The sequence below is a fragment of the Oncorhynchus gorbuscha genome, linkage group LG25 (assembly GCF_021184085.1).
Source record: "Oncorhynchus gorbuscha isolate QuinsamMale2020 ecotype Even-year linkage group LG25, OgorEven_v1.0, whole genome shotgun sequence".
Taxonomy (NCBI): domain Eukaryota; kingdom Metazoa; phylum Chordata; class Actinopteri; order Salmoniformes; family Salmonidae; genus Oncorhynchus; species Oncorhynchus gorbuscha.
Genome location: NC_060197.1, coordinates 20,748,059 through 20,820,147, shown reverse-complemented (window position 1 = coordinate 20,820,147; position 72,089 = coordinate 20,748,059). Strand labels below are relative to the sequence as shown.

The 72,089-nt window shown below is 43.3% G+C and overlaps 2 protein-coding genes across 3 annotated transcripts in view; one reads left to right on the top strand and one right to left on the bottom strand.

Moving 5' to 3' along the window:
- shroom4 (shroom family member 4) overlaps nt 1-34,778 on the bottom strand; it is an 87,760-nt gene extending 52,982 nt beyond the window's left edge. The window contains exons 1-2 of the mRNA XM_046327902.1: nt 34,402-34,778; nt 7,783-7,934 (exon numbers count right to left, since the gene is read on the bottom strand). Of these exons, the coding sequence (XP_046183858.1) occupies nt 7,783-7,934; nt 34,402-34,524 (275 nt within the window). The 5' untranslated portion in view covers nt 34,525-34,778. The remainder of the gene's footprint in view (nt 1-7,782; nt 7,935-34,401) is intronic.
- A 7,860-nt stretch (nt 34,779-42,638) lies between these two features.
- On the top strand, nt 42,639-55,254 carry syt4 (synaptotagmin IV). 2 transcript variants are annotated; one of them, XM_046329364.1, is made up of 4 exons: nt 42,639-42,981; nt 43,924-44,861; nt 49,626-49,746; nt 54,868-55,254. In XM_046329364.1, exons 1-4 carry the CDS (start codon nt 42,948-42,950, stop codon nt 55,203-55,205), a joined length of 1,431 nt encoding a protein of 476 aa, XP_046185320.1. In that variant the 5' UTR covers nt 42,639-42,947; the 3' UTR covers nt 55,206-55,254. The 2 variants fall into 2 exon arrangements, with proteins under 2 accessions (XP_046185320.1, XP_046185319.1); XM_046329363.1 differs by having other exon boundaries at nt 43,921-44,861.
- The last annotated feature ends 16,835 nt before the right edge of the window (nt 55,255-72,089 follow it).

The window sequence follows — 72,089 nt, the reverse complement described above, 5'->3', positions numbered from 1 at the left end:
CACTGTTCATTAACTCTTGGAAGTGCTTGCACAAAGGATAGTAACATCTCATCCTGTGTTCTTGGAATCTTAGCAGAAGGACACAGTCTTGGAAATTTGTGTTTGTGCGCGCCCTGAAGAAAATTACGCACCTGCTAAAATCGGTTTCCTATTGAACATACTTCTTTCCGTAAGAAATATTATAGTTTGATTACATTTTAGGGTATCTGAGGTGTAAATAGAAACATTTTTTGACTTGTTGAAACAAAGTTAAGGGGTAGATTTTCGGATTCCTTTCTCTGCATGTTGAATGAGTGGACTACTCAAATCGATGGTGCAAACTAAACTGACTTTTTGAGGTGTAAAGAAGGATTTTATCTTACAAAACAACACTACATGTTATAGCTGGGACTCTTTGGATGACAAATTAGAGTTAGATTTTCAAAAACTAAGTGAATATTTAAATCGTTATTTGTGAATGTATGATACCTGTGCTGGTGGAAAAATATTTTGATGTGGGGCGCTGTCCTCAAACAATCGCATGGCATGTTTTCGCTGTAATAGCTACTGTTAATCAGACAGTGCAGTTAGATTAACAAGAATTTAAGTTCAGCCGATATGAGAGACTTATTTGCACATAAATATTTAAAATCTATATTTATTTGAATTGCGCGCCCTCCAGTTTCACCGGACGTTGTTCCGCTAGCGGGATCCCTAGCTCTAAGGAGGGGTTGGGTTAACCTCTCTGGGGTAGGCAGGACGCATGCGTCCCACATGGCTAATAGCCGGGGAAAATGCAGAGCACCAAATTCAAATACATTTCTATAAAAATCTAACTTTCATTAAATTACACATGCAAGATAGCAAATTAAAGCTACACTCGTTGTCAATCCAGCCAACATGTCATATTTAAAAAAGGCTTTTCGGGCAAAAGCATAAGATGCTATTATCTTATGATAGCAAAACAGTAAACAATGAGAGAGTAGCATATTTCAACTCTGCAGGCGGGACAAAACGCAGAAATAAAAATATAATTAATGCCTTACCTTTGACGAGCTTCTTTTGTTGGCACTACTATATGTCACAAACATCACACATGGTCCTTTTGTTCGGTTAATTCCATCGATATACAGTGGGGCAAAAAAGTATTTAGTCAGCCACCAATTGTGCAAGTTCTCCCACTTAAAAAGATGAGAGGCCTGTAATTTTCATCATAGATACTAGGACAGGCACAGCCTGTTACAAGCAACTGAACAAAAATATAAACGCAACATGCAACAATTTCAAAGATTTTACTGAGTAAATTTCATTTAGGGAAATCAGTCAATATAACTAAATGACAACTATGACAGACAAAATGAGAAGGAAAAAAATCCAGAAAATCACATTGTAGGATGTTTAAGTATTTGGTCACCTACAAACAAGCAAGATTTCTGGCTCTCACAGACCTGTAACTTCTTCTTTAAGAGGCCCCTCTATCCTCCACTCGTTACCTGTATTAATAGCACCTGTTTGAACTTGTTATCAGTATAAAAGATACCTGTCCACAACCTCAAACAGTCATACTCCAAACTCCACTATGGCCAAGACCAAAGAGCTGTCAAAGGACACCAGAAACAAAATTGTAGACCTGCACCAGGTTGGGAAGACTGAATCTGCAATAGGTAAGCAGCTTGGTTTGAAGAAATCAACTGTGGGAGCAATTATTAGGAAATGGAAGACATACAAGACCACTGATAATCTCCCTCGATCTGGGGCTCCATGCAAGATCTCACCCCGTGGGGTCAAAATGAAAAAAATCCCAGAACCACATGGGGGGACCTAGTGAATGACCTGCAGAGAGAGCTGGGACCAAAGTAACAAAGACTACCATCAGTAACACACTACGCCACCAGGGACTCAAATCCTGCAGTGCCAGATGTGTCCCCCTGCTTAAGCCAGTACATGTCCAGGCCCGTCTGAAGTTTGCTAGAGAGCATTTGGATGATCCAGAAGAAGATTGGGAGAATGCCATATGGTCAGATGAAACCAAAATATAACTTTTTGGTAAAAACTCAACTTGTCGTGTTTGGAGGACAAAGAATGCTGAGTTGCATCCATATCTACTGTGAAGCACGGGGTGGAAACATCATGCTCTGGGGCTGTTTTTCTGCAAAGGGACCAGGACAACTGATCCGTGTAAAGGAAAGCATGAATGGGGCCATGTATCGTGAGATTTTGAGTGAAAACCTCCTTCCATCAGCATGGGCATTAAAGATGAAACGTGGCTGGGTCTTTCAGCATGACAATGATCCCAAACATACCGCCCGGGCAACGAAGGAGTGGCTTTGTAAGAAGCATTTCAAGGTCCTGGAGTGGCCTAGCCAGTCTCCAGATCTCAACCTCATATAAAATATTTGGAGGGAGTTGAAAGTCCGTGTTGCCCAGCAACAGCCCCAAAACATCACTGCTCTAGAGGAGATCTGCATGGAGGCCAAAATTTCAGCAACAGTGTGTGAAAAACTTGTTTAGACTTACAGAAAACGTTTGACCTCTGGCATTGCCAACAAAGGGTATGTAACAAAGTATTGAGATAAACTTTTGTAATTGACCACTATTTTCCACTATAATTTGCAAATACATTCATTAAAAATCCTACAATGTGATTTTCTGGATTTTTTTTCTCATTTTGTCTGTCATAGTTGAAGTGTACATATGATGAAAATTACAGGCCTCTCATCTTTTTAAGTGGGAGAACATGCACAATTGGTGACTGACTAACTACTTTTTTGCCCTACTGTATATCCAAAATGCCAATTTATTTGGCGCGTTTGATCCAGAAATACACCGTTTCCAACTTACGCAACGTCGCTACAAAATATCTTAAAAGTTACCTGTAAACTTTCCCAAAACATTTCAAACTACTTCTGGAATACAACTTCAGGTATTTCTAAACGTATATAAATCGATCAAATTGAAGACGGGATGATCTGTGTTCAACACTGGAGCAAAACAAAACTGATGCTACTTTTCTGGTTACGCGCCTCTATCAAAAGGTACCCATGAAGTGACTGTCGTTCTGAGCTATGGTACTTCTTCATTACACAAAGGAAAAACCTCAACCAATTTCTACAAACTGGTCAAGCGATAGGAACTGCAAGAAGGTCCCTTAGAAATCTTGATTCCCAATGAACACCCATTGCAAAGAGAGTAACCTCAAAAAAACAATTCTGAATGGTTTGTCCTCGGGGTTTCGCCTGCCAAAGAAGTTCTGTTATACTCACAGACATGATTCAAATGGTTTTAGACACTTCAGAGTGTTTTCTAACTACACCTACTAATAATATGCATATCTTAGCTTCTGGGCTGGAGTAGTAGGTAGTTTACTTTGGACATGCTTTTCATCTGGACGTGAAAATACTGCCACCTATCCGAGAGAAGATAGAAAATTGTGACAAATAAAAACTATACCGGTTTCATTTGAGGACCAAAATAATGTTACCACTGCGCCATACAGGTTGCAAAATAGTTGGGAGGAGATTTTCGATGTACCAATTCCATGAACTATGAACCGATACACAAAACGACACTGGATTTAAAAACGTAGTAGAGTAGAGTTTTACAATTTAAATTATTATACACAATTCTTGCAACCAATAGAATGTTTAGACACACACTACAGTTCAAAAGTTTGGGGTCAATTAGAAATGTCCTTTTTTTTAAGATAAGCACATTTGTCTATTAATCTATTATTTGTCAGAAATAAAGTGTAGCAATTGTTCATGTTGTAAATTACTATTGTAGCTAGAAACTGCTGATTTTTTATGGAATATCTACAGAGGCCCAATGTCCGCAACCATTTTACAGTAGCTATTACAGTGAAAGAATACCATGCTATTGTGAAAGGAGAGTGCACAATTATGAACATTTGGGCTGGCTTGATACAACATTTTGTATAGATATGCAGTAGTTCATTGGATCAGTCTAAAACTTTGCACATACACTGTTGTCATTGAGTGGCCAAAGTCTAAATTGCATCTGGGCTAGAATAATTCATTATGGCCTTCGTCTTGCATTTCAAAGATGATGGTACAAAATATGCATGATTTTTCTTTGGATTATCTTTTACCAGACCTAATGTGTTATATTCTCCTACAATCATTTCACATTTCCACTTCAGTGTTTCCTTTCAAATGGTATCAAGAATATACATATCCTTGCTTCAGGTCCAGAGTTACAGGCAGTTAGATTTGGGTATGTAATTTTAGGTGAAAATTTTAAAAAAGGGTGGATCCTTAAGACGTTTTTAACCTTTCCGCTAGCGGAACCCCTTGACAACATTCCGCTGAAAAGACAGAGCACGAAATTCAAAAATATTTTTTAGAAATGTGTAACTTTCACATTAACAAATCCAATACAGCAAATGAAAGATAAACATCTTGTTAATGTACCCATCATGTCAGATTTCAAAAATGTTTTACAGCAAAAGCACAACATATGATTATGTTAGGTCATAGCCAAGTCAAAAGAACACAGCCATTTTTCCAGCCAAAGATAGGAGTCACAAAAAGCAGAAATATAGATAAAATGAATTACTAACCTTTTATGATCTTCATCAGATCATAGGACATCATGTTACACAATACATGTATGTTTTGTTCAATAATGTGCATATTTATATCCAAAAATCTATTTACATTGGCGTCTTACATGCAGTAATGTTTTGATTCCAAAATATCCGGTGATTTTGCAGAAATACTCATAATAAACATTGATAAAAGATACAAGTGTTATTCACAGAATTAAAGATAGACTTCTCCGTAATGCAACAGCTGTGTCAGATAAACTTTACGGAAAAAGCATAATCTGAGAACGGCGCTCAGAGCCCAAAACAGCCAGAGAAATATCTGCCATTTTGGAGTCAACAGAAGTTATTTCTAACACCATAAATATTCACTTACCTTTGATGATCGTCATCAGAAGGCACTCCCAGGTCGACAATAAATAACTAATTTGTTCCATAAAGTCCGTAATTTATGTCCAAATAGAGACTTGTTGTTAGCGTGTTCAGCCCAGTAATCCATCTTCATGAGGCGCAGGCACTTCATCCAGACAAAAACTCAAAAGGTTCCGTTACAGTCCTTCAGAAACATGTCAAACGATGTATGGAATCAATCGGATGTTTTTAACATAAAACATCAATTTTCCAACTGGAGAATTCCTTTGTCTTCAGAAAAGCAGTGGAACGAGAGGTAACTCTGTCGGGAGCACGCGTCATGAGACCGAGGCTCTCTGCCAGGCCACTGACTCAGAGGTCTTATGAGCCCTTCCTTTATAGTAGAACCCTCAAACCAGTTTCTAAAGATGGTTAACATCTAGTGGAAGCCCTAGGAAGTGCAACCTCATCCATATCTCAATGTGTATTCGGTAGGCCAAGCTTTGAAAAACTACAAACCTCAGATGTCCCACTTCCTGTTTGGATATTTCTCAGGTTTTCGCCTGCCATATGAGTTCTGTTATACTCACAGGAATCATTCTAACAGTTTTAGAAACTTCAGAGTGTTGTCTATCCAATACTAATAATATGAATATATTAGCATCTGGGACAGAGTAGGAGGCAGTTCACTCTGGGCACGCTATTCATCCAAAAGTGAAAATGCTGCCCCCTTTCAAAAAAAAAGGTTAAGGATGGTATAACTAAATAACTAACTCTACAAATGTATAGGTCCCAGTTATGTGCTAACATAATTGCAAAAGGGTTTTCTAATCATCAATTAAGCATTTTAAAATTATAAACTTGGATTGTGTGCATGACACTGCAACAACATTTCCCTATAGGGACAATAAAAAGTCAGTAAGTAAGATTAGCTAACACAACGTGCCAATGGGAACACAGGAGTGATGGTTGCTGGTTATGGGCCTCTGTACGCCAATGTAGATATTCCATTAAAGTCAGCCGTTTCCAGCTACAATAGTCATTTACAACATTAACAATGTCTACACTGTATTTCTGATCAATTATGTCATTTTAATGGACAATTTTCTTTTGCATTTCTTTCAGAAACAAGGACATTTCTAAGTGACCCCAAACTTTTGAATTTTACTGCGATAAGACAGAATCATTAGATCACTTGTTTTGGCACTGCCTATACGTAGCTTGTTTTTGGTCACAGGTTCAGGAATGGCTGAAAAATATTTACTTGAAACTAACTCTGCAAATAGCACTGCTGGGTTTGAAAAGTCATAGTCAAATCAATCAGTAATATAATAACACAGTGTTTACCATTCATTTAAAATCTGTAGAAACTGAGAAAAGAAAGGCTTATAACTTTTGTGAAACATCACAGCACAGTGGAAAAATATACGGAAAAACTGGATGCGAGGGGTTGAGTGTAGCTGGGACTAAAAACAAACAAAAGATAACTAAGGTCCCCAAGACCTGGCCTCCATAATTCTTAAATGGTAGAAGGTTGGAACCAGCAAGACTCTTCCTAGAGCTGGCCACCTGACCAAACTGAGCAATTGGGGGGTCTGGTTCAGGGAGGTGACCAAGAACTCAATGGTCATTCTGACAGAGCTCCAAAGTTCCTCTGCGGAGATGGGATAACCTTCCAGAAGGACAACCATCTCTGCAGCACTCCACCAATCAGGCCTTTATGGTAGAGTGTATATTTGGCCTAATGTTTAGTTATTATCCTGCAGTCTGAATAGTTATGTAAATAAGGTATTTCAACGTTTACAAAAATGTCTAAAAACCTGTTTTGATTTTTCATTACGAGGTATTGTGTGTAGATTGAGGAAAAAATCCCAGCGTAACAGAATGAGGAAAAGTCAAGGGAACTGAATACCTCCCGAATGCATTGTATTTACAAAACAAATAAATGGGGGATTGGAAATGCAGACACTTACATTAATAGAAGCCACAATCTATCTGAAATATTAAAACGGATCTATCCCCCCCCCCAAAAAAAAAACAACGTTTTGTATAGTGAACGTTTTCTTTTAGTTTTTGTGTTTGTGATGTCCTGTAAAAACATAGGGTATATTCATAGATTCAAAATACTTATTTTGGTGAAAAAGATTATTAAATTGCTGACAACAAACTATATTATACAACATAAATTGATCAAACCACATTTCATGAGCCATGGGGGTCAATTATTCAATATTCAGACTTCATGTCAACTATAAAATAATGCCTACAATAGTAATACAAAATGCACTTTGTCAACTGTCTCTCAATGTAGTCTGAACATGTGGGAAACATGGTGGAAGAACCTAGATCATTTGAAATGTAAGAAAACCTTTGAGGGACATTGCACCACGCCCTGCCTGAAAAGGTATTAATTTAAAATATAATACAAAATGACCATAAAATATTCAAATTTGACATAAGTCCTCATTTAACAATGCTTACCTATCTATAAAAACCATTGAAGCAGACCAAAAGTAATGTTTGTAATATTGTTGAGATTAATAAAAATGCTATGCAATTTGCTGGTATGACCCTCTTGACTTCTCAACCGCCTGGTAGAGCTCTGTTAATTCCAAAATAAACTAAGTTAAAAATAAAAATCTTATTTGACTTGTTAGTAATTTTGTAGACAATTTTGTAGACACTCAATCACATAGTCTGAGGTATTTTACAAGCATTTGAAGATAGGATGGGACACACCACAAAATCACAATCTGTGTGAACCACAAAAATCACAATATGGGTGCATCTCTCACCTCTTACATTTCCCTTATCTGTTCACACACACACACACACACAATCTCCAGACAATACACAGTCACACATACATATGGTCTGTCAATTCCTACCTGCATACGGTGATCTTTAGTATCCGGTAGGATCCCTTGATGAGTATAAGAGCTTCCTGTCTTGAACCGTAGAGGGCTGATCCGTTTATATTGACCAGTTCATCACCCACTCTCAGCTTCTTACATTGTTCTGCCTTACCACCTTCCTCAATCTGTAGGAAGAGAGAGGTGGGGGTTAAAAAACATGCATTGCACACACACAAACACACACACACACTGTGTCCATTCAGGCTACGTCTAAAATAGCACCCTAATCCCTATAGTGAACTACTTTTGACCAGGCCCATAAGGGTACCATTCGGATATAGGCCCAGTCCTCCATTCTAAGTAGGTCACTGTCCCTATGGAAACTATGCTCAGCACAAAACATTTTGGAACAAACAGCCAAGTGACAAACATTCATTGCTACATTCCGCTTTCTCATTCTGTGGTCATTGAGAGTTTCTTCTCTGGTTAGCAGTAAGTACACTACCGGTCAAAAGTTTGGGGTCACTTAGAAATATCCTTGTTTCTGAAAGAAATTTTAAATCAATTGATCAGAAATACAGTGTAGACATTGTTAATGTTGTAAATTACTATTGTAGCTGGAAACGGCAGATTTTTATGGAATATCTAAATAGACAAGAATGGGAGAATGGGAGAAACTCCCCAAATACAGGTGTGCCAAGCTTGTAGCTTCATACCCAAGAAGACTTGGCTGTAATCTCTGATAAAGGGACTGCCACCAATTGTGCAAGTTCTCCTACTTAAAAAGATGAGAGGTCTGTAATTTTCATCATAGGTACACTTCAACTATGACAGACAAAATGAGAAGAAGAAAAAATCCAGAAAATCACATTGTAGGATTTTTAATGAATTTATTTGCAAATTATGGAGGAAAATAACTATTTGTCCAATAACAAAAGTTTATCTCAATACTTTGTTACATACCCTTTGTTGGCAACGACAGAGGTCAAACGTTTTCTGTTAGTCTTCACAAGGTTTTCACACACTGTTGCTGGTATTTTGGCCCATTCCTCCATGCAAATCTCCTCTAGAGCAGTGATGTTTTGGGGCTGTAGCTGGGCAACACTGACTCAACTCCCTCCAAAGATTTTCTATGGGGTTGAGATCTGGAGACTGGCTAAGCCACTCCAGGACCTTGACATACTTCTTACGAAGCCACTCCTTCGTTGCCCGGGCGGTGTGTTTGGGATCATTGTCATGCTGAAAGACCCAGCCACGTTTCATCTTCAATGCCCTTGCTGATGGAAGAAGGTTTTCACTCAAAATCTCACGATACATGGCCCCATTCATTCTTTCCTTTACGCGGATCAGTCGTCCTGCCCCTTTGCATAAAAACAGCCCCAAAGCATGATGTTTCCACCGCCATGCTTCACAGTAGGTATGGTGTTCTTTGGATGAAACTCTGCATTCTTTGTCTCCCAAAAGTTTAGTTTTTACCAAAAAGTTATATTTTGGCTTCATCTGACATTCTCCCAATCTTCTTCTGGATCATCCAAATGCTCTCTAGCAAACTTCAGATGGGCCTGGACATGTACTGGCTTAAGCAGGGGGACACGTCTGGCACTGCAGGATTTGAGTCCCTGGCGGCGTAGTGTGTTACTGATGGTAGGATTTGTTACTTTGGTCCATTCATCTTTGCATCGATCCTGACTAGTCTCCCAGTCTCTGCTGCTGAAAAACATCCCCACAGCATGATGCTGCCACCACCATGCTTCACCGTAGAGATGGTGCCAGGTTTCCTCCAGACATGACGCATGGCATTCAGGCCAAATAGATCAATCTTGGTTTCATCAGATCAGAGAATTTTGTTTCTCAGGTTTGGAGAGTCCTTTAAGTGTCTTTTGGCAAACTCCAAGGGGGCTGTCATGTGCCTTTTTCTGAGTGGCTTCTGTCTGGCCATAAAGGCCTGATTGGTGAAGTGCTGCAGAGATGGTTGTCCATCTGGAATGTTCTCTCATCTCCATATAGCCAGGTGTGTGCCTTTCCAAATCATGTCCAATCATTTGAATTTACCACAGGTGGAAACAAGTTGTAGAAATGTCAAGGATGATCAATGGAAACAGGATGCACGAGGTCAATTTCGAGTATCATAGCAAAGCTTCTAAATTCTTATGCAAATAAGGTATCCGTTTTTCATTTTATTATTATTTACAAAACAATTGTCATTATGCGGTATTGTGTGTAGATTTTTTATGGTTGCAATCACACCCACACCACGACACCATTCATTTTTCTTGTCCATCTCTGGAGTCCAACCCTGTCAACCCAACCCAACCCAACCCAACCCAACCTTGCCCAGCCAAACACACATACACACTCCTTGGGTTAACCGTTAATGCTGACGTTACCGCCATAGTGAGAGAGAGGCAGTTGAGGTGTGTGTGGCAGGTAGCCTAGCAGTTAGAGTATTGGGCCAGTAACCGAAAGGTCGCTGGTTTGAACACCCAAGCCGACATCGTGAACAATCTGCCTGACATGCACTTGAGCAAGGGACTTAAACCTAATTTGCTCCAGGGGCACTGTACTTCTATGGTTGACCCTGTAAAACAACACATTTCACTGCACCTATCCAGTGTAGGTGACAATAAAAACTTGTGTTTTAGGGCTCGGCGGCATACCTTACACCTTATTTTCCTGCGTTGTCTTGGATGTGTGCTTAGGGTCTTTATCCTGCTGGAAGGTGAAGTCTTAGTGGATCCAAACTTCTTACTTTTACGAATGATGGAGGCAACTGTGTTATTGCTGACCATCAATGCTGCAGACATTGTTTGGTACCCTTCCCCAGATCTGTTCCTCGACAAAATCCTGTCTCTGCGCTCTACGGATGATTCCTTCGACCTCATGGCTTGGTTTTTACTCTGACATGCACTGTCAACTGTAGGACATTATATAGCCAGGGGTGTGTGTCTTTCCAAATAATATCCAATCAATTGAAAATGTGTAAAAAAACAGATTTAGCTTTATCATTACAGGTATTGTGTGTAGATTGATGAGGAACATTTCTTTTTAATACATTTTAGAATAAGGCTGTAACGGAAACATTTAGAAAAAGTGAATAAGTCTGAATATCTTCGGGATGCACTGTATCTAATAGAACTTTCTTAAATGCACAGACCTTGCCTGAGTGACGCAGTAGTCTAAGACACTGCATCTCAGTGCAAGAGGTGTCATTGCAATACCTGGTTCGAATCCAGCCTGCATCACAACGGCCATGATTGGGAAACCCATAGGGTGGCGCACAATTGGCCCAGTGTTGCCCGGTTTAGGCCGGGGTAGGCCATCATTGCAAATAAGAATGTGTTCTTAACTGACTTACCTAGTTAAATAAAGGTTAAATAAAAATGGAAGCTTCTCTATTGTCAAACATGTGAAGTGTGGCCCTCTACTCTTTTCTAGTTTTACCAACGACCTGCCACTGGCTTTAAACAAAGCATGTGTGTGCATGTATGCTGATGATTCAACCATATACACGTCAGCACTGCAACCACAGCTAATGAAGTCACTGAAATCCTTAACAAAGCGTTACAGTTGTTTTGGAATGGGTGGCCAGTAATAAGCTGGTCTTAAACATATCTAAAACTAAAAGCATTGTATTTGGTACAAATCATTCCCTAAATTCTAATCCTCAGCTGAATCTGGTAATGAATGACGAGGCTGTTAGGCAAGTAGAGGCTAAACGTATGTGTTACATTAGATGGCAAACCGTCACGGTAGAGGTCTTTCTGCTCTGCTTTCTTAACACCACATTCACCCAAACAAATTAGCCTACACGCTAATCGCCAAATGCTTTTGGGAATGGGTAGGAAAAATGTATGTTGACCCACTGAGGCAAAAAGGACAATGTCAGAGTTGAATTAAATAAGAGAAAAACTGTGAAATGGAGAGTTGAAAAAAAAGTAGTTTTGAGAGATTTGATGAAGATGTAAAAGAGGATGATAGCAGTGCCGGGCTATGTTGTGTGATGATTGTGACACACTATACAAATTCAACACAAGACAGGAACTTCAAATTGGCCGCCAATGTCACGTCAAGGGGACTGTAATCTACTGTTCAGATGGGTTAAATGGAAATCTGGATACTGACTGTAGGTCTATAACCTCTCAAATAGCCTTAATATTAACGTCTTCAGAATTAAGCATTTCTTGCAGTAAAATGATACACCAAATGTAGGGAAACATTTTACTCAGGAACAGGAGTGGAGAAATACTTATTTTTGCATCTTGAGAAATTGTGAATGTGCAGTTAGCACCTCTACAGACGGTATCTATCTTTATACGCATCATAAAAGCTGATAGTATTTAAAATATGCATCCACGCCGAACTTGAAATCTTGTAAAAGTTAAGTTTTAATGTGCACAAGAACATGCACAAGAACATTGAAATGCCTTTCTTGCAAGCTCTAAGCCCAACAATGAATCATTAAAAATGTAATACTAAAAATAACAGAGTAGAACAATAACACACTAGATATAAAAATAAATAAGATGAAACACATGTTGGGTCATTGTCACAGCTTTCTATTTCCTCACAACTGGTCAAACTGAAAATAATTTCAGTTTTTTTCTTGTTATTACATTTCCTCCCCAGTCCTTAAACTTCTTTGCTCGGCGAAAGAAGCAGAGATGACAGAAAACTTTACCAATGTCAACTACAACACTCCGGTGAGCAAGGGTTTATTTGGTCTTCAAAGGCAACATATATGGATTTGGAAAGTATTCAGACCACTTGACTTTTTCCACAGTTTGTTACGTTACAGCCTTATACTAAAATGTATTAAAAAGAAATGTTCCTCATCAATCTACACACAATAACCCATAATGTCAAAACAAATGTTTTGCTTTAATTTATAATTTAAAAAAATATATATATCACATTTACATACGTATTCAGACTCGTTACTCAGTACATTGTTGAAGCACATTTGGCAGTGATTACTGCCTCAAGTCTTCTTGGGTATGTCACTAGAAGCCTGGCACACGTTTATTTGGAGAGTTTATCCCATTCTTCGCTGCAGATCCTCTCAAGCTCTGTCAAATTGGATGGGGAGCGTCGCTGCACAGCTATTTTCAGGTCTCTCCAAAAAAGTTTGATCGGGTTCAAGTCCAGGCTCTGGCTGGATCACTCAAGGACATTGAGACGTGTCCCGAAGCCACTCCTGCATTGTCTTGGCTGTGTGCTTAGGGTCATTGTCCTTTTGGAAGGTGAACCTTCACCCCAGTCTGAGGTCCTGAGTGCTCTGGAGCAGGTTTTCATCAAGGATCTCTCTGTACATATTTTCCTTGATCCTTGCTCGTCGCCCAGTCGCTGCCACTGAAAAACATCCCCACAACATGATGCTGCCACCACCATGACAGCATCATAGGGATGGCGCCAGGTTTCCTCCAGACGTGACGCTTGGCATTCAGGCAAAAGTTCAAACTTGATTTCATCAGACCAGAGTATCTTGTTTCTCATGGTCTGAGAGTCATTTAGTGCCTTTTGGCAAACTACAATTGGGCTGTTATGTACTTTTTACTGAGCCGTGGCTTCCATCTAGCCACTCTACCATAAAGGCCTGATTGGTGGAGTGCTGCAGATGGTTGTACTTCTGGAAGTTTCTCCAAAGAGGAACCCATCGGGTTCTTGGTCACCACCCTCACCAAGGCCCTTCTCCCCCAATTGCTCAGTTTGGCCGGGCGGCCATATAGCCAGGTGTGTGCCTTTCCAAATCATGTCCAGTCAATTGATTTTACCACAGGTGGGCTCCAATTAAGTTGTAGAAACATCAAGAATGATCAATGGAAACAGGATGCACCTGAGCTCAATTTCGAGTCTCATAGCGAAGGGTCGGAATATTTATGTAAATAAATGCTTTTTATTTTTAATACATTTGCTAAAATTTATAAAAACCTGTTTTCACTTTGTCATTGTGGGGTATTGTGTGTAGATTGATGAGGAAAAATAAAAATGTAATCAATTTTAGAATAAGGCTGTAACGTAACAAAATGTGGAAAAAGTCAAGGAGTCCGAATACTTTCTGAATGCAATGTTTAGCCTAATGACCAGAGAGAAGCTGCATGTATATAATTATTGACAAGTTGACTAACAAATAGCCTACCAAAACATAGGAAATTATAAACCGAAACATATCTAAATCAGGCAACAACAAAAAAAACATATTGTACACCCTGTAAAAAAAAAATAATCCTGCCGTCTCTAACTGTAGCCTACAAAGCGTTTTCTATATTAGCGGGTTAGGGTCAGGTGCTGGCCTCAGATTTTCATACATAGTCGGGCGGATGGGTGATTAGCAATTGCATGCATTTGCTGCTGAACAAAGAGCTGGCCCGCACACCACTAAAACAGTGCTAATATCAACAAGATGCATGCAAGTCTCACCTGGCTTAAAGTAGAAGAAAGATTAACTCCATCACTTCTGGTTCTTATAAGAAATATTACTGTGAATTCCAAATTGGTCTGCATAATCAAGAATCACACTGTTCACGTTTCTGAAACGTGTGCTCTTAACTTTCTTTTTATAGGTTAAGTACACGCCCCAGGTGTCAATATCATTGCTTAAGTTGGTACAGTTTAACATCATTTATTGAAACTGGAGTGATTCAAGCGCAATACCTCGTGCGATGACATTAACTGTGTGTGTATGTATATGTGCGCATGTGTGGGAGTGAGTGAGTGCGTGAGTGCCTGCATGTGTGTGTGCATTCCTGCATGTGTGTAGAGGGCAGTGCCATGGTGATATTTGCCCAGGCAGGATGAGGTCATGCCAGGCTGAGGAGAGAAGAATGCCCCTTCTCCGAACACACACTGTCCCCGTCAGTCCACAGGGCCTAAGGTCAGCCATCAATGCTCTATTAATAAACGGGTCCATCTGTCTGTGTGTGTCTGGTGGCAGTGTGCCCACCATTGTGCCAAAAGGGAATTCCCATGACGGTCATAAGACAATATTGGACTTTTTCCTGTCTGCCGGGTAACAAGGACTTACGTCAGTATACTGAGAGCCACAAGGTTCTCTCCTAACCCAGCAGTGAGACCCCTGATCAAAGTGCTTAGTTGAATCTTGTGTAATGGCACCAAGCAAAGGGGTGGGCAATCTTTTCTGCAAAGTGAGTTTGTGCTTTCTAGTTCTTTAGCCCAGAATGATCTACTGCAAAGAAAGAATCATTAACAGAAGAGAAAGCCCAAATAGTGTTCCTATGTGAGTACATGTGACGGTCCATTAAAATGGCAATCGGCAGTTAAAACAATAACACCTTTTCCCAACATAGCTGAACGATTGGGCTGGGGAAATATAACCACTCTCAAATTCAAGGACAGAGCTATGGATGTAAGAATTGACAATCTATGATATCAGCATTTATACAGTGACATCCGAAAGTATTCACACCCCTTGATCTTTTCCACATTTTGTTTTATTAAAACCTGCATTTTAAATGTATTAACCATTTCACACGTACCATCACACGGGTGTGATCGTTCTAGAGTGTTCCCTGAAGCATACGATCACACGTGTGATTAGAACGCTTATTTAGAAAGGCCAGTTTCGAATGACGCAACAATCTGCATTTGAGCTGACCACACTTTTTTCAGAAACTATTTACACAAACAGTCCTTACAAAGTAATGTCTAGAATATGAGCAGTTTATTTTTGGATGCAATGTTCAGACATTCACAGAAGTAGAGACAGCATAACACAATCATTCAAACTGGAAAAATGTAGGCTACATTTGTCCTAGCGCTAACTGAGGAAAGATTGACACAAAACAAGCGGTCCTAGGTCCTATTGTATAACTCTCGGCTGACATAAACTACAATATGAATTAGCTAATAGCAATTATTATTTATAATTCATCAGCACGGGTGAGCTCACCATTGATCAAAATAATTGAGTAAAACACTTTCTAGAAATCAAAAGTAATCCGACGATGATTAGGACTGCATGATTTATCACTGGTGCTTGAAAAACGTGAATAAAACAGTACATATTTCAATAATTACCACACAAAATATTTTCTGATAGTGATTTATTGATACAAATGGTGCATGCAGGCAGTCAATCATGTAACCTCTCACTTCCACTCTGAGCCATTCAGTGTTGTTGTTTATGTATGTAGCTGGTGAGCTAAACTGTAGGATTAGCAATGTCTTTCAAAATGAGACAACTCACAAATGCAAAATGTTCTGTGGTAGCTGGAAAACTGCCAGCCATTTCACCCCTCCTGGCCCTGCTGTTTGCTTTGATGAGTCCCAGTCTGGACGCTCCTTGCCATTTCCATCTGAGGCAGAGTGCTTCAAGATGTTTCCGACAGAGGAGCTGGTGGGAGACATAGTAGAGACCAATAGCTATGCATTGGAGCTACAGAAGAGAGCCAGGAGTGGGGGGGGGGCAACCACAATTAGTGAAATGTATACCTTCCTGGTAACAGTCCTTCTCATGGGGATGAACTCCCTAAGAGAATACTGGAGCACAGATAAATAAATAAAAAGTGACCAGTGTTCAATGACTATGTACATAGAGACTACTGCCCTACGGACGGTTTAACAGTCTGATGACCTGGAGATCGAGAGACTGATAAAAAGCTTTTCTCTCAGCTTTGAGACCTGTAACAGGTCGTGGCTCAGGTGGCTGAATCCTTGATGATCTTCTTGGCCCTCCCGGGTGCTGTAGAATTACTGGAGGTCAGGCAGTTGTGCTGACCGCACCACCCTCTGGAGAGCCATGCGGTTGCAGGCGGTGCAGTTGCTGTACCAGGGGATGATACAGCCCGACAGAATGCTCTCGATGATGCATGTTAAAGGGCGTCGAAGAACATGGCTGATGTTTTACATTTTCCCAAGCAATTGTGCTTTTTATTTTTTTTATTTTTTTACTTATTGTGTACATAATGTTGCTGCTGCAGTCTCTTATGACCAAAAATAACTTCTGGACATCAGAAAATAAACTTTTTCCTTTAACAGATCCACACGTTTTGCATAAAGAAAATACGCCAGAAAAAGGGACGCAGATCGGGGATCCTTCTGAGAAGCCGGAGGCGAGCAAGTAAACTCCCAATGCCTTCCATTCTCCTTGCGAACGTGAAATTGTTCAAAAATAATAGGTCATTTTAAGATTATCTTACCAACGGGACATTAAATACTAACATCTTATGTTTTACAGAGACGTGGCTGAATGAAGAAACAGATTTTCCATGCACCGGCAGAACAGAGATTCTACCTCTGGTAAGACGAAGGGTGGGGGTGTGTTTTGTTGGCAAAAACAGCTGGTGTGTGATGACTAAAATTAAAGAAGTCTCAAGGTATTGCTCGCCTGAGGTAGAGTACCTTATGATAAGCTGTCGACCACACTATCTACCAAGAGAGTTCTCATCTGTATTATTCGTAGCCATCCATTTACCACCACAAAGCGAAGCTGACACTAAGACCGCTCTCAACCAACTCGATAAGGCCATAAGTAAAGAAGAAAATGCTCACACCGAAGCAGCGCTTCTGTTTTGCTAGCACAGACTGGAATATGTTCCGGGATTCATCCAATGGCATTGAGGAATACACCACCTCAGTCATCGGCTTCATCACTAAGTGCGTTGATTACGTTGTCCCCACAGTGACTGTACGTACATATCCAGAAGCCATGGATTTCAGGCAACATCCACATCAAGCTAGAGCTGCTGCTTTCAAGGAGCGGGAGACTAATCCGGATGCTTATAAGAAATCCTGCTATGCCCTCAGACAAACCATCAAACAAGCAAAACGTCAATACAGGATTGATATTGAATCTACACCAGCTCTGGCGCTCGTCGGATAAGGCAGCGCTTGAAAACTATCACGGACTACAAAGGGAAACCCAGATGCGAGCTGCCCAGTGACGTGAGCCTACCAGACGAGCTAAATGCCTTTTATACTCGCTTGAGGCAAGCAAAACTGAAGCATGTGTGAGAGCACCAGCTGTTTTGGATGACTGTGTGATAACGCTCTTGGTAGACGATGTGAACAAAGCCTTTAAACAGGTCAACATTCACAAAGCCGCTGGGCCAGATAGATTACCAGGACGTGTACTCAAAGGATGCGCGGACCAACTGTCAAGCGTCTTCTTCAACCTCTCCCTGACCGAGTCTGTAATACCTACATGTTTCAAGCAGACCACCATAGTCCCTGTGCCCAAAGGAAGTGAAGGTAACCTGCCTAAATTATTACCGCCACGTGGTACTCACATTGGTAGCCATGAAGTCCTTTGAAATGCTGGTCATGGCTCACATCAAGAGCATCCTCCCGGACACCCTAGACCAACTCCAACTCACTTACCGCCCCAACAGATCCACAGATGACCAATCTCAATCGCACTCCACACCGCTGTTGATCACCTGGACAAAAGGAACATCTATGTGAGAATGCTATTTATTGACTACAGCTTAGCATTCAACACCATAGTGCCCTCAAAGCTCATCAATAAGCTAAGGAACTTGGAACTAAACATCTCCCTCTGCAACTGGATCCTGGACTTCCTGATGGGCTGCACCCAGATGGCAAGAGTAGGCAACAAAACGTCTGCCATGCTGATCCTTAACACTGGGGCCCCTTAGTGGTGTGTACTTAGTCCCCTCCTGTATTCCCTGTTCACCCATGACTGCGTGGCCAAACACGACTCAAACACCATCATTTAAGTTTGCAGATGACACAACAGTGGTAGGCCTGATCAGCGACAATGGACAACAACCTCTCCCTCAATGTGAGCAATACAAAGGAGCTGATCGTGGCCTACAGGAAAAGGCGGGCTGAACAGGCCCCATTAACATCGACGGGGCTGTAATGGAGCAGTTCGAGAGTTTCAAGTTCCTTGGTGTCCACATCACCAACGACCTACTATGGTCCAAACATACCAAGATAGTCGTGAAGAGGGCACGACAAAAACTTTTCCCCCCTCGGGAGACTGAAAAGATTTGGCATGGGCCCCCAGATCCTCAAAAGGTTCTACAGCTGCACCATCGAGAGCATCCTGACCAGTTGCATCACCACCTGGTATGGCTACTGCTCGGCATATGACCATACGGTGTTACAGAGGGTAGTGCGAACTTCCTGCCACCCAGGACCTATATAATAGGCAGTGTCAGAGGAAAGCCCATACAATTGTCAGAGACTCCAGTCACCCAGGTTAAAGACCGTTTTTTTCTCTACTACCGCACGGCAAAGGGTAACAGAGCACAAAGTCTAGGACCAAAATGCTCCTCAACAGCTTCTACCCCCAAGTCATTCGACTGCTGAACAAGTCATGAAAACCGACACCGGACAATTTACATTGACACCCCCCCCCCCTCCCCTTGTACACTGCTGATACTCGCCGTTTGTTTATTACCTATGCCTAGTCACTTCGCCCCCACCTACATTTGTAGATTACCTCAAATGGCCTGTACCCGTGCACACTGACTCAGTACCGGTGCCCCCTGTATATAGCCTTGTTATTGTTATACTTATTGTGTTACTTTTTATTTTAGCCTACTTGGTAAAAAAAATATTCTTGGACTGCAATGTTGGTTGAGGGCTCGTAAGTAAGCATTTCACGGTAAAGTCTACACTTGTTGTATTCGATGCATGTGACAAATAAAGTTTGATTTGATCTGTAGAAGTTTGTGAGGGTCTCGGGGCCAAATTTATTTGGCGTGAAGGGACCATATCAGGTCCTCAGTGAGGTGCACGCACCACTGACCCGTACCACTGCGGCCCGTCGATGTGGATGGGGGCGTGCTCTCTATGCTGTCTCCTGTAGTCTACGATCCTGCTCCTTCATTTTGTTGACGTTGAGGGAGAGGTTATTTTCCTGGCACCATTCCGCCAGGGCTCCCTCCACTTCCCTGTAGGCTGAAACGACCTTGCCCACTTCACCAAAACCTTCCCCTCCCCCTATTTCCCCTCCCTCCCTCTCTCCTTGGGAAGATAAGGTCCTTTGGTGTGGTTTCTCTAATGGACACGTTCAAACACTGGCCAAAACTTCAGGATGTGTTATGTAGGAGTGTGTGTGTGTGTGTGTGTGTGTGTGTGTGTGTGTGTGTGTGTGTGTGTGTGTGTGTGTGTGTGTGTGTGTGTGTGTGTGTGTGTGTGTGTGTGTGTGTGTGTGTGTGTGTGTGTGTGTGTGTGTGTGTGTGTGTGTGTGTGTGTGTGTGTGTGTGTGTGTGTGTGTGTGTACTACACTGTAAATTCCCCAATTCCCAACTGTTCCTGAAAACATTGGTTCCTATTCACTAGATCCACTGTTCCATTTAAAGTAGAGGAGGAGGGAAGGAAAAGTATGACTATTTCACCCGGAGGTACCAGTAACACCGTGTGTGTGTGTGTGTGTGTATTGCGTCCTGTGGTACCAGTAACACCAGAGCACGAGAACGAGTCAGGAAAGGGGTGAAGGAACGGACAGAGCGAATTAAAGAATGCATGATATACAGCACAAAGAAGTTATTGTCAGTTTCTTTGTACCAGTGTATTTTTCAGCTGCGAAACTACCTCTAACTTCCTTCATACTGGACACAGGCACATAAAAATGGTATCCGCAAGCTAATCTGACTCTGGGGAAGAAGATAAAGGGCATCAATGCCAAAATTAAAAAGGTATCCCTTTGACACTTGTCCTCTTATAGCAACTTATAAAATATTGATTTGGGACGACTAGTAAAGAGATTCTCAGTGAGTTAATGCATAAAGCAGCGCAATGTTACAACCGATACAAATTTTACAACCATTAACCCTGGGTTATCTACGACGGTAACGTCAAACAAAAGCGTTCCATGTGGTTCTCTAGTCTATTAGGCCAATAATAAAGACTTGAAACACTGCATCAGCCTAGATTTTTCACAAATAAGCAAAGTCATAAGATGCTAAATAAGACTATATAGATAAAATAGATTAAATAGATAAAACATCCTTACATCTGGAGCCAGAGTAGGATAAATACAACAGTATCCCCAGACCTGGCCTTCCAACCTCTCTATTATACAGTGCTTTAATGTGGCAAGCTTACAGACCTAGTAGAAACAGCTTAGGGGGTTCAGAGATGGAAAGATAGAGATGAAATGTTCCCATCTCTATCTCCAGTCATGACTACAAGTTCAAATCAAATCAAATTTTATTTGTCAGCGATGGGACATGTTTTACCACCCCTGGTTGCGCAATCGATATGCTGATAAAATTTAGGGAGTCTTGTTTTCAGATTAGCTTTGTTAAAATCCCCAGCTACAATGAATGCAGCCTCCGGATAAATGGTTTCCAGTTTGCAAAGAGTTAAATAAAGTTTGTTCAGAGCCATCGATGTGTCTGTTTGCGGGGGGATATATACGGCTGTGATTATAATCGAAGAGAATTCTCTTGGAAGATAATGCGGTCTACATTTGATTGTGAGGAATTCTAAATCAGGTGAACAGAAGGATTTGAGTTCCTGTATGTTTCCTTCATCACACCATGTCCCGTTAGTCATGAGGCATACGCCCCCGCCACTCTTCTTACCAGAGAGATGTATGTTTCTGTCGGCGCGATGCGTGGAGAAACCCGTTGGCTGCACCGCCCTGGATAGCGTCTTCCCAGTAAGCCATGTTTCCGTGAAGCAGAGAACATTGCAGTCTCTGATGTCCCTCTGGAATGCCACCCTTGCTCGGATTTCGTCAACCTTGTTGACGAGAGACTGGACATTGGCAAGAAGAATGCTGGGAAGTGGTGCGCGATGTGCCCTTTTTCGGAGTCTGACCAGAACACCGCCTTGTTTCGTTTCCTTGGGTCGCTGCATGCAATCCATTCCGTTGTCCTGTTTGTAAGGCAGAACACAGGATCCGCGTCGCGGAAAACATATTCTTGGTCGTACTGATGGTGAGTTGACGCTGATCTTATATTCAGTAGTTCTTCTCGACTGTATGTAATGAAACCTAAGATGACCTGGGGTACTAATGTAAGAAATAACACGTTAAAAAAAACAAAAAACTGCATAGTTTCCTAGGAACGCGAAGCGAGGCAGCCATCTCAGTCGGCGCCGGAAGTAGAAAGTTCTTAGAAGCAGCAGGAGCAGACATTAACAAATGACAACAGTACACCACAATCATAGCCACAGACATTATGTACTTTCTGTATTCCTAATAATAATAAACACACAATGGTGACTCCTATGTCTGATGCCACTCCATATGGGTTTTGTGTAGCCAGTTAGCTAGCTAGTACACACACACACACACACACACACACACACACACACACACACACACACACACACACACACACACACACACACACACACACACACACAAGAGAGACAATCCTCTTTCTCAGGATACCACAGGAGGGTAAGAGATGAAGGATCATACAGTGTTACCAGTAAGGAAGGACACATGGTCAGTCAAATACCATGCAGCTCATACTAAAACATGAGGCTCTACCCTTTCTAAGAGAATTGGGGATATCCCTTTCATTCTCCTCTATACCCCCCCTCTCTTGCTCAGAGAGGGGTGAATCTGGAAGACATGCACAACACACACTAGTGTTGCACGGTATACTGAAACCTCTGTACTTTTCAATACTAGAAAAATTTAAAACTATTCAGTTCTAGAATGTGTTACTTTCGGTACTTCTGTCAAATGTGTCTCACTGATCAAGCCCGTCTAACAGCGCAGCGTACCCCTTATTATTGTGCGAACCATGCCTGCTCCAATTACTAATTTGTAGCCTGCACTTTTGAGTCTGGGCTGCATCGTGTTAGCGCCCCATGAAGCACAGAAGTTAACACACTTGAATAATGCAACACGGCATGTAGCTACCTCCTGCTGAAGTAGCCCCCGATACATATTTGCACCGTATTACACAGTCAAAATATGAATTAATTTGTTTTATAAATGTAGTATGGAACCGTGAACTTAAAACAAAGGTTGGACTTATGGTAATGCAGAATGAGTATGATGAACTTATCATTTCTCTATTTAGGAAATATGGAATTTTGGACTATATTGGGCGAAATATCAGGTTTTGATTTAGGGGACGGCGAGGATGAAAGGGAGCTGAATATGCCTACATGATCCTAAAATAATTGGTTTTATTACCGTTTTACATTTAAAAAATAAACATAAAAAATGTTAAGGATGATTATTCTTCCGATACACACCGGCAAATTAATGGAATAGGTATTGTCAACAGGGTTGTTGTCTCTAGTGTGTGGCATGCTGGTTAACACTGGGATAAAAGGATTAAAGTTAACAGTAGAACTAATACAATAATTGGCTTACAGAAGCACTTCTCTAAGCGAGAGAAAGGTATATTATATATTTCTAAGCTATTTATGCTACCTTTTATATTCTTGATCCTAATGATATAGGCCGAGGTGTAAAACAGCTGAAGTGATAGAGCAACAACCCTGGATCTTGGCTGTCGTGCCTTGGCGATTGTGAGTTGATCTTGGGTATGCGTTCCCATAAGGGAGTGGCCGGGGTTGGCTTGCAGTCGGCTCTGGCACAGCCATGGCACGATACAACAGGATGTGATGCCTAAGAAAGTGATGCCTAAGAATAATTTTTACTTGCAGTCATTAGAATCTATGTTCCTTTTTCCTTCTTCCTTTTTTTGTCGGAATACAACAGGATATAATGAGGACTACATGAAATATGACTTGCATGTAATGGACATTAAAAAAGGTCTGGTCTTGCGATATATTTCTAATAAAAAAGTCAAACCATTGAATCCAATGAACTATGCAGGCTGGGCTGACATGCTTATAGCCTTGCTAGGACTTTCAAATATGACCATTCATTTATAAGATTGTGCTGTTATCATTTCTATTAATATGATCTATTATTGTTACTATTTACTTTTTTCTGACTGTTTTCCATGTTTTGGTTAGTTCTCTTAAGCATCTTAAGATATTTATGGACTTCCCATATCTCCCTCTGGGCAACAGCAATTGGCGGCCAAGGGTTTGCCTTAGGACGCAAAGGTGCATCGTGAGTCAAGGAGACGATCTGTAGGCCTTAGTGACAACAGACCTAGATAAGGGGGGTTTTAGTGGGTGGAATATTAGGGCAATTGGGAGTTTCACAAAGTTGCAGCTACAGTATGCTTAACAGTGCAAATTACTATGGTACCGCTACATGGACACTTAATCATCATGGTGCTTTTTAAAATGGTAAGTTTACAAACATTGGTTGTGGTAAGTATAATTGAAACGTGGGTACCATTATGGTAAGTGGGGAAATGAGTATAGCAAGTTATAAGTGTAATGGCTTAGCAGATCATAAAAAAATTATACATTTGTACATGGCTAAAAGATAAAGAACATAATATATACTGTTTACAAGGAACAAATTCTACACATATACAAAAATGACTGGGAGGCAGAAATATATTTTTGTCATGGGCAAAGAAAAACATATGTTTTCTTTTCAGTCTCCACCAGTTCTACTGAATGATGTAAGGATAACTGTAAGGATTTATTTCCTAATAACAATAATGTCAAATTTACACATTTACAAAAAGACCTGTGTGAAGGTCAACTTACAGAAGAGGAACTTTGAGGCAATAAAATATTTTCAGTCTGGAAAAACACCAGAGCATGTTGGTATACCAGTAGAGGTATATCAGACCTTTTTTGATGTACTCAAAGATCCATTATTAGCATGTTTTAATTACTCTTATACAAATGGTAGACTTCCAGGTACTCAACAAGTAGGTCTGATTTCATTACTACTAAAACAGGACCCAGGTGGTAAGTCCATTTAAAAAACTAGGAGGCCTCTTACTCTTCAATGTTGTGATGCGAAAATCCTGGCGAAATGCATAGCACATAGAATAAATAAATAAAGAAAGAAATAAAGGTTTACCGGATGATCATCCTGATCAAACAGGTTTTTACATGGACGACATATTGGAGATAATATGACAATTACTTATAACAATTGAACACTATGAAACATTGAAGATACCAGGCCTGGTCCTCATAGCGGATTTTGAAAAGGCTATGATAAGGTACGACTAGAATTTATATATAAATGCCTGGATTACTTACTTAACTTCTTGGTGACAGGGGGCAGTATGTTCAAGTCCGGATGAAATGCATGACCAAATTCAACTGCCTGCTACTCATCCCCAGAAGATAATAAATGCATATTAATAGTAGATTTGGATAGAAAATACTGAAGTTTCTAAAACTGTTTGAATCATGTCTGGGAGTATAACAGAACTTATGTAGCAGGCGAAAACCAGAGGAAAAAATATTCAGATTTTCTTTTTTCAATTATTTTTCATTGGGAATCCAGATTTCTAAGGGACCGTATTGTAGTTCCTACCGCTTCCACTGGATGTCACCAGTGTTTAGAAATTGGTTGAGGTTTTTCCTTTGTGTAATGAAGAAGTAGCCCTGTTCAAAACGAGGGTAACTTCAAGTGTACTGTTTGTTAGAGGCGCGTGACCAGAAAGGTAGCATCAGTTTGTTTTCTCCCTATATTGAACACAGATCATCCAGTCTTCAATTTAATTGATTATTTCCTTTAAAAAATACCTAAAGTTGTGTTACAAAAGTAGTTTGAAATGTTTTGGCTATGTTTACAGGTAACTTTTGAGATATTTTGTAGTCATGTTGCACAAGTTGGAACCAGTGTTTTTTTTTATCAAACGCACCAAATTAATGGACATTTTGGATACATAGACAGAATTAATCGAACAAAATGACCATTTGTGATGTTTATGGGACATATTGGAGTGCCAACAAAAGAAGCTCGTCAAAGGTAAGGCATGATTTATATTTTTATTTCTGCGTTTTGTGTCGTGCCTGCAGGGTTGAAATATGTTCTCTCTTTTGTTTATGGAGGTGCTATCCTCAGGTAATAGCATCGTTGACTTTCGCCTTTTTGAAATCTGACATGTTGGCTGGATTCCCAACACATGTAGATTTAATGTGGTATCTTACATGTGTGATTTCGTGAAAGTTTGATGTTTATAGTAATTTATTTGAATTTGGCGCTCTGCATTTTCTCTGGCTTTTGGCCAGATGGGACGCTAGTGTCCCACATATCCCAGAGAGGTTTATCTCTTATACAATGGGTTAAAGTTATGTACAGCAACCCCAGATGTAAAATAGTAATGGTTACTTCTCAGAAAGTATTGAGCTTTTAAGCGGAGTAAAACAAGGCTGTCAGGTTGTCTCCATATCTATGTATTATGGCCATTTAATTGCTAGCTATTAAAATGAGATCCAACAAGAAAGTCAAGGGGTTAGAAATCCAGAGGATAAAAACAAAAGTGTCAATATATGCCGATGTTTTTTCTTAAGTCCGCAATCTGGATCCCTGTACAGTCTCACTGAAGAACTTGATCACTTTTCTAGCCTCTCTGGAATTAAACCTAATTATGACAAGTGTACCATATTAAGTATTGGATTGTTTACACTACCTTGTACTTTACCAATAGAATGGGCAGATAGTGAAGTAGACATACTTGGTATTCACATCTCAAAAAATATAAATTAACTTACCACAATTTCAATATAAAGTCAGCAAAAACTGATAAGATTCTGCAACCATGGAGAGGTAAATACTTGTCTATTTCTGGGGGGGGTTCAGACTGATTACACTTTGATCCTATCACAGTTCACTTACTTACTAATTGCACTGCCTACTTCAGATGACTCGTTTTTTAAAATCATATGAGCAAAAAATATTTCATTTGATTTGGAATGCTAAGCCAGACAAAATTAAAACGTGCCTATTTATATAATGAATAGGAGTTTGAGGGGCTAAAATTATTAAATATTAAAGCTTTAATTAAACCCCTCACTAAAAGCTTCATTCATACATACATTATACTTAAACCTAAAAGTATTCTTCAGTAGATTATTAAGGCAGGCTTATCCTTTGTTCAAAAATTGCCTTTTTGCCTTCATACATATTTCAACTTCTCATATGTGGAAAAAAAATGTTTCAAGTATCACCCTTTCTTAAAAATTTTAGTTTTATTCCACAGAAAAAAATCTAACAAATAATACAAAAAATGTTATGGTTAGAGTCCAATATACTAATTAATAAAAAAATTTAAACATTCTTTATGTGGGAAAAAAAGGTTTAAAATGATATTCATTTTTCGTCATTTTATTTATTTAACCAGGTAGTGTCACGCCTTGGTCATTGTATTTTGTGTTTTTGTTATATGTTTGGGTAGGCCAGGGTGTGACATGGGTTTATATGTTGTGTTTCATATTGGGGTTTGTAATATTTGGGATCGCGGCTGATTAGGGGTGTTGTTAGGCTTGGCTGCCTGAGGCGATTCTCAATTAGAGTCAGGTGCTTATCGTTGTCTCTGATTGGGAACCGTATTTAGGTAGCCTGAGTTCGCTTTGTATTTCGTGGGTGTTTGTACCTGTCTCTGTGTTGTAGTCCCCAGATAGGCTGTAATTAGTTTCACGTTCCGTTCTGTTGTTTTTGTATTTAGTTTCAGTTATTTCATGTACCTCGTATATTCTTTCATTAAAGTCATGAGTAACCTACACGCTGCATTTTGGTCCGACTCTCTTCTTTCGACAGACGAACGCCGTTACAGAAACACCCACCTCTCACGGACCGAGCAGCGTGTAAACTGGCAACGACGTAGACAGCTGGAGCAGAAAAGGGAGGACGTTATGGACGGTAAAGGCATGGAGTATACGACGTGGGAAGAAATCGACAGGTGGGCGGCCGACCCAGAGAGAGTGCAGGTGCCCGCCTGGGATTCGCTTCAGCAGTGCGAAGAGGGCTATAGACGAATGGAGTCTAAAACACTGCGACGCAGAGCGAAAACCGAAAGTAACCCCAAAATATTTATTGGGGGAGAGCGCAGAGAGAGAGTGGCTGAGTCAGGAGTCAGACCTGAGCCTACTCTCCCTGTTAATCGTGAAGAGCAGTTGCAGTGGGAGAGGCTGCACCACTTGGAGAATTGGACATGGGAGGAGGAGTTAGACGGTAAAGGACCCTGGGCTCAGCCTGGAGAATATCGCCGTCCCAAGGAAGAAATAGAAGCGGCTAAAGCGGAGAGGCACAGGTATGAGGAGGCAGCACGGCGACGTGGTTGGAAGCTGGAAAAGCAGCCCCAAAAAAATATTGGGGGGGGGCTAGAAGGGAGTATGTTTATAATATGCCAGGTAGGAGACCTGCGCAAACTCCCTGTGCTCACCGTTGGGCTAGAGAGACCGGGCAGGCACCGTGTTATGCTATGGAGCGCACGGTGTTTTCAGTGCGGGTGCAGAGCCAGGTGCAGCACATACCAGCCCTTCCTATTGGCCGGGCTAGAGTGGGCATCGAGCCAGGTACGCTTGGGCAGGCTCGGTGCTCAAGAGCTCCAGTGCGCCTGCACGGTCCGGTCTATCCAGAGCCACCTCCACACACCAGTCCTCCGGTAGCAGCTCCCCGCACCAGGCTTCCTGTGCGTGTCCTCGTTCCAGTACCACCAGTTCCAGCACCACGCACCAGGCCTCCAGTGCGCCTCGCCTGTTCAGCGCAGCCAGCGCTTTTCTCCTCTCCTGCGTTGCCGGAGTCTCCAGTCTGCCCAGCGCCGCCAGTGCTCCCAGTCTGCCCAGCGCCGCCAGTGCTCCCAGTCTGCCCAGCGCCGCCAGTGCTCCCAGTCTGCCCAGCGCCACCAGTGCTCCCAGTCTGCCCAGCGCCGCCAGTGCTCCCAGTCTGCCCAGCGCCGCCAGTGCTCCCAGTCTGCCCAGCACCGCCAGTCTGCCCAGCGCCGCCAGTGCCGCCAGTCAGCCCAGCGCCACCAGACAACCAGTCTCTTCCAGATCTGCCAGACAACCAGTCTCTTCCAGATCTGCCAGACAACCTGACTCTTCCAGTTCCGCCAGCCAGCCAGGATTTACCGGAACCTACTACCTGCCTGAGCTTCCTCTCAGTCCCGGGCTGCCCCTCTGTCCCGAGCTGCCCCTCTGTCCCGAGCTGCCCCTCTGTCCCGAGCTGCCCCTCTGTCCCGAGCTGCCCCTCTGTCCCGAGCTGCCCCTCTGTTATGTGGGGATCTGGGTGAGGACTATTAGGCCATGGTCGGCGGAGAAGGTGGATTATCCCAGGACGCGAAGGGGAGGAAATAGGACATTTATGGAGTGGGGTCCACGTCCCGAGCCTGAACCGCCACCATGGACAGACGCCCACCCGGACCCTCCCTATGCTCTTGAGGTGCGTCCGGGAGTCCGCACCTTAGGGGGAGGTTATGTCACGCCTTGGTCATTGTATTTTGTGTTTTTGTTATATGTTTGGGTAGGCCAGGGTGTGACATGGGTTTATATGTTGTGTTTCGTATTGGGGTTTGTAATATTTGGGATCACGGCTGATTAGGGGTGTTGTTAGGCTTGGCTGCCTGAGGCGATTCTCAATTAGAGTCAGGTGCTTATCGTTGTCTCTGATTGGGAACCGTATTTAGGTAGCCTGAGTTCGCTTTGTATTTCGTGGGTGTTTGTACCTGTCTCTGTGTTGTAGTCACCAGATAGGCTGTAATTAGTTTCACGTTCCGTTCTGTTGTTTTTGTATTTAGTTTCAGTTATTTCATGCACCTCGTATATTCTTTCATTAAAGTCATGAGTAACCTACACGCTGCATTTCGGCCCGACTCTCTTCATTCAACAGACGAACGCCGTTACAGGTAGGCTAGTTGAGAACAAGTTCTCATTTGCAACTGCGACCTGGCCAAGATAAAGCATAGCAATTCGATACATACAACAACACAGAGTTACACATGGAATTAACAAAACATACAATCAATAATACGGTAAAAAAATAAGTCTATATACAATGTGAGCAAATGAGTTGAGATAAGGGAGGTAAAGACAAAAAAAGGCCATGGTGGCAAGGTAAATACAATATAGCAAGTAAAACACTGGGATGGTAGATTTGCAGTGGAAGAATGTGCAAAGTAGAAATATAAATAATAGGGTGCAAAGGAGCAAAATAAATAAATACAGTAGGGGAAGAGGTAGTTGTTTGGGCTAAATTATAGATGGGCTATGTACAGGTAGAGTAATCTGTGAGCTGCTCTGACAGCTGGTGCTTAAAGCTAGTGAGGGAGATAAGTGTTTCCAGTTTCAGAGATTTTTGCAGTTCGTTCCAGTCATTGGCAGCAGAGAACTGGAAGGAAAGATGACCAAAGGAGGAATTGGCTTTGGGGGTGACCAGTGAGATATACCTGCTGGAGCGCTATGGTGACCAGTGAGCTGAGATAAGGCAGGGCTTTACCTAGCAGAGACTTGTAGATAACCTGTAGCCAGTGGGTTTGGTGACGCGTATGAAGCGAGGGCCAACCAACGAGAGCGTACAGGTTGCAATGGTGGGTAGTGTATGGGGCTTTGGTGACAAAACGGATGGCACTGTGATAGACTGCATCCAGTTTGTTGAGTAGAGTGTCGGAGGCTATTTTATAGATCACATCACCGAAGTCGAGGATCGGTAGGTCAGTTTTACGAGGGTGTTTGGCAGCATGAGTGAAGGATGCTTTGTTGCGATATAGGAAGCAGATTCTAGATTAGAAATGCTCAATGTGAGTCTGGAAGGAGAGTTTACAGTCTAACCAAACACCCAGGTATTTGTAGTTGTCCACGTATTCTAAGTCGGAGCCATCCAGAGTAGTGATGCTTGACGGGCGAGTAGGTGCGGGCAGTGATCGGTTGAATAGCATGCATTTGGTTTTTACTTGCGTTTAAGAGCAGTTGGAGGCCACGGAAGGAGAGTTATATGGCATTGAAGCTCGTCTGGAGGTTAGTTAACACATTGTCCAAAGAGGGGCCAGAAGTATACAGAATGGTGTCGTCTGCATAGAGGTGTACCAGAGAATCACCAGCAGCAAGAGCAACATCATTGCAGCCCATGTATGGAACCCCATAGAGACTGCCAGAGGTCCGGACTACAGGCCCTCCGATTTGACACACTGAACTCTATCAGAGAAGTAGTTGGTAAACCAGGCGAGGCAATCATTTGAGAAAACGACGCTGTCGAGTCTGCCAATAAGAATGTGGTGATTGACAGATTCGAAATCCTTGGCCAGGTCGATGAATTTGGCTGCGCAGTAATGTTTATCGATTGCAGTTATGATGTCGTTTAGGACCTTGAGCGTGGCTGAGGTGCACCCATGACCAGCTCTGAAACCAGATTGCATAGCGGAGAAGGTACGGTGGGATTCTAAATGGTCGGTAATCTGTTTGTTAACTTGGTTTTCGAAGACCTTAGAAAGGCAGGGTAGGATAGATATAGGTTTGTAGCAGTTTAGGTCTAGAGTGTCACCCCCTTTCAAGAGGGGGATGACCGCGGCAGCTTCCAATCTTTGGGAATATGAAAGAAAGGTTGGCTACATACAGCAAGTAAAGTGGATTTACACCTGGTAACGTATTTACGGTATTTATGGGTAACAATCTACTAGAGGTCGACCGATTATGATTTTTTTCAACGCTGATACCGTTTATCGGAGGCCCAAAGAAGGCGATACCGATTAATCGGCTGATTTTAAAAAAAAAAAATGTATTCGGAATAATGACAATTACAACAATACTGAATGAACACTTATTTTAACTTAATATAATACATCAATAAAAATCTGTTTAGACTCAAATAAATAATGAAACATATTCAATTTGGTTTAAATAATGCAAAAACAAAGTGTTGGAGAAGTAAAAGTGCAATTTGTTCAATGTAAAAAAGCTAACATTTGAGTTCCTTGCTCAAAACATATGAAAGTTGGTGGTTCCTTTTAACTTGAGACAATATTCAAGGTAAGAGGTTTTAGGTTGTAGTTAATATAGTATTTATAGGACTATTTCTCTCTACACCATTTGTATTTCATATACCTTTGACTATTGGATGTTCTTATAGGCACTATAGTATTGCCAGTGTAACAGTATAGCTTCCGTCCCTCTCCTCGCCACTACCTGGGCTCGAACCAGGAACACATCGACAACAGCCACCATCAAAGCAGTGTTTACCCATCGCTCCACAAAAGCTGCAGCCCTTGCAGAGCAAGGGGAATAACTACTCCAAGTCTCAGAGCGAGTGACGTTTGAAACGCTATTAGCGCACACCCAGATAACTAGCTAGCCATTTCACATCGGTTACACCAGCCATTAGGCTGATAGGCTTGACATCATAAACAGCGCTCTGCTTGCGAAGAGCTGCTGGCAAAATGCACGAAAGTGCTGTTTCAATGAATGCTTACGAGCCTGCTGCTGCCTACCATTGCTCAGTCAGGCTACTCTATCAAATCATAGACTTAATTATAACATAACACACAGAAATACAAGCCTTTGGTCATTAATATGGTCGAATCCGGAAACTATAATTTAAAAAACAAAAAGTTTATTATTTCAGTGAAATACGGAACCGTTCTGTATTTTATCTAATGGGTGGCATCCCTAAGTGTAAATATTCTTGTTCCATTGCACAACCTTCAATGTTATGTCATAATTAAGTAACTTTCTGGCAAATTAGTTCGCAATGAGCCAGGCTGACCAAACTGTTGCTTATACCCTGACATTGCGTGCAATGAACGCAAGAGAAATTACACAATTTCACCTGGTTAATATTGCCTGCTAACCTGGATTTATTTTAGCTAAATATGCAGGTTTAAAAATATATACTTCTGTGTATTGATTTTAAGAAAGGCATTGGTGTTTAGTCGTCCAACGATTGTGCTTTTTTCGCAAATGCGCTTTTGTTAAATCATCCCCCAGCATTGCATCGATTATATGCAAGGCAGGACATGCTAGATAAACGAGTAATATCATCAACCATGTGTCGTTATAACTAGTGATTATGATTGATTGATTGTTTTTTTAATAAGATAAGTTTAATCCTAGCTAGCAACTTACCTTGGCTTCTACTGCATTCACGTAACAGGCAGGCTCCTCGTGGAGTGCAATGAGAGGCAGGTGGTTAGAGCGTTGGACAATTTAACTATAAGGTTGCAAGATTTGATCCCCCGAGCTGACAAGGTGAAAATCTGTCGTTCTGCCTCTGAACAAGGCAGTTAACCCAACGTTCCTAGGCCATCATTGAAAATAAGAATGTGTTCTTAACTGACTTGCCTAGTTAAATAAAGGTATATAAAAAAATAAAAATAAAAAAATAGCAAAATCAGCACCCAAAATTACCAATTTCTGATTGTTATGAAAACTTGAAATTGGCCCTAATAAATCGGCCATTACGATTAATCAGTCTACATTCTACCATCTACAGGATTTATGGGTCCCTGATCTGTACTATACAGAAATGCATAATTATGGATATGAATATCATTATATTCATGGTCATGCATCCTGAATAGGTACACAAAGGTAGCATATGCAATATCCTTTTTCATATTTGGGTATAATTGTAAACACTGGCTATTATTGTAATGAGCTCTGCCCCCAAACAAGACCACACTTGGTTGGCCCGGTCCAGACCAAATCTGAAACAATTATAGATGTCTGTGTTTCACAACTTTGGACATCACAGTACAGCAGAGTTCCAGATTGTACAGTAAAATAGATATGTCTCGACTGTACTCTACTCCAGTGTGCTCTACTGTACTGAACTCTACAGTACTCTTCACTGTACTGTTGTCTACTGTACTGTACAAACTTGCGAAACATAGACATCTAGGATTGGTTCAGATTTGGTCCAGCCAGGGAGTACTGACTATGTCTTGGCTTTGACCACCAGACCACAGAAAGAGAGAAAAAAACTTTTTTTGTTGAGCTGAACATAACAAACAGTACGCCAGTGGAAGGGAGGACAGTAAGCAGGTGACCCAACTGTGGTTTATGACTACTATGATTTCCCATTGTAATTCAATTGCAATAATTCTGATTTAGTTACAGAATTAGGGGTTTTAAATCACTTAATACATTCATAAACAAACTTGATATCAGTAAAAACACTATAACTAAATTGGTAGGTAATACCTTTACTTGCTACTTCGGTGAATGTGAACTTTCGTTATCCCACCATGAGGGAGAGAAATTATCTTTAAAAAATGTGGGTTTTTGGTATTGGAATTACACGGCAATGTCTGTTCAATTTAATAGAGAAGGCAAATAATCTCTCTAAAACTAAATATAAAAGTGTTCATATTAGTTGGCAGGGGTCTTTACTTCAACAACATGATTGTGTTTTGATGTATTTATAATCCTGTGTAAGACTGTTTCTGGTAGATGTTGACCAGAAATCAATTCTTATTCTATTTTTTTGTTTGGAGAATGGCTTTAAAAAGCTATATACCTTAGTAAAAATAAATAAAACTCAGCTTTGACAGCTAATTTGAAATGCTCCTATGCACTTCACATGTTGGTGCTTATGGGTCCTTTTAGATGGAAATGCCCAGTAGTGACTATACTATGTATTCTTATTTCTATATAGTCACAAGAATAATAAAAGAATAAAGTTTCAAAGGACTTTGATGGAGCATTGATGAATTTATGGCAAATAAGTTGAAACAAAATATCCAACCATGCAGTTCTACTGACTGGACATGTTACTCTCACACAGTCATAAACCACAAATTATGTAGCCTAACAAATGGACATTGCATTGGCCTTGTGGGCGGGCAGTCTAACAGTAAAAACTCAACTTAAACGTATCCCACGACAACAAAGCGCGTGCGAGAGTTCTGAAAACAAATCACGACTCACTTTAGTGATGATGAGCGGTTCTCCGTGCTCGAGACCTCCTTTCAGCGTGAACCCCCAAGGCGTGCCTCCGTTTAACTGGACTGGGATATGGTTAAACGACACGAGCTGCTCAACAGTCTCCATTCTAGATATCTTTTAACGTTATTATACTCGCGGTAACCGACCGAGCGGAGTGGAAAGGAGTCACTTTTCTACCTGCGCTGTATTAGAACTCGGTCTCCATCACTACTAGCCAATGGGTCCTACCATTCCATTGCAATAAAGCAACAAATCGAACAGAGACATTAGTGATATATACAGATTGGGGGAGGGCTAAAAAAAAAAGTTCAGGCAGTAGCGTTAGTGTTCCACTCTCCGCGGGGTGGTGAAAACGGATGTTTCCGGTTCTCAGGGCTACAGCAGTTTCCCCTGAAAAAAACAGTTGTGAGGACTCTGCTCGGGCGCCTTTTTACGCCTGCTACGTTAGTATTCTTCCAAAACCAAAACTTCTGACGCAGTTGGAAGAAGTTTTCCCAGTCCCCCAATTTCAAAACTAGTTTGAAATTCATAGATAGTCACGGTAGAATTTTAACTGGGATTGTCCAATGAGAGCGCCCAGGGGGAGGAAAGAGTACACACTACACAATTTAGCATGAGTGGTAAACAGATAAAATCTTAATCTAATTTCATTCGTCGCATACACATTTTCCAGATGTTCAAATCAAATTTTATTGGTCACATAGATGTATTTATGTGAGTGCGAGTGTAGCAAAATGCTGTGTTTCTAGCTCCAACAGTGCAGTAATATCTAACAATTTCACAACAAACACACACACACACACACACACACGCTCACACATCTAAGTAAAGGAATGGAATTAAGAATATAGAAATATATGGACAACCAATATCAGAGCGGCATAGACTAAGATACAGTAGAATATAATACGGTATATACATATGACATGAGAAATGCAAAATATGTAAACATAATTAAAGTGGCCAGTGATTTCAAGTCTGTATATAGGCAGCAGCCTCTAATATGCTAGTGATGGCTATTTAACAGTGTGATGTCACCTGTTCTGACCTCGCCTTCTGGATGATAGAACAGGCAGTGGCTCGGGTGGTTGTTTCCTTGATGATCTTTATGGCCTTCCTGTGACATCGGGTGCTGTAGGTGTCCTGGAGGTAGTTTGCCCCCTGGTAATGCGTTGGGCAGACCACACCACCCTCTGGAGAGCCCTGCAGGTGCGAGCGGTGCAGTTGACAGGATGATCTCAATTGTGCATCTGTAGAAGTTTGTGAGGGTTTTAGGTGCCAAGATAAGGTGCTGTTGGCTGTTGCGCCTTCTTCACCACACTGTGTGGGTGGACCATTTCAGTTTGTCAGTGATGTGTATGCCGAGGAACTTCAAGCTTTCCACCTTCCCCACTGCGGTACCGTCAATGTGGATAGGGGGGTGTTTCCTCTGCTGTTTCCTGAAGTCCACAGTCAGCTCCTTTGTTTTCTTGACATTAAGTGAGGGGTTATTTTCCTGGCACCACACTCCGAGTGCTCACCACCTCCCTGTAGGCTGTCTCATCATTGTTGGTCATCAGGCCTACTACTGTTGTGTGGTCTGTAAACCTGATTGATTTGCAGGCATGCATGGCCTGCAGTCATGGGTGAACAATGAGTATAGGAGAGGGCTGAGAACGCACCCAAGTGTTGGGGATCAACAAAGTGGAGGTGTTGTTTCCTACATTGACCACCTGGGGCCTGCCCGTCAGGAAGTCCAGGAACCAGTTTCACAGGGCGGGGGTCAGAACCAGGGCCTCGAGCTTAATGATGAGCTTGGAGGGTACCATGGTATTGAATTCTGAGCTATAGTCAATGAACAGCATTACTATATAGGTGTTCCTCATGACCAGATGGGTTAGGGCGATGGCATCGTCTGTGGATCTATTGTGGTAAGCAAATTGAAGTGAGTCTAGGGTGTCAGGTCAGGTAGAGGTGATATGATCCCTGACTCGTCTCTCAAAGCACTTCATGATGACAGAAGTGAGTGCTACGGGGTAGTCATTTAGTTCAGTTACCTTGCGTTATTGGGTACAGGAACAATGGTGGCCATCTTGAAGCATGTGGGGACAGAAAGGCTGGGACAGAGAGAATATTTCCGTAAACACTCCAGCTGCAGTGAAATGCTTATGTTTCTATCTCCAACCGTGTATATAATGGTGTGTATAGGCAGCATGGACAATATATATGAATAGAAAAGGTGTGTACAGCAGTAGTTATATAGGATGAGCCTTAACTAGAATACAGTATATACGTATGACGTGTGTAAAACACAGTAATGGTGCGTGGGTAAAATCACTTGGGAAGCCAAGCCAGAAAATAAGCCATATTACAACCTACTGTATGTGTTGTGATAATTGCATTGTTTGAACTATAACCTGTTAGTTCATATGCCTTGCGACCGTGATATGCCTAAGGTCAAGATAAGACCCAGTATACATTTGTTTCATCACATAACCGGAGAGCAACCTCTGTCCGGTGAAGTCCACAAAGCATATACTGTAGCATTTAACAAACAGTTACATGACCTATATTATGGTCAACAAACAATGTTTCCGACCTTTTCGGACTACTAAACAAAGATTGATTTAGAACCACGAGTTATTGCAAGTTGCAAAGTTAAACAGGAGCTGCCTCCACTATTACAGCACCATTTCAACTTCAACATCATGAAATCATCTATGCTTAGTCTATTACAACTAAAAGATACCAACACTATTTAAATATGCTAAATATGCTAAATATGATGTGTGTGTGTGTGTGTAAGTAGAAAAAAGATGTTGACTCACCTTACTTGTAGAGAAACTCCAATGCCATCCTCCTCTTTCATGTTGATGAAACGGTTGATGACTGTCATACAGTACACACTTAAATTTTTTGTTTACCTTGGCTACCTGGCTAAAATGCCTGCTCAGTAGCCAGTTAACATTAGCCTTCTACATCTAGCTACATATTGAACTTTCATTCTCTCAGTCCAGGGGCACAATGTATTTTATGGTTGGGTCAGAATTGCTGTTATAATCATTGGCCAGTACGGAGAATTAAGTAAATCCGCAAGTCCAAATCCCTATCTCCATCCATGGCTAATTTAGAAAAGGGACAATTTTAGCTAGCTACTAGCCACCGGAGAACAACACAACGAGATACAACAATTCAAGTTGTTTCTGTCAATGATTAATATCTCTGTGATAGGAGTGAAGCCAACTCAAAACTGTCTTCCCTTGACACGTTTTTGGTGCGCCAGGACCATTCACAGTTGAGCTCACTCAGTTTAGCTCAACCCTGATTGGCTACTATTGTATAACTTTTTTATCAAGGGATGCCAAATGCTTTCTGGCTTCACTTGTATTCAATGCTACAGGCAGCAACAACGTCATATTCTTTATGACCAGTCTGCCTCAGATGGCCTACACATACAGAGGGGCGCTGTTTCACTCACTCAGATGCTTTCTCTGGTAAACATTTACAAACTGTTTTACCAGTGGCATGTATTCATGGAGGCCAAGGGAAGCCAGGCCTCCCCACAAAATGTACCAAGAAAAAAATATTACATCTTTTGTGTCTCTGTGTTTTAATAATTATCCTTCAATTTGCAAGAGGCTGAATGTATCGCAGAAAACACTCAAGTATCCAAAACTGTCAAAATATTGTCTGTGAGTATAACAGAACTGATATTGCAGGCGAAACCCTGAGGAAAATCAAACCAGGAAGTGGCTTCTATTTTGAAAACTCCATGTTCCATAGCCTGCTTTTGCTCCATTTAAAAAGGGATATCAACTAGATTCCTTTTCCTATCGCTTCCTCAAGGTGTCAGTCTTCAGACAGTTTCAGGCTTTTATTTTGAAAAATGAGACAGAAAGATAACATCGCGTCAGGTGTTCGCATGAGTTTTGCTCGCGCAACAGAGTTTGGGCAGCCGTTGCCTTTCCCTCTCCTACTGAAAAATACATTTGCGGTTGATATATTATCGATTATATATTTTAAAAACAACCTGAGGATTGATTATAAAAAACGTTTGACAAGTTAAAGATGCGGACTCTGGCCGCAAAACCCCACCATAGTCTTTGCCCACTTCTTTACCCGCCTCCGTGGTGCCTTTAGAGCGGCGACACTCGCCGCCAACCTCGGACTGGGGACCCTAGCAGCGGGCCCCGAATGGATGGGAGATTCCGGCAGCGCCGGACAGGTGGGAGACTCCGGCAGCGCCGGAGTGAAGGGCAATTCCGGCAGCACAGGAGTGAAGGGCGACTCCGGCAGCTCAGGACAGGCGGGAGACTCCGGCAGCTCAGGGCAGGCGGGAGACTCCGGCAGCTCAGGACAGGCGGGAGACTCCGGCAGCTCAGGACAGGCGGGAGACTCCGGCAGCTCAGGACAGGCGGGAGACTCCGGCAGCTCAGGACAGGCGGGAGACTCCGGCAGCTCAGGACAGGCGGGAGACTCCGGCAGCTCAGGACAGGTGGGAGACTCCGGCAGCTCAGGACAGGCGGGAGACTCCGGCAGCTCAGGACAGGCGGGAGACTCCGGCAGCTCAGGACAGGCGGGAGACTCCGGCAGCTCAGGACAGGAGGGAGACTCCGGCAGCTCAGGACAGGAGGGAGACTCCGGCAGCTCAGGACAGGAGGGAGCACCTGGAGGAAGGAGACGGAGAGACAGCCTGGTGCGTGGGGCTGCCACCGGAGGCCTGGTGCGTCGAGGAGGCACCTGATGGACCGGACCGTGGAGGCGCACTGGAGGTCGAACACCGAGCCTGCACAACCTTTCCTGGCTGGATACTCCCCTTAGCCCGGCGGAGAGGAACAGACTGCACTGGACTGTGCTGGCGAACCGGTAAACCGTGCATAGGGCTGGTGCCATATACCAAGGGCCGAGGAGACGCACTGGAGTCCAGATGCGCTGAGCCGGCTTCATAGCACCTAGCTCGATGCTAGGTGCTATGAAGCACCCAGCTCGGCCGATACGAGGTGCTGCAATGTACTGCACCCGGCTATGCCTGCGCACTGAGGACACCGTGCGCCTCACGGAATACCACGGTGCCTGCCCAGTCCACCTCTCTCCACGGTAAGCACACGAGTTGGCTCAGGTCTCCTACCTGACTTAGCCACACTCCCCGTGTGCCCCCGCCAATACATTTTTGGGGCTGGCTCTCGTCCCTGTTGCGCTGCCGTGCCAACTCTAACTCTAGCTAAGAACCTTGGCGTGATCCTGGACAACACCCTGTCGTTCTCAACTAACATCAAGGCGGTGGCCCGTTCCTGTAGGTTCATGCTCTACAACATCCGCAGAGTACGACCCTGCCTCACACAGGAAGCGGCGCAGGTCCTAATCCAGGCACTTGTCATCTCCCGTCTGGATTACTGCAACTTGCTGTTGGCTGGGCTCCCTGCCTGTGCCATTAAACCCCTACAACTTATCCAGAACGCCGCAGCCCGTCTAGTGTTCAACCTTCCCAAGTTCTCTCACGTCACCCCGCTCCTCCGCTCTCTCCATTGGCTTCCAGTTGAAGCTCGCATCCGCTACAAGACCATGGTGCTTGCCTACGGAGCTGTGAGGGGAACGGCACCTCAGTACCTCCAGTCTCTGATCAGGCCCTACACCCAAATAAGGGCACTGCGTTCATCCACCTCTGGCCTGCTCGCCTCCCTACCACTGAGGAAGTACAGTTCCCGCTCAGCCCAGTCAAAACTGTTCGCTGCTCTGGCTCCCCAATGGTGGAACAAACTCCCTCACGACGCCAGGACAGCGGAGTCAATCACCACCTTCCGGAGACACCTGAAACTCCACCTCTTTAAGGAATACCTAGGATAGGATAAAGTAATCCTTCTCACCCCCCCTTAAAATATTTAGATGCACTATTGTAAAGTGGTTGTTCCACTGGATGTCATAAGGTGAATGCACCAATTTGTAAGTCGCTCTGGATAAGAGCGTCTGCTAAATGACTTAAATGTAATGTTAAATGTAACTCCTCAAAATGCCATCGCTCTGCTTTGGCTGCCTCCAGCTCTTCCCTGGGGAGGCGATATTCCCCAGCCTCTGCCCAGGGTCCCTCTCCGTCCAAAATCTCCTCCCATGTCCAGGAGTCCAGAACTCGCTGCTGCCCGATACCACGCTACCTGGTCCTTGGATGGTGGGTGATTCTGTAACGATCGTCGTCCTCCTTGTCTGAGGAGGAGTGGGAAATATCGGACCTATGCGCAGCGTGGTACGTGTTCATGATGTTTATTTGCCTGAACACTGAAATACAAAATAACAACGTGAATAAACGAAACGAACGAAACAGTCCCGTGTGGAACAAACACTGACACGGAAAATTAATCACCCACAAAACACAGGTGGGAAAAGGCTACCTAAGTATGTTTCTCAATCAGAGACAAAGAAAGACACCTGCCTCTGATTGAGAACCATACAAGGCCAAACACATCACCACAACATAGAAAAAGGAACATAGACTACCCACCCCAACTCATGCCCTGACCATACTAAAACAAAGACATAACAAAAGAACTAAGGTCAGAACGTGACACTAGCAGATAATAAGAAAAGACAATCAGTATTTACCTGTCTAAAAGAGAAGGAATATAATATCTATTGTTTACAGGAAAACCATTCAACAATTTCAGATTACGTTTTGTGGAAAAAGAACTGGGGTGGGGCAAAACCTATTTCTCCCATGGGCAAAGAAATTCAAAAGGGGTGATGGTTTTAATTAACAATCATTTTTATCCAAATGTGCAAATTGTCCAAACAGATCCTCAAGGTAGATGGATTATTTAAAATATGTTATTGGACAATAAACAGATATGGCTTATTAACCTATACGGTCCGAATAATGATGATCCAAGCTTATTTGAAAATATATATAAGAATTTATCAAATCAACAAGCAACACTAGACTCTATTATTATGGTGGGAGATTTTAATACGGTCTTAAATACCTCTATGGACCGGAAAGGAAATCACACTACAAACTATCACCCTCAGGCACTTAAGGAAATCAAGAATGTCATGGATATATTGGAATTAGTTGATATATGGAGACTTAAATACACTGACCTAGTGAGATATACATGGCGGAGGCTTAATCAAGCTAGTCGTCTTGAATACTTTCTTATGCCATTCTCTCTGGCACCAAAAGTTTAATTGGAACACCGACTGTGAGACAGGCCTAATTGCCCAACATCAGAATTGCTCTTATGGCTGAATGGAAGCAAGTCCCTGCAGCAATGTTACAACATCTAGTGGAAATCCTTCCCAGAAGAGTGGAGACTGTTATGGCATCAAAGGGGAGACCTACTCAATATTAATGGCTATCATTTTGAAATGAGATGTTCAACGAGCAGGTGTCCACATACTTTTGGTTATGTTTTGTATTTTAGAAGCTTTTCACTGACAGCCGCAACTCAATCCGCCAGACCTATTGCCATGCACACTACCCAAATTGCGGGCTTTCCTAACATACTTGTGATTTTATCCAATCTACAGATATTTTAAGTAAGCTAATGATCCTCTGTGGCTATGTCATTCTACCGGTTGAAGTATTTTGAATGATTTGATTTAGACAGGAGTAATTATATACTTTTTGGCGAATCAATTTACTGCCAACTATATGTAGCCCATGTATCTGATGCTGTCTGCACAAAAATAGTATGACAAGCCATAATCTTTTGGTCCATACACCATTAGAAACATGGTCTACACATACTGAGACAGAGGTGCGGTCTCGGTCAAACAAATTAACAATATTTCAATATTTTCTTCGAACAGGCAAAAAGAGGTAAGGTAGGGCAGGCCAGGCCCCATAAGACCCGCCCATAACGCCCTGCACACAACACACACACCTCTGGGGTCTGGGAAACTCCTTTCATGGCTAGGCATTCAGCCAACCGTTCAGACCTTCAGTCAGCAAACCAGTCAGGGATATTGATGAGCTTGTTGCTTGTTGTGCTTTCATTGAGGCAGTGATTTCTGAAGCTATCACAATTCTGTCAGTGGCAGTGAACTCAGCATGGTTGGTGGAGGCGAGGGTGGGAGGGAGGGAGGGAAGGAAGGAGGGAGGGAGGAGAGAGGAGAGAGAGAGAGAGAGTGAGAGAGAGAGAGAGAGAGAGAGAGAGAGAGAGAGAGAGAGAGAGAGAGAGAGAGAGAGAGAGAGAGAGAGAGAGGGGGTAGTGCCTTCTCAGAGAAGATCATAGTGCAGAGAGTAACAACACGAGCAGGGTGAGACTCGCACTTGGAAGAGAACGGAGAATACCAACCTTCGCCTCTCTGAAAGGAACAGCTGGGTTTGGTTTATGAAACGGAAACAAACAGATTAAATTATTGAAGGAGTCACATCATAAAAAACAATCGCTATTTGCTGTCAAGGAGATATACCTAGATATAAGCTACCGAGAGAGGTTGGCTATTGGTGAGCAGGGTTGTTGGTTAACGGTAGGTTTATAGAGCACGAGCGCTGAAATAAGCCGAAGAGGGAGCGTTTTCAGAACCTTGGATAGAGCACGCGAGCGAGCGGGACCATGGCTCCAATGGTGACGAAAGAAATGCAGTTTGGTAAGTAGCTGGGATGGGAAAAAGGTCTTATTTGAGTGGGAGCAGCCAATAGTTGGTGGGAGAACTCGGGAAGCCCCTGTGTCTGTTATTTTGGTTGGTAATATTCAGTTACGTCACAAATGGTACCCTATTCACTATTTGTTAAATGTGTTTATCCTTTATTTATTTAGTAGATCATATTGAAAATATCCTGTCATGTCCTAATGCACTGGGGTTGCCTACCCAGTTTGTGCTCTGACACTAAGCTAAGAATATCCATTTGTGTTGCTAACTAACCAAGCACCCCAGTCGCTCATCTGATTAGATTACTATTTGAGATTAGTGATAGTTATTTCATCATTAATCAGTAAGATAAATCAACAAGCAAGTGAATCACGTTGTCTTCAAATCGCCATGACATCTAAATGTTTATGTCAAAAAGGCATTTTCTCGATTCATATTCAGTATATGTCATGACTCTATATGGGCCTTGATTAGTCAGTCATGTATTGGAGGAGTCACAGATTGTACTGTTATTATATGACAGTGTGATGTCTCTGGCACCCTATACCCTATATAGTGCAATACTTTTGACCAGTGTCCGTATGGAATAAGGTGCCATTTGTGACACGACCCGAGATTGTGTTGTTATGCTGTCTCTGACTCAGACAGTGCATCAGTCAGTCAGCCAGTCAGTCATTCAGTCTATTAGTAATTAGTATTAAGCAGTGGGATTCTGACGCAGCTTGTCATTACATTCATCTACAGACCTAGTAAGACAAAGGAAGCTTCCGCACATTCACACACACACAGAGAGACACACACTCAACAGACAGACAATAGATTAACAGGAGGGAGGGACAGTTACAAAAACATGACAAAATTATGAATTTATCTTTCTCTCACTCCCTCCTCCTTCTCCCCTACTCTCTCTGTCCCCCCCCCCCCCCTTCTCCATAGCAGAGGTGCCGGTGAGTGTTGCCGTGGTGAGTGTGTTTGGCCTAGTGTCCTGCGTCTCCATCTTCGCCTGGATCTGCTGCCAACGTAAGAACACCAAGTCCCAAGGGACAACACCCTACAAGTTCATGCACATGCTCAAAGGCATCGACATCTACCCAGAGAGCCTCAGCGACAAGAAGTTAGACAGCAAGATCGACGTCAACGAAAACTGTAATGTAAACAGCACCAATGGTAAACAACAACAACAAGTGGCCTCCAGCCCAGCAGAGGGCAGAACGGCCCTCCACCTCGACCTGGAAAAACAACAAGACCTGAACGACAACTTCACCATCACCACCAAACCCCCACACCCCAACGTCCAGATCCACACCAAGGTCCGCAGCTCCCCAGACTTGGACCTCCCCATGCCCCACCCAGGGTTCACCCAAACTGGGGTTAGAGACCTGGCCCTGGTCACCCCCACCAGTGGCAGTCTCTCCAGCCAGGCCACCACCCACACCCAAGGGGATGCGGACCACAACAAACCCCAGGACGGAGGCCCCAATGTCGGCCTTGGGACCCTCCACTTCTCCCTGGAGTACAACTCAGAGAAGAAGGCCTTCGTGGTTCACATTAAGGAGGCCCACGGGCTGACTCCGACCGACGATCAGTCCCTGACTTCTGACCCCTACATCAAGCTGACCCTGCTGCCTGAGAAGAAGCACCGGGTCAAGACCCGTGTCCTGAGGAAGACTCTGGACCCGGTGTTCGACGAGACCTTCAGCTTCTATGGGATCCCAATGGTCCGCGTGCAGGAGCTGTCGCTCCACTTCATGGTGCTCAGCTTCGATAGGTTCTCCCGTGATGAGGTTATTGGCGAGATGCTCATCCCATTGGCCGGGATTGACCTGACGGAGGGGCGTGTCCTGATGAGCCGCGAGATCATCCAGAAGAATGTCAGGGTAAGAGATAGTTACTTGGTTCATCATCATCATTATTATAATAGTCATCATCATTATAGTAATTAGCATAGTAAGTCATCATCATCCCCATCATCATATTCATCATTCTCAGCTTTTACACCTTCGCTACTATAGAGTACAGTAAAACAACCGCTCTCCATTCTAGCTCTGAGGGAATCATGATTACAATGACGGTGCACTATTAGTGTCTAATTGAAATTCTGCTTGGCATAATAACCCTTAGCATAATATGAATAGAATCCTCTTTGTAGTGAGAGTTTATACCTACAGTAATATGTAATATGATAATACATCCTCCTGCAGTTAAATGTTGCAGGGTACTAATGGAATAACACAGTGGGAGTCCCAAATGGCACCCTATTCCCTATAGTGTAGTACTTTTGAGAGGACCTATATGGCTCATGTCAAAAGTGGTGTACTATATAGGGAATAGGGTGCCATTTTGGACGCAGACACAGTTTATGAATGTTATAAGATTGCAGGTACCATTGTGTCTTTAGAATCTCTAGATCTTTCTAGAATAGATTATTCTAGAATTGATACTGATATTCTATCCTCAATGCAGCGCTGGGCTGGGCTGTTGCTGTCTTTTCCATATGAAAGGTGAGGAGTAGTACTACGGTGAAGGTAGAGAGTTGTAGGATCTATTGAATTGTATTGTACTGTGAGGTGAGGGAGCGAGAGAGTGAGGCATATGTCTTGTGTAGTGTTGTGTGCCAAGCTTCTAGACTCTTCTACGCTGCTGGTAAACCTGACTTCTCTCTCTGCTGCTGCTCTGCTGCTTAGTAAAGGGACTGAGAAAAGGGCTTGGTTGTATTGTTGTTTCTTGGTTTTATGTTCTCCCTCTTTTCTAATGTTTACAAATGCATGAAGAGTTTATGTCCAAAATGCTATGTCCACCAATTTTTCACATTTGTGTTTTTTTCATCATAATTGTTTGTTTATGGATACCTTCATGATTGTGTAAAATATTACTGTTCTCAGATTTTTTTAATAATAGATTTTAGATGTGTATGAAAATGTTTTTTTTTGTTGCTAAATGCTATTTAACATTGTTTAGCTGTAATGAATGTTTGTATCCTGTAGAGTTGACTGTGATATGTGATTTTCTAACATTTATATCTAAAGATGAATGCACTCACAGTAAGCCGCTTGTCACGTCCTGACCATAGACCATAGCCTGCATTTTCTATGGTAGAGTAGGTCAGGGTGTGACTAGGGGTGTTTAGTCTAGTTTATTATTTCTATGTGGGGTTCTAGGTTTATTTTTCTATGTTGGTGTTTGTGTATGATTCCCAATTAGAGGCAGCTGGTAATCATTGTCTCTAATTGGGGATCATACTTAAGTTGCATTTTTTCCACCTGTGGGTTATGGGATATTGTTTATGTTTTGTTGCTGGTTAGCACTGCATTGTCGTCACGGTTCGTTTATTCTTTATTTTGCTTTGTATTTGCTTAAAGTTTCACTTTCATTAAAATATGTGGAACTCAACATACGCTATGCCTTGGTCCGACCACTATTATTACGAACATCGTGACAGAATATCCCATCAACAACGGACCAAGCCGCGTGCCCGTTAGGTAATGGCATCCTGGTCTTTGGACGAGATAAGGACTTGGGACGACATAGTGGCAGGAGAGAAGAGCCTGCCGTGGAAGCAGGCCGAGGCAGCGAAGGAGGATCAACGACGACTCCGGGGTTCGCAACCATGACGCAAGCACAAGAGGTGTGGTTGGCAGAACCAGGTTTCAGACCAGAGCCAACTCCACGCACTTGCTTCAATGAGTTTGTGACCATTCAGGCACCATGTTATGCGGTGATACGCACTGTGTCTTCAGTGCACATTCACAGCCCGGTGCGCTCGGTGCCAGCTCCCCGCACTTGCCGTGCGAAAGTGAGCATCCAGCCAGGACGGGTTGTGCCGGCTCAGCGCTCCTGGTCTCAAGTACGCCTCCTCGGACCATGATATCCTGCGCCGGTTCTACCCACAGTGATTCCAGTGCGCTTTCACAGCCCAGTGCGTCCTGTGCCAGCACCCCATACTTGCCGGGATAAAGTGAGCATCCAGCCAGGACAGGTTGTGCCAATTCTACACTCTAGACCTCCAGTGCGCCTCCACAGTCCAGTACCTCCTGTGCCTCCTCCCTGCACTCGCTCTGAGATGCATGTCATCAGCCCGGTGCCAACTGTACCGCTCCCGCGCATCAGGCCTCCAGTGCACCTCCACAGTCCAGTACGTCCTGTGCCTCCTCCCTGCACTCGCCCTGTAGTGCGTGTCACCAGCCCGGTACCACCAGTGCCAGCCCCACGCACCAGGCTGCCTGCGACAAGCCCCAGTCCAGAGCTTACGGCAACAGTTCCCAGTCCTGAGCTTCCGGCGACAGTTCCCAGTCCGGAGCCTCCTGAGACGTTTCACGGTCCGGAGCCTCCTGAGACGTTTCACGGTCCGGAAACTCCTGCGACAGTCCACAGTTTGCAGCACCCCCCACCCGTGCCCATCCAATAGGGGGTGCCCCTGGTCATTTGGACGTTTTTCAAAAAGTCCCACTTCTCTCATGTCACCATCGAGCGATGGAGAGGAACCACTATATCTTCCCAGCCAGTCAATTTTTAATTTCTGCAGTATTTTGAGGATGTCAAATTCGTGATGGTGATGGCCTTTTAAAAATCTGACACAGCGGCTGGATTAACAAGAAGTTAATCCTAAAACCGATGTATAACACTTGTATATTTTATGAATGTTTATTATGAGTATTTCTGTACTCTGAAATTGGCACTCTGCAATTTCACCGGATGTTGGTAGCGTCCCACCTGGCCATAAGAAGTTTTAACAAAACTCCAAACCAGCTTCAATGCCATACAACACTCCTTCTGTGGCCTCCAACTGCTTTTAAATGCTTGTAAAATTAAATGCATGCTCTTCAACCGATTGCTGCACACACCTGCCCGTCCGACTAGCATCACTACTCTGGACGGTTCTGACTTAGAATATGTGGACAACTCCAAATACCTAGGTGTCTGGTTAGACTGTAAACTCTCCTTCCAGACTCACATTAAGCAACTCCAATCCAAAATGTTATATAAAATTGGCTACCTATTTTGCAACAAAGCCTCCTTCACTCATGCTGCCGAATGCACCCTCGTAAAACTGACTATTCTATCGATCCTTGACTTAGGCGATGTCATTTACAAAATAGCCTCCAACACCCTACTCAGCAAACTGGATGTAGTCTATCACAGTGCCATCCGTTTTGTCACCAACGCCCCATACACTACCCACCACTGCAACATGTATCCTCTCGTTGGCTGGCCCTCGCTACATATTCGTCGCCAAACCCACTGGCTCCAGATCATCTATAAGTCTTTGCTAGGTAAATCCCCGCCTTATCTCAGCTCACTGGTCACCATAGCAACACCCACCCGTAGTCCACGCTCCAGCAGGTATATTCACTGGTCATCCCCAAAGCCAACACTTCCTTTGGCCGCGTTTCCTTCCAGTTCTCTGCTGCCAATGACTGGAACAAATTGCAAAATCACTGAAGCTGGAGACTAATGTCTCCCTCTCTAACTTTGAGCATCAGCTGTCAGAGCAGCTTACCGATAACTGTACCTGTACACACTCAATCTGTAAATAGCACACCCAACTCATCCCCATATTGTCATTTATCTTCTTTCTCTTTTGCACCCCGGTACCTCTACTTGCACATCATCATCTGCACATCTATCACTCCAGTGTTAATGCTAAATTGAATTTTTTCACCTCTATGGCCTATTTATTGCCTTTACCTTCCTAATCTTCTCCATTTGCACACACTGTACAAAGATTTTTCTATGTGTTATTGACTGTACGTTTGTTTATGTGTAACTTATGTGTTGTTGTTTTTGTAGCACTGCTTTGCTTTATCTTGGCCAGGTCGCAGTTGTAAATGAGAACTTGTTCTCAACTGGCCTACCTGGTTAAATAAAATTGGAATAAAATAAATAAAAAGTCCGGAGACTGAGATGGCCATTGCAAAATGTTGATTCCTTTTTAAAATGACCTGATCAGTTTTTCACAACAAAACACCAGAAAATGGCCAAAAAGTATTGTACCACGTCACCTGCATTTACACTATGTTTTGACTATTTTGTTCAACGTATCTTTTGAAAAATATATTTTAAAAGGAATCAACATTTTGCAATGGCCATCTCAGTCTCCGGACTTGAACCAATTTGAAAATCTGTGGTTTGAATTGAAGCACAGATGAAGGATATCAATGATCTGGAAAGATTTGCTAAAGAGGAATGGTCTAAGATACCTCCCAATGTTTTCTTCTCATAAAACATTTTTGAACAAGGCTCAGTGCCATTAGGTAACATATTGAAAACAGGGGTGCCAATAATTTTGACCCCTTATCTTTTTTAGAAAAAGGTATTACTTTACTTGTATTAATTAATTCCTCTGAGAAATTGTATTGGTATAAAATAATATAATTTTCCCTTTTTTGCCATATATTATAGTTTTTTAAACTTATCTTTATCAAGGGTGCCAATCATTTTGAAACTGACTGCATATATCTCTACTTTATAACTTGGTGTAAATATCACAGTTCATCATCATAATGTCAGTGAAAACGCAATCTTCCTCGTCACTAGTCAGTACCTTGCTCGGGTCTCGAAGTTTTGATATTATGGTTTCTCTCTCCATCTGTCCTCCTTCCACCTCTCTCTTTCCCCCTCCCTCTCTCCATCTCTGTTTATAGAGGAGTGCAGGTCGAGGGGAGCTGCTGTTGTCTCTGTGTTACCAGTCTACCACCAGTACTCTAACAGTCGTGGTGCTGAAGGCTCGCCACCTGCTGAAGACCGACAACCACAGGCCCTCAGGTACATACAGACCCCCCTCCCCCACACAAACACACACACGCAAATGTAAGTATGTACACAAGCATGCACACACACGCACGCGCATACACACACACAAATCATGTATACAAACGTCCTCATTGAAATAATGCTTAATTCCTCCTGAAAAGTGATGGAATTAAAAGCTATTTTATCATGTACACTTGCATGCCTTTGGTATGTCATAGAATAAAACAAATAAGCTGTGAAAAGAGATTAATTATTGCTTATTCTACAAAGATATTCTAAAATGGCGCAACACATTTGTTGGTACCCCTTAGAAAAGATAATAAATAATTGGATTATAGTGATATTTCAAACTAATTTGTTTCTTTAGTCAGTATCACACGTCTATAATCTTGTAATCAGTCATTCAGCCTATTTAAATGGAGAAAAGCAGTCGTTGTGCTGTTTGGTATCATTGTGTGCGCCACACTGAACATGGACCAGAGAAAGCAAAGGAGAGATTTGTCTGAGGAGATCAGAAAGAAAATAATAGACAAGCATGGGAAAGGTAAAGGCTACAAGACCATATCCAAGCCGCTTGAAGTCCCTGTGACAACAGTTCCAAATAGTATTAAGAAGTTTAGGTCCCAACCTCTCTGGGCACGACTGCAAGAGGAAAATCGACCCCAGATTGAAAAGAAGGAATTAGGGAATGGTAGAAAGAGAACCAAGGATAACTGCCAAATAGATACAAGCTGAACTCCAAGGTGAAGGTACGTCAGTTCCTGATTGCACCATCCGTCACTTTTTGAGTGAAAGTGGGCTCCATGGAAGAAGACCCATGAGGACTCCACTTTTGAAAGAAAAACATTAAAAAAGCCAGACTGGAATTTGCTAAAATGCATATTGACAAGCCACCTTCTGGGAGAATGTCCTTTGGACAGATGAGTCAAAACTGGAGCTTTTTGGCAAGTCACATCAGCTCTATGGTCACAGATGAAAAAATGAAGCTTTCAAAGAAAAGAACACCATACCTACAGTGAAACATGGAGGAGGCTCGGTTCTGTTTTGGGTATATTTTGCTGTGCCTTGCACAGGGAGCCTTGAATTTGTGCTGGGCACAATGAAATCTCAAGACTATCAAGGCATTCTGGAGCGAAGCGTACTGCCCAGTGTCAGAAAGCTTGGTCTCAGGCGCAGGTCATGGGTCCTCCAACAGGAGAATGACCCAAAACACACAGATAAAAGTACCCAAGAATGGATATCAACAAAACATAGGACTATTCTGAAGTGTCCTTCTATGAGTCCTGATCTGAATCCTATCGAACATCTATGGAAAGAGCTGAAACTCTAAAAGTCTCATTGAGAGCTACAGAAAACTTTTGATTGCAGTGATTGACTCTAAAGGTTGTGCAAGAAAATATTAGGTAAAGAGTCCCATAATTTTTGTCCATGCCATTTCATTTGTTTTATTATTTACAATATTATGTTGGATAAAAAAAATCTAAAGCAAAGTCTGATTTCTATGAAATATGGAATAAACAGTATTTTAAATAAATGTTTCAAGGACAAAATCATACATGTATTATAGTATATACAGTACCAGTTAAAAGTTTGGGCACACCTACTCATTCAAGGATATTTCTTTATTTTTACTATTTTCTACATTGTAGAACAATTGTGAAGACATCAAAACTATGAAATAATATATATGGAATCCTGTTGTAAGCCAAAAAAGTGTTAAACCAATCAAAATATATTTTATATTTGAGATTCTTCAAAGTAGCCACACTTTGCCTCGATGACAGCTTTGCACACTCTTGGCATTCTCTCAACCAGCTTCATGAGGAATGCTTTTCCAATAGTCTTGAAGGAGTTCCCACATATGCTGAAGACTTGTTGGCTACTTTTCCTACACACTTCGGTCCAACTCATCCCAAACCATTTCAATTGGGTTGAGATCGGGTGATTGTGGAGGCCAAGTCATCTGATGCAGCACTTACATTTACATTTACATTTAAGTCATTTAGCAGACGCTCTTATCCAGAGCGACTTACAAATTGGTGCATTCACCTTATGACATCCAGTGGAACAACCACTTTACAATAGTGCATCTAAATATTTTAAGGGGGGAGGGGGTGAGAAGGATTACTTTATCCTATCCTAGGTATTCCTTAAAGAGGTGGGGTTTCAGGTGTCTCCGGAAGGTGGTGATTGACTCCGCTGTCCTGGCGTCGTGAGGGAGTTTGTTCCACCATTGGGGAGCCAGAGCAGCGAACAGTTTTGACTGAGCTGAGCGGGAACTGTACTTCCTCAGTGGTAGGGAGGCGAGCAGGCCAGAGGTGGATGAACGCAGTGCCCTTATTTGGGTGTAGGGCCTGATCAGAGCCTGGAGGTACTGAGGTGCCGTTCCCCTCACAGCTCCGTAGGCAAGCACCATGGTCTTGTAGCGGATGCGAGCTTCAACTGGAAGCCAGTGGAGAGAGCGGAGGAGCGGGGTGACGTGAGAGAACTTGGGAAGGTTGAACACTAGACGGGCTGCGGCGTTCTGGATGAGTTGTAGGGGTTTAATGGCACAGGCAGGGAGCCCAGCCAACAGCGAGTTGCAGTAATCCAGACGGGAGATGACAAGTGCCTGGATTAGGACCTGCGCCGCTTCCTGTGTGAGGCAGGGTCGTACTCTGCGGATGTTGTAGAGCATGAACCTACAGGAACGGGCCACCGCCTTGATGTTAGTTGAGAACGACAGTTTGTTGTCCAGGATCACGCCAAGGTTCTTAGCGCTCTGGGAGGAGGACACAATGGAGTTGTCAACCGTGATGGCGAGATCATGGAACGGGCAGTCCTTCCCGGGAGGAAGAGCAGCTCCGTCTTGCCGAAGTTCAGCTTGAGGTGGTGATCCGTCATCCACACTGATATGTCTGCCAGACATGCAGAGATGCGATTCGCCACCTGGTCATCAGAAGGGGGAAAGGAGAAGATTAATTGTGTGTCGTCTGCATAGCAATGATAGGAGAGACCATGTGAGGTTATGACAGAGCCAAGTGACTTGGTGTATAGCGAGAATAGGAGAGGGCCTAGAACAGAACCCTGGGGGACACCAGTGGTGAGAGCGCGTGGTGAGGAGACAGATTCTCGCCACGCCACCTGGTAGGAGCGACCTGTCAGGTAGGACGCAATCCAAGCGTGGGCCGCGCCGGAGATGCCCAACTCGGAGAGGGTGGAGAGGAGGATCTGATGGTTCACAGTATCGAAGGCAGCCGATAGGTCTAGAAGGATGAGAGCAGAGGAGAGAGAGTTAGCTTTAGCGGTGCGGAGCGCCTCCGTGATACAGAGAAGAGCAGTCTCAGTTGAATGACTAGTCTTGAAACCTGACTGATTTGGATCAAGAAGGTCATTCTGAGAGAGATAGCGGGAGAGCTGACCAAGGACGGCACGTTCAAGAGTTTTGGAGAGAAAAGAAAGAAGGGATACTGGTCTGTAGTTGTTGACATCGGAGGGATCGAGTGTAGGTTTTTTCAGAAGGGGTGCAACTCTCGCTCTCTTGAAGACGGAAGGGACGTAGCCAGCGGTCAGGGATAAGTTGATGAGCGAGGTGAGGTAAGGGAGAAGGTCTCCGGAAATGGTCTGGAGAAGAGAGGAGGGGATAGGGTCGAGCGGGCAGGTTGTTGGGCGGCCGGCCGTCACAAGACGCGAGATTTCATCTGGAGAGAGAGGGGAGTCATCACTTCATCACCCTCCTTGGTCAAATATCCTTTACACAGTCTGGAGGTGTGTTTTGGGTCATTGTCCTTTTGAAAAACAAGTGATCGTCCCACTGAGTGCAAACCAGATGGGATGGCATATCGCTGTAAAATGTTGTGGTAGCCATACCGATTATGTGTGCCTTGAATTCTAAATAAATCACAGACAGTGTCACAAGCAAAGCACCCCCACACCATCACACCTCCTCCAAGCTCCACGGTGGGAACCACACATGCGGAGATCATCCGTTCACCGAATCTGCATCACACAAAGACACGGCGGTTGGAACCAAAATTCTCAAATTTGGATTTATCAGACCAAAGGACAGATTTTCCACTGATGTTTTGTCCATTGCTCGTATTTCTTAGTCCAAGCAAAACTCTTCTTCTTATTTGTGTCCTTTAGTAGTGGTTTCTTTGCAGCAATCTGACCATGAAGGCCTGATTTACGCAGTCTCCTCTGAACAGTTGATGTTGAGATGTGTCTTCTACTTGAACTCTATGAAGCATTTATTTGGGCTGAGGTGTAGTTAACTCTAATCAACTTATTCTTTGCAGCAGAGGTAACTCTGGATCTTCCTTTCCTGTGGCGGTTCTCATGAGAGCCATGGTTTTTGAGAGTGCACTTGAAGAAGCTTTAAAAGTTCTTGAAATTTTCCAGATTGACAGACCTTCATTTCTCTTTGCTTATTTGAGCTGTTCTTGACATAATATGGACTTGGGTCTTTTACCAAATAGGGCTATCTTCTGTATACCACCCCTACCTTGTCACAACACAACATATTTTCTCAAACACATTAAGATGGCAAGAAATTCCACAAATGAACTTTTAACAATGCACACCTGTTAATTGAAAAGCATTTCAGGTGGATACCTCATGAAGCTGGTTGAGAGAATGCCAAAGTTGTTCAAAGCTATCATCAAGGCAAAGCTTGGCTACTATGAAGAATCTCAAATATATTTTGATTTGTTTAACACTTTTTGGTTACTACATGATTTCATATGCGTTATTTCCTAGTTTTGATGTCTTCACTATTATTGTACAATGTAAAAAATAGTAAAAATAAAGAAAAACCCTTCAATAAGTAAGATGTGTCCAAACTTTTGACTGATACTTGACTGTTTTTTGTAGTGGGGACAGTAACATTATTAATAAAAAAAAATAAAAAATTAAAACAGAGTCTTAGCCATACCACAGTGTTTGGTCACACTTTCATTGGATAGTCCGGATAGTACTACCAACAAACTGAGCCAGTCAATGCCACACACACGCATGTACATGTATACCACCGTATTGATCCATTGTGCCATTTTCAGAGCTGTGCTATGAATTCTATTCTTTCTGCCTCTCTCTCTCTCCTTCATCTCATCCCTTCCTACATCCCTCCTTCCTTCACACTCTCCTTCCCTCCAGACCCATATGTGAAAGTCAACCTCTTCAAAGGGAAGAAGCGTGTCAGTAAAAAGAAGACCCATGTGAAAAAGTGTTCCCCCAACCCTGTGTTCAACGAGCTGTTTGTGTTCGACATGGCCTCTCAGGAGGGGCTGAAGGAGACCAGCGTAGAGCTCCTGCTCATGGACTCTGAGTCTCAACCAACCAGGCGGGGGGACTCCTCCCATTCACCCAATCCCATCTTGGGGCGCCTGATCCTGGGTACGGCTTCTGCCGGCACCCCCGGGGAGCACTGGAGGGAGATCTGCGACCACCCGCGCCGGCAGATTGCCAAGTGGCACATCCTGTCCGAAGACTAGGGTTTTTGTTGAGGCTTCGCCGTCAAGGTTACAGCGGAGCTACGGTTATTTGGGGGGTGTCGACAGCGACGGGCATTGCCTAACAACAGGTAGATTTTAACGTGACCAACACCCAAGGAACTATTGATAAGTGAAAGGGGGAGGGATGTTCATTCTAAATGATGTATTTAATCAATCAAATCAGTTATTCAATCAATTTATCGATCATTGAAATTGTTTGGTTATGGTGACCGAGAAACCCAATCATTTGTCTATGATCCCATAGACTGTCACCACAACGACCCCCGACAATGCAGCTCTCTATCTCCATGGCAACATCATCTGATCGTCACGGCAACCTTATGCAGTGCAGAATGTCCTAGTAACTGTCGCTAACTTCTACTATTATTACTATAAACATTACTCCTTTGTACGACAAAAAAAAACATTTTATTATTATTACTGATGTATAAAGATGTGGATTATCAAAACTTTATTTTATAAATATGCTATCTTTTATTTATCAAATGTTATATTTATTTATTTTTTCGTTTTTGTACTCTTCTGAGTGAGTTCCTGAGTATGTTTTGTAAGTAAAAGTGGTATTTCATATCATTGCATCAAAGAGGGGCGAGACAAGCCTAAATTAGGTGACAGAAACGAAGCTTGGATTGCATAAAGGACATTGTGCTTGTGTATTTAGGTCAGAAGGGATGAGAGGCATTGTGTATTCTGTCTTTACTGTGAGCACAAAGACAGCTTGAAATGTACATGTACCTTAATATAAAACATGGGAAGTTCTGAGAAAAGCACCTCAATCGGTTGTGTTTTATTTCAATGTTTCACAAAAACATCCTTAAAATACACATAAGTTTAACATCCTGTACACAAACCATGCACCCTGAACTCCAATTCCCAGTTTGCCTGTGCAAAATTATAAAGTTTCAGAATCTAATGAATGTTCTAGAATTAAATAAACATTCTAGAATCTAATGAACGTTCTTGAATCTATTGAACATTCTATATAATCTAGTAAATATATTCCCTTCAATTCCACTGGCCTGTCCTTAGAAAACCTTGAAGATGACATCACTCCCTCCCTGAGAGGATGATGTAATCAGTGAGAAGGTAGCTACCCTCAGATGATATCATGGCACTGTAGAATTTAATATCAGCTAAGTGCTGCACGATGAGGTACAGTTGGCACAGCGCCCGCACTTGTTCCCTTCCTCCCTCACTCTCTCCCTCATGCTCTGTCTCTATTTTTGACTCTTTGCTATCCATCCTTGCTCTCCTTATCTCACTCTCTCTTTTTCTCGCTCACTCTCCAATTAGCGTCATTAGCATCAAGACTATACCATATCTAATACTTCTATTACTTTACATTGCATTTTAGTTACACTGTTTATACACACTGAATGTGTATTTAAATACTGGATTCTTGACATAGCTCACTCTAATACACTATATATACACAATAGTATGTGGACACCTCTTCAAATTAGTCGATTTGGCTATTTCAGCCACATCAGTTGCTTACAGGTGAACAAAATCAAGCACACAGCCATGCAATCCCCATAGACAAACATTAGCAGTAGAATGGCTTTACTGAAGAGCTCAGTGACTTTCAACATGGCACCATCATAGGATGGCACCTTTCCAACAAGGTAGTTTGTCAAATTTCTGCACTGCTAGAGCTGCCCCGGTCAACTGTAAGTGCTGTTATTGTGAAGTGGAAATGTTTAGGAGCAACAACGGCTCAGCCACGAAGTGGTAGGCTACACAAGCTCACAGAACAGAGCTCACAGATCGTCTGTCCTCAGTTGCAGAACTCACTACAGAGTTCTAAAATGCCTCTGGAAGCAACCTCGGCACAATAACTGTTCCCCAGGAGCTTCATGAAATGGGTTTCCATGGCCGAGCAGCCGCACAGAAACCTAAGATCACCATGCCAAGTGTAAGCATGAGTGGTGTAAAGCTCACCTCCATTGGACTGAGTGGAAACACATTTTCAGGGGTGATGAATCACGTTTCACCACCTGGCAGACCAACGGATGAATCTGGGTTTGTCAGTTGCTAGGAGAACACTACCTGCCTGAATGCATAGTGCCAACTGTAAAGTGTGGTTGAGGAGGAATATTGATCTGGGGCTGTTTTTCATGGTTTGGGCTAGTCCCCTTAGTTCCAGGGAAGGGAAGTCAACACTACAGCATACAATGACATTCTAGACAATTCTATGCTTCCAACTTTGTGGGAACAGTTTGGGGAAGGCAGTTCCCTGTTTCAGCATGACAACAGACTTGGTTTGTCGAGATCGGTGTGGAATAACTTGACTGGCCTGCACAGAGCCCTGATCTTAACCCCATCAATGAATTGGAACGCCGATTGCGAGCCAGGCCTAACCGCCCAACGTCAGTGCCCGATCCTCACTAATGCTCGAGGCTGAATGGAAGCAAGTCTCCGCAGTAATGTTTACACAGGTAAAGCTTTCCCAGAAGAGTAGAAACTGTTATAGCAGCAAAGGGGGGACCAACTCCATATTAATGCCCATGATTTTGGAATGAGATGTTCGACGAGCAGGTGTCCACATACTTTTTTCATGTAGTGTATATACTGAACATACATATCTTAGTATACAGCGCCTTCAGAAAGTATTCCCATCAATTCACTTTTTGCGTTATAGCCTGAATTTAAAATGGATTAAATTGAGATTTTGTGTCACTGGCCTACACACAATAACCTGCTTTCCAATAGACACTAGGAGACAAATTCACTTTCAGCAGGACATTAACCTAAAACACAAGGCCAAATGTACACTGGAGCTGCTTACCAAGACACCATTGAATAACAAGGAAATATTTTACAATCCAAGTCCAAGCTATTAGAGACTTATTCAGAAAGACTCTGTAATCACTGCCAAAGGTGATTCTAACATATTTTGACTCAGGTGTGTGAATCCTTATGTATATTAGATTTCTGTATTTCATTTGTAATAAATTAGCCAAAATTCAAATAAACATGGATTCACTTTGTCATTATGGGGTATTGTGTGTAGATGGGTGAATTTTTTTATTATCCATTTTGAATTCAGGCTGTAACAACATGTGGAATAGGTAAATTCATCATTAGATTAGTTATTTCCCGACATTTCTTGATTTCTTGATTATTTTATTGTTTATTATTTGTGTAGTTGTTTGACATTTCACTGCATTGTTAGGAGCTGTGTATTCGACCAATACACTTGATTTGTTTAAATAAGATACAGATAAAAAATATATATAATATTTAAAAAAATTCAACCTTTATTTTACTTGGCAAGTCAGTTAAGAACAAATTCTTATTTACTGTGACGGCCTACCCCGTGCCAATTTTGCGCCACCCTAAGGGACTCCCAATCACAGCCAGGTGTGATACAGCCTGGGTTCAAACCAGGGACTGTAGTGATGCCTCTTGCACTGAGAAGCAGTCCCTTAGACCGCAGCGCCACTCAGGAGCCCAAGTGATAGACACAGTCATACTTTTTGTTCACAGCCTGAAGCTCACAAATACTTATCCGCTTAGCTGTGTAGAGAGCTCTTTATCTTATTCACTAATGGGCCTATTCAGACCTTTGGCCTAAAATGACATACCCAAATCTAACTCCCTGTAGCTCAGGCCCTGAAGCAAGGATATGCTTATTCTTGGTACCATTTGAAAGGAAACACTTTAAAATGTGTGGAAATGTTAAAGGAATGTAGGAGAATATAACGCAGTAGATCTGGTAGAAGATAAATTAAAAAGCAATTGTTTTTGTACCATCATCTTTGAATGCAAGAGAAAGGCCAGAATGTATTATTCCAGACCAGGTGCAATTTCGATTTTGGCTACCAGAAGGCAGCAGTGTATGTGAAACATTTTATGTCTAATTTAATTAATAACTTCAAACAATAGCATGGTATTAATTTCACTGTAATAGCTACTGTAAATTGGACATTGGACAAGAATTTAAGCTTTCCAATATCAGATATGTCTATGTCTTGGGAAATGTTCTTGTTACTTACAACCTCATGCTAATCGCGCATTAGCCTACGTTAGCTCAACCGTCCCATGGAAGGGACACCGATCCCGAAGAAACATTTACATAAGTATTCAGACCTTTAACTTAGTACTTTGTTGAAGCACCTTTGGCAGTGATTACAGCATCAAGTCTTCTTGGGTATGACGCAATAAGTTTTGCACACCTGTATTTGGGGTGTTTCTCACATTCTTCTCTGTAGATCTTCTTCTGTAGCTTTACCAGATTGGATGGGGAGCATTGCTGCACAGCTTTTTTCAGATCTCTCCGGAGATGTTCGATCAGGCTCAAGTCTGGGCTGTGCAACTCAAGGACTTTTAGAGACTTGTCCCGAAGCAACTCCTGCTTTTTCTTGGCTTTATGCTGCGGATCGTTGTCCTTTTGGAAGGTGAACCTTCGCCTCAGTCTGAGGTACTGAGCACTCTGGAGCAGCTATTCATCAAGGAGCTCTCTGTACTTTGCTCTGTTCATGTTTGCCTAAATCCTGACTAGTCTCCCAGTCCCTGCTGTTGAAAAACATCCCCACACCATAATGTTGCCACCACCATGCTTCACCGTAGGAATGGTGCCAGGTTTCCTCCAGATGTGACGCTTGGCATTCAGGCCAAAGAGTTCAATCTTGGTTTCATCAGATCAGAGAATCTTGTTTCTCATGGTCTGAGAGCCTTTTGGCAAACTCCAGCCGGGCTGTCATGTGGCTTTTACTGAGGAGTGGCTTCCATCTGGCCACTCTACCATAAAAGCCTGATTGGTGGAGTGATGTAGAGATGGTTGTCCTTCTGGAAGGTTCTGCCATCTCCACAGAGGAACTCTGGAGCTCTGTCAGAGTGACCATCGGGTTCTTGGTCACCAAGGCCCTTCTCCCATGATTGCTCAGCCAGCTCTAGGAAGAGTCTTGGTGGCTCCAATCTTCTTCCATTTAAGAATGACGGAGGCCACTGTGTTCTTGGGGACCTTCAATGCTCTAGAAATTGTTTGGTACCCTTCTCTATTACTGTGCTTCAACACAATCCTGTCTCTGAGCTCTATGGACAATTCATAGCATATTTGAAATCGAACACTGTGGTGGGATTAACAACAAGGCTACTTTTAAAATGGTATAAGATAATTGTATGTTTGAGGAATTTTAATTATGAGATTTCTGAATTTGAATTTGGCGCCTTGCACTTTCACTGGCTGTTGTCATATCATCCCGTTAACGGGATTGCAGGCCAAAGAGGTGTTTTTCTGCAGGATAGAACAGCGGCCTCTGGTAAAGACAAGGGGTGGCGGTCTATGTATATTTGTAAACAACACCTGGTGCACGAAATTGAACCTTTACGGGATGGGTGTCCCTAAACCGGGACGGTTGTTGCTAATGTGCGCTAACAATCCCGTAACCAATTGTGCTATTGTGTATGGTTTTTATGCTTTATTTTTACGTTATTTTGTACATATATTTTACGTCTGTCCTATGACCGAAAAGAGCTTCTGATATCACTACAGCGATTACACACCCCATAAGTCGGATTGGAAAGATTTACGTCAGACACCCAAGAAGGATCTCAACCCCGTCAGTCATAGGAGGATCGTGGACGAAGATCCGGGTGCCTTACCCACTGTGAGGGTAATCTACCTTTACCATCAGTCCTATTAGCCAATGTACAATTAATCGATAATAAAATAGACTACGATCACGCATATCCTACAAAGGGGACATTAAAAACCGTAATATCTTGTGTTTCACCGAGTCATGGCTGAACAATGACATGAATAACAAACAGCTGGCAGGTTTTAAATCATATTACTGGGCAGCACAACGTAATCACATTGCATCATAGATTCAACAACCAAAGGAATTGTGATGGCTTGAAATTGAGAGTCAATATTGTGATATGCCATTACATTGTCTTCTCTTTATATCAAAGCCTATTTCTATTGACAGGACTAAACAAAACCCAATTGTTACTCTTACATTAAAGACATGGAGGGAGGTTCAAAGCCAAAATAATCTGAGTAATGATATTTCTAGACACTCACTTATATTCCACAACTCAGCCTTTCTTGCTGCTACTACAGTGGGGCAAAAAAAGTATTTTGTCAGCCACCAATTGTGCAAGTTCTCCCACTTAAAAAGATAAGAGTGGCCGGTAATTTTCATCATAGGTACACTTCAACTATGACAGACAAAATGAGGAAAGAAAATCCAGAAAATCACATTGTAGGATTTTTAATGAATTTATTTGCAAATTATGGTGGTAAATCAGTATTTTCTCGCAACTTGCGAGAAGCTGTCGTAAGGGGAAGGTTACGAGTGGAAAGCCACACTCTCTGGCCGCGACAATACCTAGGACTCTTAATCCTACGTTTATTGGCGGCTCTCACAGTCTGCGCCCTGTAACGGCAAAGTGCAGACCTGACCCTCCTCCAGGTGCGCTCGCAACGTTGGACAAACGCCTGAGCGGAGGGAACGCTGGACTCGGCGAGCTGGGACGAGAACAGAGGAGGCTGGTACCCCAGACTACTCTGAAACGGAGATAGCCCGGTAGCAGACGAAGGAAGCGAGTTGTGAGCGTATTCTGCCCAGGGGAGCTGTTCTGCCCAAGACGCAGGGTTTCTAAAAGAAAGGCTGCGTAATATGCGACCAATCGTCTGATTGGCCCTTTCTGCTTGACCGTTAGACTGGGGATGAAAACCGGAAGAGAGACTGACGGAAGCACCAATCAAACGACAGAACTCCCTCCAAAACTGTGACGTGAATTGCGGACCTCTGTCTGAAACGGCGTCTAACGGGAGGCCATGAATTCTGAACACATTCTCAATGATGATTTGTGCCGTCTCCTTAGCGGAAGGAAGCTTAGCGAGGGGAATGAAATGTGCCGCCTTAGAGAACCTATCGACAACCGTAAGAATCACAGTCTTCCCCGCAGACGAAGGCAGACCGGTAATGAAGTCTAAGGCGATGTGAGACCATGGTCGAGAAGGAATGGGAAGCGGTCTGAGACGACCGGCAGGAGGAGAGTTACCTGACTTAGTCTGCGCGCAGTCCGAACAAGCAGCCACGAAACGGCGCGTGTCACGCTCCTGAGTAGGCCACCAAAACCGCTGGCGAATAGAAGCAAGCGTACCCCGAACACCCGGGGTGGCCAGCTAACTTGGCAGAGTGAGCCCACTGAAGAACAGCCAGACGAGTAGAAACAGGAACGAAAAGAAGGTTACTAGGACAAGCGCGCGGTGACGCAGTGTGAGTGAGTGCTTGCTTAACCTGTCTCTCAATTCCCCAGACAGTCAACCCGACAACACGCCCATCAGGAAGAATCCCCTCGGGGTCGGTAGAAGCCACAGAAGAACTAAAGAGACGGGATAAGGCATCAGGCTTGGTGTTCTTATTACCCGGGCGATAAGAAATCACGAACTCGAAACGAGCGAAAAACAACGCCCAACGAGCTTGACGTGCATTAAGTCGTTTGGCAGAACGGATGTACTCAAGGTTCTTATGGTCAGTCCAAACGACAAAAGGAACGGTCGCCCCCTCCAACCACTGTCGCCATTCGCCTAGGGCTAAGCGGATGGCGAGCAGTTCGCGGTTACCCACATCATAGTTGCGTTCCGATGGCGACAGGCGATGAGAAAAATAAGCGCAAGGATGGACCTTATCGTCAGACTGGAAGCGCTGGGATAGAATGGCTCCCACGCCCACCTCTGAAGCGTCAACCTCGACAATGAATTGTTTAGTGACGTCAGGAGTAACAAGGATAGGAGCGGATGTAAAACGCTTCTTGAGGAGTTCAAAAGCTCCCTGGGCGGAACCGGACCACTTAAAGCACGTCTTGACAGAAGTAAGAGCTGTGAGAGGGGCAGCAACTTGACCGAAATTACGAATGAAACGCCGATAGAAATTAGCGAAACCTAGAAAGCGCTGCAACTCGACACGTGACCTTGGAACGGGCCAATCACTGACAGCCTGGACCTTAGCGGGAGTACACGTCGAACGTGCTGAACATGAATCTCGAGTGACGGTGAAAAAAATCAGGATATCGTCAAGGTAGACAAAAACAAAGATGTTCAGCATGTCTCTCAGTACATCATTAACTAATGCCTGAAAAACAGCTGGAGCATTAGCGAGACCGAACGGCAGAACCCGGTACTCAAAATGCCCTAACGGAGTGTTAAACGCCGTTTTCCACTCGTCCCCCTCTCTGATGCGCACGAGATGGTAAGCGTTACGAAGGTCCAACTTAGTAAAGAACCTGGCTCCCTGCAGAATCTCGAAGGCTGACGACATAAGGGGAAGCGGATAACGATTCTTAACCGTTATGTCATTCAGCCCTCGATAATCCACGCAGGGCGCAGAGTACCGTCCTTCTTCTTAACAAAAAAACCCCGCTCCGGCGGGAGAGGAAGAAGGCACCACGGTACCGGCGTCGAGAGAAACAGACAAATAATCCTCGAGAGCCTTACGTTCGGGAGCCGACAGAGAGTATAGTCTACCCCGAGGGGGAGTGGTCCCCGGAAGGAGATCAATACTACAATCATACGACCGGTGAGGAGGAAGGGAGTTGGCTCTGGACCGACTGAAGACCGTGCGCAGATCATGATATTCCTCCGGCACTCCTGTCAAATCACCAGGTTCCTCCTGAGAAGAGGGGACAGAAGAAACAGGAGGGATAGCAGACATTAAACACTTCACATGACAAGAAACGTTCCAGGATAGGATAGAATTACAAGACCAATTAATAGAAGGATTATGACATACTAGCCAGAGATGACCCAAAACAACAGGTGTAAAAGGTGAACGAAAAATCAAAAAAGAAATGGTCTCACTGTGGTTACCAGATACTGTGAGGGTTAAAGGTAGTGTCTCACATCTGATACTGGGGAGAAGACTACCTTCTAAGGCGACCATGGGCGTGGGCTTCCCTAACTGTCTGAGAGGAATGTCATGTTTCCGAGCCCATGCTTCGTCCATAAAACAACCCTCAGCCCCAGAGTCTATCAAGGCACTGCAGGAAGCAGCCGAACCGGTCCAGCGTAGATGGACCGACAAGGTAGTACAGGATCTAGATGGAGAGATCTGAGTAGTAGCGCTCACCAGTAGCCCTCCGCTTACTGATGAGCTCTGGCCTTTTACTGGACATGAACTGACAAAATGTCCAGCAGAACCGCAAGAGGCAAAGGCGGTTGGTGATCCTCCGTTCCCTCTCCTTAGTCGAGATGCGAATACCTCCCAGCTGCATGGGCTCAGTCTCTGAGCCGGAGGGAGGCGATGGTTGAGATGCGGAGAGGGGGAACACCGTTAACGCGAGCTCTCTTCCACGAGCTCGGTGACGAAGATCTACCCGTCGTTCTATGCGGATGGCGAGTGCAATCAAAGAGTCCACGCTGGAAGGAACCTCCCGGGAGAGAATCTCATCTTTAACCTCAGCGTGGAGTCCCTCCAGAAAACGAGCGAGCAACGCCGGCTCGTTCCAGTCACTGGAGGCAGCAAGAGTGCGAAACTCTATAGAGTAATCCGTTATGGATCGATCACCTTGACATAGAGAAGCCAGGGCCCTGGAAGCCTCCTTACCAAAAACTGAACGATCAAAAACCTGTATCATCTCCTCTTTAAAGTTCAGATAATTGTTAGAACACTCAGCGCTTGCCTCCCAGATAGCTGTGCCCCACTCCCGAGCCCGACCAGTAAGGAGTGAAATGACGTAAGCAATCCGAGCTCTCTCTCCAGAGTATGTGTTGGGTTGGAGAGAGAACACAATATCACACTGGGTGAGAAAGGAGCGGCACTCAGTGGGCTGCCCAGAGTAACATGGCGGGTTATTAACCCTAGGTTCCGGAGACTCGGAAGACCAGGAAGTAGCTGGTGGCACGAGACGAAGACTCCGAAACTGTCCTGAGAGGTCGGAAACCTGGCCGGCCAGGGTCTCAACGGCATGACGAGCAGCAGACAATTCCTGCTCGTGTCTGCCGAGCATAGCTCCCTGGATCTCGACGGCAGTGTTGCGAGAATCCGTAGTCGCTGGTTCCATTCTTGGTCGGATCCTTCTGTTATGCAGGTGAATGAGGACCCAAAAGCGACTTAACGAAAACAGAGTCTTTATTCCAGTTCTAGACAAAAGTGATAATCCTGGATATTATCAAGGTGAAAACAAAACAGGAAAACTGAATTCCACTCGTCAGTAGAGAGGACTGACTGGAGACTCGACCACAGACTGCAGGTTGCTTCGGGAAGGCACCGGCCGTAGCAGACCTTGACACCTGCTCACACGCAGCATCTGAAGAAGGTAAAACACGACAGGGCGAGACAAGGACACAGAATAGCGAACATCATACAAGGATCCGACAAGGACAGAAACGGAAAACAGAGGGAGAAATAGGGGCTCTAATCAGAGGGCAAAATAGGGGACAGGTGTGAAAAGAGTAAATGAGGTAGTTAGGAGAAATGAGGAACAGCTGGGAGCAGGAACGGAACGATAGAGAGAGAGAGCGAGAGAGGGAGAGAGGGAGGGGGAGAGAGGGATAGAAAGAGGGAAAGAACCTAATAAGACCAGCAGAGGGAAACGAATAGAAGGGAAGCACAGAGACAAGACATGATAACCAATGACAAAACATGACAACTGTAGCAGGTGTAGCCCTATCAGCAGGACAATAGACTCTTTATAGCCACTCTTTATAGCCCGACTACCGTGGGTGTGAACATCCCACCAAAACTAAAGGTATTTTGGTTTCAGTGCATTTTCTTTAAAAAAATGATATAGCCTATCAATGTGTAGGCATACTGTGTAATAAAATCGCTAATTAAATAAAGGTTAAATAAAAAAATATGTAAATAATTGTGGACTTAAAATGTGAATGTGTTTTGAGAGCATACAACCATGTTGACAACCATTATGGAGATCAGTGGACAAAGGGCTGGACAACGGGCCGCACCAAAAAAGCAAATGGTTGCCAAGAAAGCAGTTCGTTTTGCTAGATTCTTATAATGTGTACGCAGCATTGGTGTGTTGGAGTCACCTTAATTCTTACTTGATCTACCATTCCTATCATAAGCCACTGTAATCGATGGGGGCTCAGGGTGGTACCATTCTGCTCATCTGATGAAGGTGCACATGGATCAGATTCAAACTTTGAGGACCGAGATCGAGTCATTGAAGGCAGACCAGCAGAAAGAGAAACGTTATCTGAGGGCAGAGATACGGGCGACAGCTGATGCATTGGTCCAGAGCCAGGCGGTATTGGCGGAGAGTCACTGTCATTGGCAGAGAGTCAGGCTGTATTGGCGGAGAGTCAGGCGGAGAATGACGCGTTGAGGAGGGCGAGGAATGAGACGGAGTCACAATCCATGCCAGGCACACCTGTAAGCTCTGGAACTCCACCTCCAACATACCTGGCGGGTTCGTCAGGTCGTCGGTTCACCCTGATATTTACATTCCTCTTCTTACAACAGAACTTGACCAACTGCTCACCAGGCACAACAAGGGCCGTCCAGACCGTTATGCTTTTCTGCTATTCCAAGGATGTGTAACCGAAGAGAGATACCTTCTAGTGGACACAGAACACCAACTGGGATGGATCCCGTGGCAAATGTGGCTTAACAGTGAACCTCCGGGTGCTCATTGTTAAAACTGTGTCTCAGAAGTTTCTGTCCATGACTGATGCAACCCAAAAAAGCATTAAAGACAGAATTAATGAGTACTTGAGGTCACCGAGAAAGTCTGGGCATGGCCTGCTCTCCTTTATGTAAGGAATTAGGTACTTATGTGAGGAACTAGGCTGTGTAGCTGCACAGTAGCCTAATGAACAAATGCAGGCGACTTCTATCTTCAAAATGCTTTAAATGCTTTATTATCCAAATATTTAAAGTGCGTGTGGGCGACCTCTTGCAACATCAAAATGTCAGATAAAGCATATATTGTACAGTACTGTATTTCTTCATCAGCATCTTTATGCTTTCGTTAATAAAATAATGATAAAAATATTATTTCAAAATGCAGATGTTAATTTAGTTCTGGATCCATAAAGAATTACTAGGGGAATAAATATCACTGAATGACAGAAATATTGGAACAAAGTAGGCTAATGAAGGTAAACAAATGGTTGCTTACTGGAAAATACTCTTTCAAACACTCACAGCCACTTGCCTAGAATATGTTTCTTAGTTAGGTTGGCTGTATCACAACCGGCCGTGATTGATTGCAATTTCAGTTTAATCCACCAGAAAAGACAGAACAAATAATACAACAAATATTGTGGTTAAACTCAAATATACTAATTGATTTAAAAAAAAAAACCATTATCAATTGGAACCTTTAATTTGTGGAAGGGTATTATTAAAAGTATCATTATTATTGTTATATTAACCCTGTTTTTCACAATTTTAGCAGGCTGTGAATTCTGCAAACATTTCTAGGATGGCCTATTAGCAGGACAATATATATTGGTCATATTGGTCATGGCTGCTGAGTGGTGCAGTGGTCTAAGGTACTGCATCTCAGTTCCTGGTTTGAATATCATATCTGGATGTGATTGGGAGTCTCATAGGGTAGCACATAATTGGCCCAGCGTAGACTCTTAAGTGTATCCTTGATGTTGTGTTATTTTTCTGATGTCTGTGATCTGAAAGTCACACGTTTGATTAGCTAGCCAGTTAGCTAGCCAGTTACTTCACTTCATACGAGTGGCATGGAATAGCCATGATCATTGGAAGAATTGTAAATCCATTGTGAAAGGCCATGTTCGTTGTGAATTTTTCGGATGAAATGAGTCCATATATTGTTGTCCACCTGTAAGTTGTAACTGGATGCTACATCGGTCTACTATGGCAGAGTTGAGCAGTGTGTCATTTTGTCGGATGACAGCTATGAAATATGCTGCCATCAGAAGCGTGTGTCTCTCTCACTCTCAACTGAGGATTTAGCCCTGAGCCCCACTGTCATTTACGTATGTGTATAGTGTTCCAGTTTTATGTGGACCCCAGGTAGTGGCTGCATGTGCAATAGATAATGGGGATCCTTTGTGTACGTATAATGTTCCAGTGTGTGTTTGTCTCTGTACGCATGTATGTACAGTACGAGTCAAAAGTTTTGACACACCTACTCATTTCAGGGTTTTTCTTAACTTTGTTCTATTTTCTACATTGTAGAATAATAGTGAAGACATCAAAACTAAGAAATCATGTAGTAAACTAAAGTGTACAACAAATCAAAATATATTTGAAAATCTTCAAAGTAGCCACCCTTTGCCTTGACAGCTTTGCATTCTCTTGACCAGCTTCATGAGGTAGTCACCTGGAATGCATTTCAATTTCAGCCTCATGACTAACGGGACATGGTGTGATGAAGGAAACATACAGGAACTCAAATCCTTCTGTTCACCTGATTTAGAATTCCTCACAATCAAATGTAGACCGCATTATCTTCCAAGAGAATTCTCTTCGATTATAATCACAGCCGTATATATCCCCCCCAAGCAGACACATCGATGGCTCTGAACGAACTTTATTTAACTCTTTGCAAACTGGAAAACATTTATCCGGAGGCTGCATTCATTGTAGCTGGGGATTTTAACAAAGCCAATCTGAAAACAAGACTCCCTAAATTTTATCAGCATATCGATTGCGCAACCAGGGGTGGTAAAACCTTGGATCACTGTTACTCTAACTTCCGCGACGCATATAAGGCCCTGCCCCGCCCCCTTTCGGAAAAGCTGACCACGACTCCATTTTGCTGATCCCTGCCTACAGGCAGAAATTAAAACAAGAGGCTCCCACGCTGAGGTCTGTCCAACGCTGGTCAGACCAAGCTGACTCTACACTCCAAGACTGCTTCCATCACGTGGACTGGGACATGGTTCGTATTGCGTCAGATGGGAATATTGACGAATACGCTGATTCGGTGTGCGAGTTCATTAGAACGTGCGTCGAAGATGTCGTTCCCATAGCAACGATAAAAACATTCCCTAACCAGAAACCGTGGATTGATGGCAGCATTCGCGTGAAACTGAAAGCGCGAACCACTGCTTTTAATCAGGGCAAGGTGTCTGGCAACATGACTGAATACAAACAGTGCAGCTATTCCCTCCGTAAGGCTATCAAACAAGCTAAGCGTCAGTACAGAGACAAAGTGGAATCTCAATTCAATGGCTCAGACACAAGAGGCATGTGGCAGGGTCTACAGTCAATCACGGACTACAAGATGAAATCCAGCCCAGTCACGGACCAGGATGTCTTGCTCCCAGGCAGACTAAATAACTTTTTTGCCCGCTTTGAGGACAATACAGTGCCACTGACACGGCCTGCAACGGAAACATGCAGTCTCTCCTTCACTGCAGCCGAGGTGATTAAGACATTTAAACGTGTTAACCCTCGCAAGGCTGCAGGCCCAGACGGCATCCCCAGCCGCGCCCTCCGAGCATGCGCAGACCAGCTGGCCGGTGTGTTTACGGACATATTCAATCAATCCCTATACCAGTCTGCTGTTCCCACATGCTTCAAGAGGGCCACCATTGTTCCTGTTCCCAAGAAAGCTAAGGTAACTGAGCTAAACGACTACCGCCCGTAGCACTCACTTCCGTCATCATGAAGTGCTTTGAGAGACTAGTCAAGGACCATATCACCTCCACCCTACCTGACACCCTAGACCCACTCCAATTTGCTTACCGCCCAAATAGGTCCACAGACGATGCAATCTCAACCACACTGCACACTGCCCTAACCCACCTGGACAAGAGGAATACCTATGTGAGAATGCTGTTCATCGACTACAGCTCGGCATTCAACACCATAGTACCCTCCAAGCTCGTCATCAAGCTCGAGACCCTGGGTCTCGACCCCGCCCTGTGCAACTGGGTACTGGACTTCCTGACGGGCCGCCCCCAGGTGGTGAGGGTAGGCAACAACATCTCCTCCCCGCTGATCCTCAACACGGGGGCCCCACAAGGGTGCGTTCTGAGCCCTCTCCTGTACTCCCTGTTCACCCACGACTGCGTGGCCACGCACGCCTCCAACTCAATCATCAAGTTTGCGGACGACACAACAGTGGTAGGCTTGATTACCAACAACGACGAGACGGCCTACAGGGAGGAGGTGAGGGCCCTTGGAGTGTGGTGTCAGGAAAATAACCTCACACTCAACGTCAACAAAACTAAGGAGATGATTGTGGACTTCAGGAAACAGCAGAGGGAACACCCCCCTATCCACATCGATGGAACAGTAGTGGAGAGGGTAGCTAGTTTTAAGTTCCTCGGCATACACATCACAGACAAACTGAATTGGTCCACTCACACTGACAGCGTCGTGAAGAAGGCGCAGCAGCGCCTATTCAACCTCAGGAGGCTGAAGAAATTCGGCTTGTCACCAAAAGCACTCACAAACTTCTACAGATGCACAATCGAGAGCATCCTGGCGGGCTGTATCACCGCCTGGTACGGCAACTGCTCCGCCCTCAACCGTAAGGCTCTCCAGAGGGTAGTGAGGACTGCACAACGCATCACCGGGGGCAAACTACCTGCCCTCCAGGACACCTACACCACCCGTTGTTACAGGAAGGCCATAAAGATCATCAAGGACATCAACCACCCGAACCACTGCCTGTTCACCCCGCTATCATCCAGAAGGCGAGGTCAGTACAGGTGCATCAAAGCTGGGACCGAGAGACTGAAAAACAGCTTCTATCTCAAGGCCATCAGACTGTTAAATAGCCACCACTAACATTGAGTGGCTGCTGCCAACACACTGTCATTGACACTGACCCAACTCCAGCCATTTTAATAATGGGAATTGATGGGAAATGATGTAAATATATCACTAGCCACTTTAAACAATGCTACCTTATATAATGTTACTTACCCTACATTATTCATCTCATATACATATGTATATACTGTACTCTACAACATCGACTGCATCCTTATGTAACACATGTATCACTAGCCACTTTAACTATGCCACTTTGTTTACTTTGTCTACATACTCATCTCATATGTATATACTGTACTCGATACCATCTACTGTATGCTGCTCTGTACCATCACTCATTCATATATCCTTATGTACATGTTCCTTATCCCCTTACACTGTGTATAAGACAGTAGTTTTGGAATTGTTAGTTAGATTACTTGTTGGTTATCACTGCATTGTCGGAACTAGAAGCACAAGCATTTCGCTACACTCGCATTAACATCTGCTAACCATGTGTATGTGACAAATAAAATTTGATTTGATTTGATTAACATGTGTGCCTTGTTAAAAGTTAATATGTTGGAATTTGTTTTCTTCTTAATGCGTTTGAGACAATCAGTTGTGTTGTGACAAGGTAGTGGTAGTATACAGAAGAGAGCCCAATTTAGTTAACCAAGTGCATAATATGGCATGAACAGCTAAAAAAAGCAAAGAGAAACGACCGCCCATCATTACATTAAGACATGAAGGCCAGTCAATACAGAACATTTGAAGAACTTTGAAAGTTTCTTCAAGTGCAGCCGCAAAAATCAAGCGCTATGATGAAATTAGCTCTCATGAGGAACGCCACAGGAAAGGAAGATGACCTGGCCCCCACAATCACCCCACCTCAACCCAATTGAGATGGTTTGGGAGGAGTTGGACTGCAGAGTGAAGGAAAAGCAGTCAACGTGCTCGGCATATGTGGGAACTCCTTCAAGACTGTTGGAAAAGCATTCCATGTGATGCTGATTGAGAGAATGCAAGAGTGTGCAAAGCTGTCATCAAGGCAAAGGTTGGCTACTTTGAAGAATCTCAAGAATAAATATGTTTGGATTTGTATTTTGGTTAGTACATGATTCCATAAGTATTATTTCATAGTTGTGATGTCTTCACTATTATTCGTCAATGTAGAAAATAGAAAACCCTGGAATGAGTA

Coding starts and splice junctions, on each gene's coding strand:
- syt4 (XM_046329363.1), top strand. CDS start 42,948: ATGGCTCCAATGGTGACGAAAGAAATGCAGTTTG. Junction 42,982..43,920: donor GACGAAAGAAATGCAGTTTG/GTAAGTAGCTGG, acceptor CCTTCTCCATAG/CAGAGGTGCCGGTGAGTGTT. Junction 49,747..54,867: donor CGACAACCACAGGCCCTCAG/GTACATACAGAC, acceptor CCTTCCCTCCAG/ACCCATATGTGAAAGTCAAC.